Source organism: Nicotiana tomentosiformis, chromosome 2 (genome assembly GCF_000390325.3).
Source record: "Nicotiana tomentosiformis chromosome 2, ASM39032v3, whole genome shotgun sequence".
Lineage (NCBI taxonomy): Eukaryota > Viridiplantae > Streptophyta > Magnoliopsida > Solanales > Solanaceae > Nicotiana > Nicotiana tomentosiformis.
The window spans coordinates 13,119,213-13,191,301 of record NC_090813.1 but is presented as its reverse complement, the minus strand read 5'-3'; the positions used below and the strand labels follow the sequence as shown (position 1 = coordinate 13,191,301).

The following is a 72,089-nucleotide window of genomic DNA, read 5'->3' as shown; positions in this document are numbered from 1 at the left end:
CCAGTACTTCGGACGGCCACCTAGGCCTCTGCCACCTCAGTTACAGGGTTACGGGTATGACCGCTATACTCAGTCAGGACCAGGTGAGAGCTCACAGGCGTCGGGTTTGCAGCGACAACGAGGTTCTGCGCAGACATGGTCATTTCCTCCGCGGTGTGACATCTGTGGTAGAGGACACTTGGGTCAATGCCGAGCAGGTTCTGATGCTTGTTATACATGTGGGCGTCCGGGGCATATGATGCGAGATTGCCCAAATAGAGATTCTGGGGGAATGGCACAACCAGCGAGTTCAGCAACAGGATCGTCTATGTCCGTGCATCCTTCAAGGCGTGAGTCTCAGTCTTCGGCTGGTAGAGGTCGAGGCAGAGGTAGAGGTTCCAGTTCAAGTGGTAATCAGAACCGTATCTATGCTTTAGCGGGTCGACAGGACCAGGAGTCTTCACCAGACGTTGTGACAGGTATATTAACCATTTGCTCTCACGATGCTTATGCTTTGATAGACCCAGGATCTACTTTATCGTATATTACCCCATTTGTCGCGAGGAAGTTTGGTATAGTGCCTGAAATACTAAGTGATCTTTTTGCGGTATCTACACCGGTCGGAGAATCGATTATTGCTAGACGGGTTTACCGAGGTTGTACGGTGACAATTTGTAGTCGTCAGACCTCAGCTGACCTAGTTGAGCTAGAGATGATGGACTTTGATGCTATCATGGGCATGGACTGGTTGGCAGCTTGCTATGCCACAGTTGATTGCCGAGCAAAGGTAGCCAAATTTCATTTTCCGGGTGAGCCAGTCCTTGAATGGGTAGGTAATACACCAACACCCAGAGGTAGGTTTATTTCCTATCTGAAGGCGAGGAAAATGATCGCAAAAGGGTGCATTTATCATATTGTGTGAGTTAGAGATGCAGATGCTGAGATACCTACACTTCAGTCTATTCCCATAGTCAAAGAGTATGCAGATGTGTTTCCAGATGAGCTTCCAGGTATTCCTCCAGAGCGAGAGATTGATTTTAGCATCGATTTGCTTCCAGGAACTCAACCAATATCCGTCCCTCCGTATAGAATGGCACCTGCCGAATTGAAGGAGTTGAAGGAGCAGTTAAAAGATTTGCTGGAGAAAGGTTACATTAGGCCCAGTACCTCACCTTGGGGTGCACCGGTACTATTTGTGCGGAAGAAAGACGGCTCGCTGAGGATGTGTATCGATTATAGGCAGTTGAACAAGGTAACTATTAAGAATAAGTATCCACTTCCAAGGATCGATGACTTGTTTGATCAGTTGCAGGGAGCTAGATGCTTTTCCAAGATTGATTTGAGGTCGGGGTACCACCAGGTCAGAGTTCGGGAAAAAGATATTCCGAAGACAGCCTTCAGGACCCGATATGGCCACTTCGAGTTCCTTATCATGTCCTTCGGGTTGACTAATGCACCCGCTGTATTTATGGACTTGATGAATAGCCTATTCCGGCCATTTTTAGATCTGTTCGTGATAGTATTTATTGATGATATTCTGGTTTATTCCCGTTCAGAGGATGAGCATGCGGACCACCTGCGAGCGGTACTCCAAACCCTCCGTGATCGTAAGTTGTATGCTAAGTTTTCTAAATGTGAGTTCTGGTTGAAGTCTGTAGCATTCTTGGGGCATATTGTATCAGATGAAGGGATAAAGGTGGACACTCAGAAGATTGAGGCCGTGAAATCTTGGCCTAGACCTACCACTCCGACAGAGGTTCGTAGCTTTCTAGGCTTAGCAGGATACTATCGGAGGTTCGTAGAGGGTTTTTCTTCCCTTTCGGCACCATTGACGAAGTTGACACAGAAAGAAACTAAGTTTCAATGGACAGAGGCTTGTGAGCGGAGTTTCCAAGAGCTTAAGAACAAGTTGACCTCAGCTCCAGTTCTAACACTTCCAGAGGGTCTAGAGGGTTATGCCGTGTATTGTGATGCATCAGGTGTCGGGTTAGGATGTGTCCTGATGCAACATGGGAAGGTAATTGCATATGCTTCAAGGCAGTTGAGGAAGCACGAGAGGAATTATCCGACCCACGACCTCGAGTTAGCTGCGGTTGTCCATGCACTTAAGATATGGCGGCATTATTTATATGGTGTTCATGTTGATATATTTACTGATCATAAAAGCCTACAATATATTTTCAAGCAGAAAGAGTTGAATTTGCGACAGAGGCGATGGCTTGAGTTATTGAAAGATTACGATGTTAACATTCTCTACCATCCAGGGAAAGCTAATGTTGTAGCAGATGCCTTAAGTCGCCGATCTATGGGTAGCTTAGCACATGTAGAGCCCGAGAAAAGACAATTAGCTAGAGATATTCATCAATTGGCTTCGTTGGGGGTTCGGTTAGTAGATTCTGAGGATGGTGGAGTTGTAATCCAAAACACTGCAAAATCATCCCTCATAGCTGAAGTCAAGGAAAGGCAGTACGAGGACCCAGAGTTGGTCGAGTTGAGAGAGCGAGTTCCGCAGCAGAAGAAGCCATTGTTAGAGCTCAAGGGAGATGGGGTTCTCAGATACAAGGGTCGTTTGTGTGTTCCAGATGTAGCAGGGCTACGAGACAGGATTATGTCAGAGGCACATTATTCATGGTATTCCATCCACCCTGGATCGACGAAGATGTATCATGTCATTAAGGATATGTACTGGTGGAATGATATGAAGAAGAACATTGCTGAGTTTGTCGCCCAATGTACTAGTTGCCAGCAAGTGAAGGTAGAACACCAGAAGCCCGGAGGGCTAATGCAGACTATAGAGATCCCGACATGGAAATGGGAGGCGATAAACATGGACTTTATCATGGGTTTACCTCGTTCTAATCGTAAGTTCGATTCCATATGGGTGATAGTCGATAGGCTCACGAAATCAGCTCACTTCCTACCGGTCAGATCTACATATACAGCAGAAGATTATGCAAAGTTATATATTAAGGAGATAGTGCGGCTACACGGAGTACCAGTTTCTATTATATCTGACCGTGGGGCTCAGTTTACAGCACATTTTTGGAGGTCATTTCAGAGAGGTCTAGGGACTCAGGTGAATCTCAGCATAGCTTTTCATCCACAGACTGATGGACAAGCCGAGCGCACAATTCAGACGCTCGAGGATATGTTACGAGTATGTGTGTTGGATTTTAAAAGAAGTTGGGATGAACATCTACCTCTTATCGAGTTTGCATATAATAACAGTTACCACTCCAGTATCCAGATGGCTCCGTACGAGGCTTTGTATGGGCGTAAGTGCAGATCTCCTATAGGGTGGTTTGATGTTGGAGAATCTGGGTTACATGGGCCAGACCTGGTTCAGCAGGCCATAGAGAAAGTAAAGGTTATCCGGGAGCGACTGTTGACAGCTCAGAGTCGTCAGAAGTCATATTCTGACGTGCGGCGACGAGACTTAGAGTTCAGGATTAATGACTGGGTATTCTTAAAGGTATCACCTATGAAGGGCGTGATGAGGTTTGGCAAGAAAGGAAAGCTTAGCCCACGGTATATTGGGCCTTATAGGATCATTCGGAGAGTGGGCCAACTAGCTTATGAGTTAGAGTTGCCCTCAGAATTGGAGTCTGTCCATCCGGTTTTTCACGTATCTATGCTACGGAAGTGCATTGGCGATCCTACCCGAGTGGTGCCCACGGATGATGTACAGATTACAGAGGACTTGTCATATGAGGAAATTCCAGTTGCCATCCTAGACCGACAAATCCGCAATCTACGAAATAAGGAGGTAGCTTCCGTAAAGGTTTTATGGAAGAGCAAGAATGTAGAAGAGATGACGTGGGAATCGGAGGAAGAAATGAAGTCTAAATACCCCCACCTATTTCAAAATGAAGATATGGTTCGAGATGGGATGCTACAACATAGCTCTATGTAGGCTAGCAGGTCATCAGGTAAGCTTTTATTTTTCACTTTCAATATTTATGATTTACGGTCGGTGAGGCAAATTGCTGCTATTTATAAAGATTGGCCATGTGTGGCATGCATAGTATGTTTCTGGCTACGTGCAGGTTGGTTTTAACCTAGTGTACGAAGGATACTCTGGAAAAAGTTTCCAAAGTCTCCAAGAGTAAACATTCGAGGACGAATGTTCCCAAGGGGGTAGTGATGTTACACCCTATATTTTCGTATGTAAAAATGCGTCGTAAGCAAACTAATGTAGGACAAAAAAATGAGATAATATTTAAAAGTATATAAAGTAAGTTAATCATGTTACCTCTGAGGTTACAAATATTGAAGATCATGAACAACAAGTACAAAGAGGGTTGGACAGTTCAGAAGCTAAAGCAATTAAATAAAGCAATGTTTCATCGAAAGTCGACAAGTTGGGAATGTTATAACATGTACCTTTGGGGTGAGACTAGGGTGATTAACATGATAAAGAGATTATGTTATGATTTATATTAGTCGTATTACATCCGTGTGTTATGTTTTTAAGTCAAGCGAGTTGTGGAACAAAAGTCGATGAAAGTCATCACAAGTTACATTCATAAGTTTTACTGAAACTTTGGGTCAAATGTAACTGCAATTTTCTCCCAATATACTTAGAGTTATGGTGTGTTCCACCCATCAAATTAAAGATCTATGAGTCTATTTTCCAACGCATTAAACCATTTGTCAATACGACATCGGAGTAGAGAGATATGTGCATTTTTGCGATACTGCGCAAGCTGCTAGGTGACAAGTAGGTGTGTCACCTACTTGCTTAAATGAAAGCCCAAAAATGGGCCATTTTCGGGTCGTCCAAAGAGGCCTTTTAAGGGCCTATTTTCTTCATATATTAGACTTAAAATAGAGCATAATAACCAGACATAAGCTCTGCAAAGAATCCTCCCAAAATTTCCCACAAACCCTAATTGATTTTCTCTCCCTTTCAAGTTCCAATTGGAGGTAAAACTTAGAGTTTGAAGAACCAAGATAGGAGCTGAGTTATCCAACAAATAAGGTGAGTTTACTGCTCTCTTTCATCCATTTTTTCTTCTGTAAATTCATGGTAAGTCGTTCTATACTTGTAAGAACTCACGGGATGGTGATCGGAAGCCGTGAGTTCGAGTTATTCACTTGTAGCGGACTGTTTTGTGGACTGTTTTGTGTTGCTGTTGGGCTGCATGTTTTATTACTATTTTGTGGAGTTTTGGAGGAGGAAGGGGGTTTATAAACACCATATAAATGTAGGGTGGTTGGCTGGTCGTTCGTCATAACATTTTCGGGTCGTTTGACACTACTACGGTGGTCGTTTTGTGTACGAAGAGATTGGGGTGTGTTGGGCTGTTTTGTAGTATTTGATGGTGTATATAGGGCTGGAAAATGATGTATATATGTTGTTATTGTTCTGTCCTTGTATTGTTGGTGTTATCTTGAAGTTGGAGGAAGGGCATATTATAGGGGAGATGCTGCCCGTTTTAATACAAAATAGGTTTGTCGTTCGTTGTGCGATAGTTGTACCTTTCGTAACTTAACGATAGTATTATTATCATTCTTGTAGATTAAGGTGCGAAGAGGTGAGTTCAACTTGGTGATTGAAAAGATTGTGATAAGGTATGTTAAGGCTAAGCCTTCCTTCATTTTGGCATGATCTCGTAGCTACATGTGTTAGTAATGAGACAAAAAGAGAAGTTCATATTCATGAATTTATTCACACTATTCTAGTCTCATAAGTTACAATATTATTCCTTATCGAGACTCTATATTCAATTTTAGTATTGTCTTCTTTCAGTCAAGAGAGCAGCAAGCCTATATATACAGTATTACAGTATTTTCATTACCATCGAGCTATAATCGATGGGCAGGCCCCTATTGGGCAACCTCTGATCAGATGGAAAGTTATATACCGAGCCTACTGTGGCCGAGCGCCTATGAGCGAGCCCAGCATGGTCGAGATACATAGCCTAGTATGGCCGAGCGCCTATGAGCGAGCCTACTATGGCAGAGCAGTTATATATATACCGAGCCTTATAAGGCCGTACAATTATTTTACTTACTATATTGAAGGAGTTGAGTCAGTATCAGCAGGTAAGTATATCTCCAGATCATCTTTGACTCCCAGTTAATTTCAGTTATCATATTATCAGTTCAGTTTCAGATTTCAGTTATTTTATTGCCTTACATACTCGGTACATTATTTCGTACTGACGTCCCTTTTTGGGGGCGCTGCATTTCATGCGTGCAGGTTCAGACAGACAGACGGGTAGACCTCCTCAGTAGGTGTTTTCCGAGTTCCGCCTGATCGGTAAGCTCCACGTCTTTCGGAGTTGCCAGGACTAGAGTTTTGTGTACATCTTATGTATATCTGTATATATGTTATGGGTAGGTCGGGGCCCTGTTCCGATCACAGTACATCTATCAGTAGAGGCTTGTAGGCATATCCTGTTGGTTAGTGCAGTATGTTGGGTTTGTATAAATTGGTGGTTTGTCAGCTGTAGTAGCTATGACGGCCTTGTCGGCCTAGCTTTATATTGATATTTAGTTAGTGCTAGTTTCCATTCAGTTTTATATTTTGCTTCGCAAATTGTCTTGCAAGGTGGCCCCATGGCCAAAGTATGACATTATGTGTTCAGAGTCCCTTAGTCGCAATTTGGTACGCCAGGTTAGGTGAGGCACGGGGTGCTTGTCTCGCTCCTAGGTTCGGGGCGTGACAGTATGTTCAAATCGGGTTTTGGATAACCCGAGAGCGTTTTAGCGCTTAATAGTGAAAATCAACTTTTTGAAGGTTTAAAGTTCTTTAAATTTGGTTTGGAGTAGGTTTTTGAGTAATTCAAGTCCTTTCGAATTCCGAGTTTTGGAATAGTTCCGTATAGTGATTTAAGACTTGCACGTAAAATTTCATGTCATTCCGGGTAGTTTAAGTACGTTTCGGCGTATTGGAAGTAACTTTAAGAACTTGAAGTTCTTATATTTGATTCAATTTGGTTTGGGGTATGATTCTTAGATTTGATGTTGTTTTACACGTTCTGTAAGTTCGAGTGAGTCCGTTTTATGATTTCAAACCTGTTGGTATGTTCAGGCGGGGCTCTGGGGGGCCCGAGTGTTAACCGGACGAGGCTAGGACCAATTTTGGAAATCTGAGCCAAAGCTGAAGCTCCCAGCTACTGTCATAATTGCACCTGCGCTTGGCTAGCCGCAGGTGCCTAACAATTTGGAGGTAAGTTAATTCTACACACCTCGAGTTAAATACATAGATTATGGGTAGATTATAGCTAGTAAATATTAGAAATCAAAGGTTGGTTTAGATGAAAAACCTAGATTTTTATAAAAAATGAGATTTAACCATGAAAATGGTTATGAAATTGGGTAGAAATTATATATTTGATTTCTTGAGATTATGGGCAACGTTTTCATCCAAAACATTTCCAGAATCCGGGCACGTGGGCCCGAGGTGAATTTTAGGAATTTTACTGTTTTGGTTAGGGTAATTTATTTAATAGCCTAAATTTGAATTAGTGAACATGTATTAATTATTTTGTATAATATTTGGATAGCTTCGGATTTTTCGGCATCGAATTGAGAAATTTCACGCGACATGGTAATCGAAAAGTGGACTTTGCGACAAGGTAAGTATCTTGTCTAATCTTGTGAGGGGAAAATTATCTCATAGGTAATTAAAGTAATAATTGTTGTAAATTGTAAGGGCTACGTATGAACGAGGTGACGAAAGTCCGTGCGTAGCTACTATTAATGCTAAAGTCTGGATAGTTTAGGACTCAAAGCATGAATTACTTGTGCAAATTCTATTCTTTGTGTGTGTGTGTGTGTATATATATATATATATATATATATATATATATATATATATATATATATATATATACACACACACACACACACACACATTTATATATATACATTGTGAATTGTTAGAGAACAATATTAAAAGGCGAAAATCTCATATGCTTAATTTTATGTTTAAATTATTAATTGTTAAAAGAAATTGTTCATTCCTCCCGAATTTATCTTATTATAAATATACTCTCCTTCTGGAGGTACACAAGAAAATGTCCTCCATTCTTGTAGAGCGGGCCGAACGCCTCGGCAGGATAGATGCATCTATGGATCGTGCTGCACGTCCCTCGTCAGCGTACACGATACTCTGGAAGGGGCCGTACGACCTCGGTAGAAATCGTGTCAAATAATAATAATAATTACATGATACCTTGCTATTATTTTTGCAGCTTGTGGATTTATTTAATAGATTGGAAATTGTTACATTTGAAGGATTGTTTTATTATTTATGCTAATTGAATAAAATTTTGTTAACTCTTTGAATCATGCTGATTTAAATAATTCTATTTCATTCAATTTATTATTGTTGACTCTTACTGAGTGTCAAAGTTGACCATCTCATCTCTACCACTTCGAGATTAGGCTTGATACTTACTGGGTACACGTTGTTTACGTACTCATACTACACTTGCTGCACTTTTTGTGCAGGACATGAGGCAAGTACTAGTGGAGGACCTATCATCTTACACCCACGTTATCCAGAGGCGTACTGGTGAGCTGCCTTTCTGAGTCGTTCCGCAGCTACCAGTGTCTCTTGTATTTACATTTTGTCTATTTTATTTCAGACAGTATTTGGTGTTTGTATAATCTACTAAATGCTCATACACTTGTGACACCAGATCTTGACAGACACATTGGTAGAATTTGGAATTTCTATTATTTTCTTGGATTTAAGTTAAGCGGTATCTTTTCCAATTTCTTGAATATTGCTAGTTAAATAATAAAATTACTTAGAAAATTATTCTGAAAATAATTGATATATGTTTAATTTATTTGTTGGCTTGCCTAGCTGTAGTGTTGGGCTCCATCACGACCTATAGGTGAAATCGGGTAGTGACAACATGGTATCAGAGCATTAGGTTCACGTAGGTCTCACAAGTTATGAGCAAGCCTAATAGAGTCTTGCGCATCAGTACATAGACATCTGTACTTATCTTCGAGAGGCTATAGGGTGTTAGGAAACTACCTTTCTTCATATTCCATCATGCAATTAATGTAGTACTAAATGTCCTTCTCTTATTCTCTCACAGATGGTGAGAACGCGCTCTAATGAGGTTCTAGACCATTAAAGAGCTACTCCCCCAGTTGCTAAAGGCCGAGGCAGAGGCCGAGGGAGGGCTCCAGCCCGTGGTAGAGGGTGAGGACGTCCTGAGACTGTTCCAGTTATGCCTCCAGTGGGTCCAGCAAAGAACCCCATTGTTGAATAACAGGGTGAGGTGCCTGAGGCAGAGCCAGCACCAATGGATTTCACATCTGCACCGGGATTTCAGGATGTCATGGGTCGTATGCTGCGGTTCATGGACACTATAACTCTGGCCGGTTTATTTTTGGCAGACCCAGCCATATCTCAGGCGGGCAGAGGAGCACAGACCCCTACTGCACAGGCTCATGGATAGGCAGTTGCTGTATATCAGACCCAGGGTGCACTACCCGTGGGTGGAGCCCAGCCAATGGCAACAGCTACACCTGAGCCCAGGCCAGCTGCAGCCACTGATCCTCAGAAACTATTGGACAGATGGACTAGACTACATTCTCCTATCTTTGGGGGTGAGCGACATGAGGATCCCTAGGATTTCATTGATCGGTTCAAGGATTGACTGTACAACATGAGGATATTGGAGTCTCATGGGGTAGACTTTGCTACTTTTCAGCTAGAGGGCAGAGCCCGTAGATGGTGGCAGCCTTATATTCTTGGCAGTCCAGCAGATTCTCCTCCCATGACTTGGGACAGATTCACCCGTATTTTCCTGGACATGCATATTCCACCCTCTGAGAGGGAAGAGTTGAGGTTTTAGTTTGAGCAGCTCCAGCAGGGTCAGATATCAGTGACCGATTATGAGGTGAGGTCTTCTGTGTTATCTTGCCATGCACTTATGATACTCCCTACTGAGGCGGAGAGAGTGCGGAGGTTTGTTGCGGGTTTACATACTGGCATTCAGGTCACTATGGCTTGAAAGGTTGATATAGGTATTTCCTATGAGCTACTCGTGGAGATAGCCCGCAGGATTGAGGGTGTACGTCAGCGTAGCCGAGAACAGGTTATGAGAGATAAGCGGTTTAGGTATTCTGGAGAGTTCAGAGGTGCTTCGTCTGGGGGCAGAGGTCAGTTCGTTAGAGGGCAGTCCAGTAGACCCCCATATCCAGCACCACCGCCTCCTCGAGGTGCTCCAGTGCGACCCTATCTCAGTGCTATACCATAGAGTTCTTATCGCCCACCAGCTATTCAGGGTCCTCCCAGTGGGTATTTAGTTCCCCAAGGCCAGACTCTTAGTCAGCAGCCCATCACACCAAAGAGTTGTTATGAGTGCGGGGATCCCAGTCACATACGGAGATTCTGCCCAGGCTTCGGGGTAAACTATTGCAACAGGGTCAGCAGCCTATGATTACCGGACCAATTGCTCCACCAGTTGTCCGACCACCAAGAGGTGGAGGACAGGTGGGTAGGGGCCATCCTAGAGGTGGAGGTTAGCCAGGCGGAGGCCAGCTAGTTGGCGCTCCAGCTCGGTTCTATGCTTTTCCAGCCAGACCAGATGCAGAGGCCTCAGATGTCGTGATTACATATATTATTTTCGTTTGCGGCAAAGATGCCTCAGTATTATTTGTTCCAAGATCTACGTATTCATATATGTCATCTCTATTTGCTCCATTCCTGGGTATTTCTCGTGAGTCCTTGAGTACTCATGTTTATGTGTCCACTCCTGTGGGCGATTCTGTTATTGTGAACCGGATCTACCGGTCCTATAATATTACATTCTGCGGTTATAAAACTAGAGCAGATCTTCTACTGCTTGAGATGACCGACTTTGAAATTATTCTGGGTATGGACTGGTTATCTCCATATCATGCTATTCTAGATTGTCATGCCAAGACTGTTACCTTGGCTATTCCAACGTTGCCTAGGGTGGAGTAGAAGGGTTCGTCTGTTAGTTCATTTAATCGAGTTATTTCTTTTATGAAGGCTCAACACATGGTTGAGAAGGGTTGTTTAGCTTATCTAGCTTATGTTCGGGATACTACTGTAGAGACTCTGGTTATTGATTTAGTGCCTGTAGTTCGGGAGTTCTCCGATGTATTCCCTTCAGATCTTCCGGGTATGCCACCTGATCGTGATATTGATTTCTGTATTGACTTAGATCCAGATACCAAGCCTATATCTAATCCCACCGTATCGCATGGCTCCGAAAGAATTGAAAGAACAGCTTGAGGAGTTACTAGCCAAAGGGTTCGTCAGAACGAGGGTTCGTTAGACCGGGTGCACCGGTATTATTTGTGAAGAAGAAGGATGAAATAATGTGGATGTGTATTAATTATCGCCAATTGAACAAAGCCACTATTAAGAACAAGTACCTGTTACCATGTATTGATGATCTATTTGACCAGTTGCAGGGTGCTAGGGTGTTCTCTAAGATCGACTTGAGGTCGGGGTACCATCAGTTGAAGAGTCAGGATTCAGATGTTCCGAAGACTGCTTTTCGGACTAGATATGGTCATTATAGTTTCTGGTGATGTCCTTCAGTTTAACAAACACCCCGGCAATGTTTATGGATCTGATGAATAGGGTATTCAAGCCATATATTGATTCGTTTGTCACTGTCTTCATTGATGGCATTTTGATCTACTTGCACAGTAAGGAGGAGCATAAGCAGCATATGAGAGTAGTACTTCAGACATTGCGGGAACAAAAGCTATATGCTAAGTTCTCCAAATATGAGTTCTGGCTAGAGTCTGTAGTATTTTTGGGGCATATTGTATCGGGCGAGGGTATTAAGGTTGATCCCAAAAAGATTGAGGCAGTTCAGAAATGGCACCGTCCCACTTCGGCGACTGCGATCAGGAGTTTCCTAAGTTTAGCAGGTTATTAACGTCGGTTCGTGGAGGGCTTTTCATCTATTGCAGCACCTTTGACCAAATTAACCCCGAAGGGTGCTCCGTTCCGATGGTCCAATGATTGTGAAGTGAGCTTTCAGAAGCTCAAGACAACATTGACTACAACACTAGTGTTAGTGTTGCCTTCTGGTTCGGGAATGTATACGATGTATTGTGATGCTTCACGCGTTGGCTTGGGTTGTGTATTAATGTAGGAAGGGCGAGTTATTGCATATGTTTCACGTCAGCTAAAGCCCCACGAGAAAAATTATCTGGTGCATGATTTGGAGTTAGCTACGATTGTTCACGCTCTTAAGATTTGGAGGCATTATCTTTATGGGGTTTCTTGTGAAGTTTACACTGATCATCGCAGTTTGCAGCATTTGTTCAAGCAGAGGGACCTAAATTTGAGGCAGCGTAGATGGCTGGAGTTACCGAAAGATTATGATATTACTATCCTATATCATCCGGGCAAAGCAAATGTGGTTGTAGATGCCTTGAGTAGAGGGGGAGAGTATGGGTAGTTTGGCTTTCATTTCAGCAGAGGAGAGGCCATTAGCTTTGGATATTTAGTCTTTGGCCAACAGACATGTGCGGCTTGATATTTCAGAGCCCAGCCGAGTTCTTGTATGTGTTGTAGCTTAGTCTTCACTATTTGAACAGATCAAGGCTCGCCAGTATGATGATCCATACTTAATGTTTCTTCGAGAAACGGTACTACGGGGTGGTGCCAAGGAAGTTACTATTGGAGCGGATAGTGTTCTGCGACTCCAGGATCGTCTATGTGTTCTTAATATGGATGGACTGAGGAAAGAGATCCTAGAGAAGGCACACATTTCTCGGTATTCTATTCATCCAGGTGCTACAAAGATATATCGTGACCTGAGGCAGCATTATTGGTGGCGACGAATGAAAAAGGACATAGTTGAGTATGTAGCTAGGTATCTAAATTGCCAGCAAGTTAAATATGAGCACCAGAGGCCAGGTGGCCTACTTCAGCAAATGACTATACCAGAGTGGAAATGGGAACGCATCACTATGGACTTTGTAGTTGGGTTGTCGCGACCCTTGCGAAAGTTTGATGCAGTTTGGGTCATTGTCGACAGGCTGACCAAGTCGGCACACTTTATTCCTGTTGTGACTACGTATACTTCAGAGAGATTGGCCCAGATATATATTCAGGAGATAGTTCGGTTGCACGGTGTTCCAATTTCTATCATATCAGATAGAGGACCTCAGTTTACTTCACATTTCTAGAGAGCAGTACAGAGTGAATTGGGGACCCATGTAGAGCTCAACACAGCCTTTCATCCGCAGACCGACGGGCAGTCAGAGCGGACAATTCAGATTTTGGAGGATATGCTCAGGGCATGTCTGATTGACTTTGGAGGTTAGTGGGATCGTTTCTTGCCCTTGGCCGAGTTTGCTTATAATAACAGTTACCAATCAAACATCGAGATAGCTCCATTTGAGGCTTTATATGGTCAGCGATGTCGTTCGCCCATCGGGTAGTTTGAGCCCGGTGAGGCTAAGTTATATGGTACTGATTTGGTGAAGGATGCCTTGGAAAAGGTAAAGTTGATTCAGGAGCGACTTCATACAGCGCAGTCCAGACAGAAGAGTTACGCAGATCAGAAAGCGCGTGATTTATCCTTTATGATAGGTGAAAAAGTTCTCTTGAAGTTTTCGCCGATGAAGGGAATCATGAGATTCGGGAAGAAGGGCAAGTTGATCCCAAGGTTTATAGGCCCATTTGAGGTGTTGAGATGAGTTGGGGAGGTTGTTTATGAGCTTGCATTGCCTCCCAGTCTATCGAGAGTTCATCCGGTTTTCCATGTATCTATGCTCCGAAAGTATCATGCCAACCTATCACATGTGCTAGACTTCAGCACAGTTTAACTAGATAATAGTTTGCGCTATGAAGAAGAACCAGTTGCCATTGTTGATAAACAGGTTTGCCAGTTGAGTTTCAAGAGGATTTCTACAGTAAAGGTCCAGTGGAGGGGCCAACCAGTCGAGGAAGCGACTTGGGAGGCCGAGGAAAGCATGCAGAGCACATATCTACACTTATTCAGCACTTCAAGTATAATTCTAAACTCGTTCAAAGATGAATGTTTGTTTAAGAGGTGGAGAACGTAATGACCCAACCGGTTATTTTAACTTTTAGAACCCCATTCCCTAAAATAAAACTCCCCGTATGTGCTTTTAACGATTTATGACTTACAGGGATGGTTGGTTCGGGATTTGGAATTGTTTGGGTTGAAATCGGAACACTTGGTTCCTTAAGTTAGCCTTAAAAGGCCAAGTTTGACTTCAGCCAACATTTTGAGAAAATACCCCGGAATCGGGATTTGATGGTTCCAATAAGTTTGTATGATAATTTTGGACTTGGGCGTATATTCGAATCGGGTTTTGGATAACCCGGGAGCGTTTTGGCGCTTAATAGTGAAAATCAACTATTTGAAGGTTTAAAGTTCTTTAAATTTGGTTTGTAGTAGGTTTTTGAGTAACTGAAGTCCGTTTGGAATTCCGAGTTTGGGAATAGTTCCGTATAGTGATTTAAGACTTGCACGCAACATTTCGTATCATTCCGGGTAGTTTAAGTACGTTTCGGCGTATTGAAAGTAAATTGAAGAACTTGAAGTTCTTAAGTTTGATTCAATTTGGTTTGGGGTATGATTCTTAGTTTTGATGTTGTTTTACACGTTCTGTTAGTTCGAGCGAGTCCGTTTTATGATTTAAAACCTATTGGTATGTTCGGGCGGGGCTCCGGGGGCCTCGAGTGTTAACCGGACGAGGCTCAGACCAATTTTGGAAATTTGAGCCAAAGCTGAAGCTCCCAAATACTGTCATAATAGCACCTGCGCTTGGCTAGCCGCAGGTGCGACTCTCGCAGATGCGAGTTGTATGCGCAGAAGCGGAAAAGGGAAGGAGGCAATCGACCATAGATGCAGATGTCTTTGTGCACCTGCGAAAGCGCAGGTGCGAAGCATTTCGCGCAGATGCAAGAGGGGCCAGTAAATTGAAACTCTCACCTGCGAGGCTTTTCCACAGGTGTGAAAGCCACAAGTGCGGTACACTTTCCGCTGGTGCGAAAAACCTATTTGGGCAGAACCTTAAAACGGACGAAACTCAGACATTTTTGTTCGTTTTTCTTCCATGTTTGGGCGATTTCAGAGATTTTTGAGAGAATATTTCAACTAGCAATTTGGATGTAAGTTAGTTCTACACACCTTGAGTTAAATACATAGATTATGGGTAGATTATAACTAGTAAATCTTAGAAATCAAAGGTTTAGATGAAAAACCTAGATTTTTATAAAAAACAAGATTTAACACGAAAATGGTTATGGAATTGGATAGAAATTATATATTTGAGTTCTTAAGATTATGGGTAACGTTTTCATCCGAAATATTTCCAGAATCCGGGAACGTGGGCCCAGGGTGAATTTTAGGAATTTTACTATTTTGGTTAGGATAATTTATTTAATAGCCTAAATTCGAATTATTGAACATGTATTAATTATTTTGTATATTATTTGGATAGATTCGGATTTTTCGGCATCGAATTGAGAAATTTAACGCGACGTGATAATCGAAAAATGGACTTTGCGACAAGGTAAGTCTTTTGTCTAATCTTGTGAGGAAAAAATTACCCCATAGGTAATTAAAGTAATAATTGTTGCTAATTGTGAGGGCTATGTACGCACGAGGTGACGAGAGTTCGTGCGTAGCTACTATTAATGCTAAAGTCTGGGTAGTTTAGGACTCAAAGCAAGAATTACTTATGCAAATTATATTCTTTGTTTAATTAATATTATTATTATTATTATATATATATATATATATATATATATATATATATATATATATATATATATATATATATATATATATATATATATATATATGTGATATGGGAAGAGAAAAATATTAAAATATGAAAATCTCATATGATTAATTTTATGTTTAAATTATTAATTGTTAAAAGAAATTATTCATTCCTCCCAAATTTATCTTATTATAAATATACTCTTCTTCCGGAGGTACATAAGAAAATGTCCTCCTTTCTTGTGGAGCGGATTGAATGTCTCGGCATGATAGATGCATCTATGGATAGCGTCGCACGTCCCTCTGCAGTGTACACGACACTCTGGAATGGGTCGTACGACCTCGACTGAAATCGTGCCTAATAATAATAATAATTACACGATACGTTGCTATTTTTCTTGCATCTTGTGGATTTAATTAATAGATTGGAAATTGTTACATTTGAAGGATTTTTTATTATTTCTTATAATTGAATAAAATTTTGTTAACTCTGTGAATCATGCTGATTTAAATAATTCTATTTCATTCAATTTATTATTGTTGACCCTTAGTGAATATCAAAGTCGACCATCTCGTCTCTACCACTTTGAGATTAGGCTTGATACTTACTGGGTACACGTTTACGTACTCATTATACACTTGTTGCATTTATGTGCAGGACCTGAGGCAAGTACTAGTGGAGGACCTATCATCTTACACCCACGTTATCCAGAGGCGTAGTGGTGAGCTGTCTTTCTGAGTCGTACCGCAGCTACCAGTGTCTCTTCTTGTATTTATATTCTGTCTATTTTATTTCAGACAGTATTTGGAGTTTTGTATAATCTACTAGATACTCATACACTTGTGACACCAGATCTTGGCACACACATTGGTAGAATTTGGAATTTCTATTATTTTCTTGGATTTAAGTTAAGCGGTATCTTTTCTAATTTCTTGAATATTACTAGTAAAATTATAAAATTACTTAGAAAATTATTCTGAAAATAATTGATATATGTTTAATTTATTTGTTGGCTTGCCTAGCTGTAGTGTTGGGCTCAATCACGACCTATAGGTGAAATTGGGTCGTGACACGGGGTGTATTATAGCAATCAACACTCAAGTACCCACTCAATACCTCTCGGTAAGAGTAGTTTTACCCAATTTGGCTTTCTCAAATCCAAATGGGTATTGAACTAAACAGTTGACAAATGACTCAAGTCGGGTTTTACTATCTGTAGGTTCAACCCTCTAGTTGGGACTATCAATCTCTTAATTTCATCCCAAACTCTTGTTAGCCAAGTTTTCCTAGACTAAGTCTCTCTTTCTCAAGCGGAGACCAAGTCAAATAGGCTTGAACTAATGTTTGCAACCATTAATTCTATAATTATAGCAAGAACTAAGCTAAATAATACACACCCAACCATAAACAAGCCCTAAATCAAACACCCATTAGGTTCCCACACTAGGGTTGGGTCACAACCCTAACTAAAAAGTTAGCTACTCATAGTGGATATTGAAGAAAATAAAGAAGAAAAGATGATAAAACTCATATTGAATGATTAATAGATGAAAATCCAATATAAAATCAACAATATAAACTAAAGTGGCCTAAAGGAGTAAAGAAAAACGGCTACAAACTTCCTGGTATTCAAAACTTGACCTAATTTCGTCAAAAAAGACTATTTATACATAGCTGAAATTTTCAGACAAAATTGCCCTTTCGGAGGTTCTGCGGCCGCACAATTCTGTGTGCGGTCCGCACTTTATTGCACGTCTTGACAGGAGTGGTTTCTGCGGCCGCACAATTATGAACTACGGCCACATTTCTTGAGTTCCGCGGAACGCACAATTCTGGGTACGGCCGCACATTTGATTTTTGTGGCCGCACAATTATAGTGCGGTCTGCAGATCTTGATTATCTTGAATTCCCAACTCTCTGAACCTTGACTTCTATGTCCGCACAATTATTGTACGGTCCACACTTTGCATTGCGGCGCTGTCAAATTTTCTTCTTGTTCTACGGCGGCAGATAAAATTCTGCGGTCCGCACTTTAGCCTTTTTGCTTGATTTTTCCATATTCAAAATCACTCCTTCTTGAGTTGAATTTCATCACTTTGGCTCATTTTCCAATACTCCTGCAAGTAAGCATATTTCATTAGTTTTTCGCGAATACCTTTAAGCATTTTTGAACTAAAACGAAAGTCAAAATGCACAAACAAGTAGTCAAAATCCCCACTTATCAAGCTCTGATACCAACTTGTCACGGTCCCATTTTCCCCTCCGTAGGATGTCGTGATGGCACCTAATCTCTAAGACTAGGTAAGCCTAACAATTTACGGAATAACTGAATAATAAAACTGAAGCTTAAATCTAAACATATGATATAATTCAAACTACGATTCAAAATCAATACATCTCCCAAAACCCGGTAGAAATAAGTCACAAGCTTTTAAGAGAAATTATTAAGTGTTTCTATACATGAAAGTCTAAAGGAAAATAAGGAAAACAACATAGTAAGGATAGAGGGGGGCCCCGAGGTCTGCAAGCGCTGGCAAATATACCTTGAAGTCTCCACGAGCGGTCCAACTCACTAGTATTTGGGCTGGTGGGAAGAACCTGAATTTGCACAAAAAGATGTGTAGAGTATAGTATGAGTACGCCACAACGGTACCCAGTAAGTGTCAAGCCTAACCTCGGTAGAGTAGTGACGAGGTTAGGTCAGGGCCCTACTGGTTTAAAAGAAAAGTAAGGAAGAAGATATAATAATATTTTGAAATGGCTGAGAATTTAAACAATAAGAAGTTTCAGAAAATATCAGCACAATAAATAGAGCTACACAGCAGGGGCACTCCCGAGGTATCGCCTCGTAGTCCCAAATGTAATGATGCAGTACAGGGGGATCTCCCGAGGAACCGCCTCGTAGTCCCAAAGTAAATATGCAGTACAGGGGGATCTCCCGAGTAAATGCCTCATAGTCCCAAAGTAAATATGCAGTACAGGGGGATCTCCCGAGGAACCGCCTCGTAGTCCCAAATTAGATATGCATTACATGGGGATCTCCCGAGGAACCACCTTGTAGTCCCAAAGTAAATATGCAGCAGGTAATTGAAGGAAAATATAATTTTTCAGCAAGAATCCTATTGTAACGACCCAACCGGTCCTTTTGACTTTTAGAACCCCATTCCCCTAAATAAAACTCCCTAAATGTGCTTATAATAAATTATGACTTGCGGAGATGGTTGGTTCGGGATTTGGAAGTGTTTGGGTTAAAAGGCCAAGTTTGACTTCGGTCAACATTTTGAGAAAACGACCTCGGAATAGAATTCTAATGATTCCAACAGCTCTGTATGGTGATTTCGGACTTAGGAGCGTGTTCGGAATTTTATTTGGAAGTCCGTAGTTAAATTAAGCTTGAAATGGCTAAAATAGAAATTTAACTTTGGAAGTTTGACCGGGGAGTTGACTTTTTGATATCGGAGTCAGAATCTAGTTCTGAAAATTTTCATAGATCCGTTATGTCATTTATGACTTGTGTACAAAATTTGAGGTCAATCAGAGTTGATTTGATAGGTTTCGACGTCGAAGGTAGAAGTTAGAAATTCTAAGTTTCATTAAGCTTGAATTGGAGCATAATTCGAGGTTTTAGCATCGTTTTAGGTGATTTGAGGTTTCAAATAAGTTTGTATGATGTTTTAGGAGTTGTTGGTATATTTGGTTGAGGTCCCGAGGGCCTCAAGTGAGTTTCGGATGGTTAACGGATCAAAAGTTGGACTTAAAAAGCTCCTGCAATTTTTCCTTTTGCTGGATATTCTGGGCTGTGATCGAGCCCAAGATCGAGCCCAGATATCGATCCCAGGGTCGACGGCCTGAGTCGAAGCCAGGGACGAGGCTCAGTATCGAAGCCACGATCAATAGTCCAGCTCGAGGGCCATGATCGAAGGCAAGGTTCGAGGGCCAGGATCAAGACCCAAGATCGAGGGTCACGATAGAAGTCCCAGGCTCGATGCCATGATTGAGGCGATGACCGAGTCCCAAGCTCGAGGCCATGATCGAGGCCATAACCGAGTCCCAGGCTCGAGGGCCACGATCGAGGCCACGATCGAGGCCCAATTCCAAAGGCTGCCTGGACAGTTTATAAAAGAGGACATTCATCCCATTTGCCATTTTTGACGAACGTGAGCTTGAGCAGAGGTGACTTTTTGACAGATTTTCAAGGGAAAAACGTTAGGGTTAGTGATTCTAACTCCGATTTTGACTACATATACAAGTATATCATTGTTTTCACCATAAATTAGTGTTTTGAGATTTAAATTTGGAAAAGGTTTAGAAATCTCATAGAAACGAAGTTTTGAGATTTCAGTATCGATTCAGAGTCGGATTTGAGTGAAATTGATATGGTTGGACTCGTAATTGAACGAGTTATCGGATTTCATAACTTTTGCCCGATTCCGAGACGTGGGCCCCACTGACAAATTTTTAATTAATTTCGGGATTTTTATTAAAAATGTAGTATTTTCTTATAGAATTGATTCCTATAAATTTAGTGATTGTATCAAATTATGTTGGTTAGATTCGAGCCAACTGAAGTTGGATAATCGAGGAAAAGGCCTACTAATGGATTAAATTGGAGCAAGACGAGGTAAGTCTCTTGTCTAATCTTGTGAGGGGAAAATTACGTCATAGGTGATTAAATTAAATAATTATTTCTAATTGTGGGAGCTACGTACGCACGAGGTGACGAGAGTCCGTACGTAGCTACTATTAATGCTAAAGTCCGGGTAGTTTAGGACTCAAAAGCATGAATTACTTGTGTAAATAGTAGTCTTTACTTAATTAAATTATTTGATATATTTATATATATATGTTGTGAATTGTTAGATAAAAATATTAAAGGATGGAAATCTCATATGCTTGAATTTCTGTTTAAATTAATTAATTATTAAGAGAAATTGTTCTTCCTCCTGAATTTATCTTATAATAAATATACTCTCATTCTGGAGCTACATAAGAAAATGTCCTCCTTTCTTGTGGAGCGGGCCGAACGCCTCGGCAGGATACATGCATCTATGGACCATGCCGCACGTCCCTCGGCAGTGTACACAACACTCTGGATTGGGCCGACCGACCTCGACAGAAATTGTGCTTAATAATAATAATTACACGATACTTTGATAGTTTATTTCAGTTTGTGAAGCTAAATGAAATTTGGAAATTATTAAAATTTAAAGAATTTATTTATCTCTGTTTGTTAAGAAAATTATTGTTATTTCTGTAAATGAGGCTATTTGATAAATTGGAAATTTATCGGAATTGAAGGAATTTAATTATTTCTGCTAGTTAAAGAAACTCATTGTAAATTCTATAAATCATGTTGATCTAGATATGGCTATTTTTATTTCATTTATTATTATTGACTCTTAGGGAGTGTCAGAGTCGGCCATCTCGTCTCTACCTCTTAGAGATTAGGCTTGATACTTACTGGGTACACGTTGTTTTTCGTACTCATGCTGCACTTGCTGCATATTTTATTGTGCAGGTACATATATGTCTAGCGACCTTGTGGGCGCAGAGGTGTGGTTACAAATGTGGGGACTTAGGTGAGCTGCATTCTATATTACAATTCGCAGCCAAAAGAGTCTCCTTCAGAGATATTATATTTTCCTGTCTAATTTATATTCTAGACAGATGTTGTATTTTAAATTTTAATTCCCTAGTAAATGCTCATGCACTTGTGACACCGGATTTTGGGAATGGTTGTGAGTTGTTTAGAAATTTAGTTGCTAAGAATATTTATCATTTACTCTATGACTTTTATTTTTATTATTTCATTGAAGAAATTTTGATTTTAAATCCATTAAAATGGGTAATTAAGCTAAGTGTGTATTGTTGGCTTACCTGATAGCGGTGTCCGGTGCCATCACGACCTTTAATGGATTTTGGGTCGTGACACTTACAGTTAAAGATTTAATTCAACTCAAGGAAAGCAGATAGTTCAACTAAGCATGTTGCACAAATTGCAAGTAAGAGTTAAGGCACGTAGATATGCGATGGTAGGCTAAGCATGATCACTACATATGCTAAGGCAGCTCAGTTAATATATTTTAAAGGAAGAAAACTCAGTTAATGTATTTTAAAAGATGACAAATCAGCAAGAACCGAATTTTTCCATAATCATCCCGTGTACGCACTCGTCACCTTGCGTACATGACGCTCACATATCACAAATTGTTACAACAGAACCAAATCCTAAGGGGATTTCCCCCACACAAGGTTAGACAAGACACTTACCTCAAATGTCGCTCAATCAATGTAACGACCCGGCCGGTCATTTTGAGAGTAATAGCCCCGATCCCCTATTAACTGCTTTCCCCAAATATGTTTCTACTATTGTGACTTGCCGGGATGATTGGTTTTGAGTTTCGGAGTGTTTTGGGACACTTAATCCCCAAATGAGAGCTTAAGCCTTAGGATTTGGACCGTAGTCGGAACTGTGTGAAGACAGATCCAAAATGGAATTCCGTCAACTCCGTTGAGTGATTTTGGGGTTAGGAGCGCGTCCAGAATGTGTTTTGGGGGGCTATAGCAGATTTAGGCTTGAATTGGCGGAAGCTAGTTTTTCGGCGATTTCGGCCGATAGTGGAAATTTTGATTTCGAGCTCGGAATGGAATTTCGAATATGGATGTAGGTTTGTAATGTTGATTATGACTTGTGCGCAAAATTCGAGGTCAATCGGACGTGATTTGATAGGTTTCGACATCGGTTGTAGAATTTTGAAGTTTCAAGTTCTTTAAAATTGAATTGTAGGGTGATTCCTGATTTTTGCATTGTTTGATGGGATTTGAGAGCTCGACTAAGTTCGTAAGGTGTTTTAGGATTGGTTGGTATGTTTGGTTGAGGTCCCGGGGGCCTCGGGTGTGTTTTGGATGCTTAACAGGTGAAAACTTGGACTTAGAGGAATTTCTGAACTTTGCTGGTTCTGGTGTTTTTGCACCTTGTAAAAGAGACTGCAGGTGCGCGAGCCGCACATGCGGAGATGGAAGCGCAGTTGCGATAAATCGAGAGTTGGCCTGGGATCACAGGTGAGAGGAAGTTTCCGCATCTGCGATGCCCGCAAATGCGCAAGGATGCTCGCACATGCGCAAGATGCGCAGAAGCGGAAGGGACTCCGCAGGCGCGAGGGCGGAAATGCGGCCCTTTCGTCGCAGGTGCGAAGGCAGAGGGGGTAAGTGATTTGCATAGATGGGCACGTTTTTCCGCATAAGCGCACCCGCAGGTGCAAGCCCAGGTTCCGCAGGTGCGTAAATACCTGGGCAGTGATTAAAACCGAAGGGCTTCGCGATTTTTATCATTTTTGGCTTTGCAAACTCGGGTTGGGGCGCTTTTAAGAGCATTGTAGAGGAATTTCTTGAGGTAAGTTCCTTGTGCTTATTTTTGGTCAATAATCTTGCCTTGCCATGTATTTTCCCACCTAGTTAATGTGTATTTAAGGTGGAAATTTGAAGTTGGAGACTAGGGATTTGGGAGTTTGAATTGTGGATTGGAGGACCATTTGGTGTCGGATTTTAGTAAAATTGATATGGTTAGACTCGTGAGTGAATGAGCTTTCTAGTTTCATGAATTTTGTCGGGTTTCGAGATGCGGGCCCCGAGGGCCGGGTTTGAGCCAATTTCGGATTTTTGGCCTAAGTTTGTAGTTTTACTTGTGGGATTCATTCCATTAGCGCGTATTGATGGTATTGTAGTGCTTTGAATAGATTCGGGCCATTTGGAGTCGGATACTCATGGCAAGAACGTGATATCAAGTTGATTTGAGCGGATCGAGGTAAGTGGCTTGCCTAACCTTGTGTTGGGGACTTTCCCCTTAAGATATCTTGATATTATTTGGTGTGTGGGCGCCGTGTACGTGAGGTGACGAGTATGTACATGGGCTATTATTGAAAAAAATCATGTTTAACCTTTTAAAATCATAAATTGGTTCTCTTATTAATTGTACTAATATGTTTAATTGTGTAGTTTAGACTAGAAAAACATGCTTACGTGTTTTAACTGCCTAATTGACATTTTGTGCGTCATGTTTAGTTAAGTCCTTATTTTCCTTTTCTGTGTCCTGTATAAACTGTATAACTCGATGCCATACCTGCCATTTCATCTTGTATTGCATATTTAAATTGGGACTACAGACGTATTCTGGGAGATCCCCCTGTATTGCATATTTAAATTGGGACTACGGACGCATTCCGGGAGATCCCCCTGTACTGCATATTAACTTTGGGACTACGGACGTATTCCGGGAGATCCTCCTGTACTGCATATTTACTTTGGGACTACGGACGTATTCCGGGAGATCCCCCAGCACTGCATATTTACTTTGGGACTACGGACGTATTCCGGGAGATCCCCATGTACTGTATATTCATTTGAAACTACGGGACGGTATCCCGAGAGATTTTCCACTGTGTTTACCTTATTTTGAGCCGAGGGCTCCCTTTACTATTAAATTTTTGAGAATTTCTTTAACTGTGTTACCGTAAATTCTACTTATATCTTTTACTGTTTAATTTATTATATTTACTCTGGTAGGGCCTTGACCTGACCTCGTCACTACTCGACCAAGGTTAGGCTTGGCACTTACTGGGTACCATTGTGGTGTACTCATGCCCTTCCCTGCACATGTTTTTCGTGTGCAGATCCAGGTGCGAGCTATCAGCCTCGGGGTTAGCACGTGCTGCTAATTCTAGGAGACTTCAAGGTACCTCTGCTTGTGTCCGCAGATCTTCGGAGTCCCCTTCTACTCCCTCGTCTAGAGATTTTCCTTATTTTCTTCAGACTTTTGTATAGAGCTACATAGATTATAGCAGCTTGTGACTTAGTGATATTCCGGGTCTTGGGAAATTATTTTGTATATGCCGAGTGGTACTACTCTTGGCTATTTAAAATATACTGTTTATCTTAAAAAAACAAATGTTGTGTTTTCTTTATATTTTCTGCAAATGTTAGGCTTACCTAGTCGTAAAGACTAGGTGCCATCACGACACCTTAGAGAGGGTTTATTTGGGTCGTGACAAGTTGGTATCAGAGCACTAGGTTCGTAGGAGTCGCGAGTCACAAGTCGGTTTATTAGAGTCTCGCGGATCGGTGCGGAGACGTCCGTACTTATCTTCGGGAGGCTATGTAACTGTTAAGAACGATCATATTTCTTTGATTTCCTTGTCGTGCGAGTTATTGACACCAAAAATTCTAAGATTCTATTCTATTCTTTCTCACAGATGGTGAGGACCCGTAATGGGAGGACCGATGATCAGGCACCCGAGCCCCCTACCAGAGCCACCAGAGACCGGGGTCGGGGTAGAGGACGACCACGCGGTGTAGCCCGAGCACCTGCGAGAGCTGCGTTAGAGGAGCCCCCAACAGCTCTAGCTGGAGGGCCAGTGCCAGAGATCCCTATTGCTACTCCAGCCCTCAGGCTGCACTATTTTCGATAGCTCCCGCTACATCTCAGGTCGGGGGAGGGGCACAGACTCCCGCAGCCCGCACCCCTGAGCAGAGGGTCCAGGTTGATCAGGCCCCAGAGTATATTCCTATGCCCCAGTGGCTCCGGTTCAGCATGAGATCAGGGTAGCTGCTTCTGAGGCAGAGCAGCTCAGACTTGAGAGGTACAAGAAGTACCACCCACCTACTTTCAGCGGACTAGCTTCAGATGATGCTCTGGGTTTTCTTGAGGAGTGTCATCGTATTCTCCGCACTATGGGCATTGTGGAGACGAGTGGGGTTTCTTTCACCACTTTCCAGCTGAAGGAGCAGCATATCAGTGGTGGCGTGCCTATGAGCTGAGTAGCTCAAACAAGGCAGACTCACTCACTTAGACTCACCTTTCAGAGATGTTCTTACGTGAGTATGTTCCTCGGAGCCTCAGGGATGCTTGGCGCATAGAGTTCGAGCAGTTGCGTCAAGGTTCTATGACTGTGTCAGAGTATGCAGTCCGTTTCAGTGGGTTAGCTCGCCATGCACCGGCTCTGGTTGCTACAGTCAGAGAGAGGGTTCGTCGCTTCATTGAGGGACTCCACCCCAGTATTCGGACCAGTATGGCTAGGGAGTTGGAGATGGACATCACTTATCAGCAGGCAGTGAGCATTGCCAGGAGAGTGGAGGGCATGTTCGCCCGTGACCGAGAGGAGAGAGAGGACAAGAGGTCTCGAGAGACTGGTCATTATTCAGGAGCTCGTGCACCAGCAGCACGCTATGGTAGGGGTTTTGTGAGTCGCCCTATTCATTCAGCTCTTCCAGCAGCCAGCGGTGTCCCAGCTCCTCCTAGACCTCAGTTGCCCTATTATGCACCGCCAGTATCCAGTATGCCTCCTACTCGAGGTGCTATTACCGGCCAGTCCAGCAGGCCAGGTCCGAGTCAGTCTCAGCCGCCGCGTCCTCCGAGAGGTTGTTTTGAGTGTGGTGACACTCGTCACCTGGTTAGAGATTTCCCTAGAGCCAGGAGGGGTGCACCTCCGCAGACTTATCAGCCAGCTCAAAGTGGAGGTCGGGGAGGTCGAGGTCGCCCTAGAGGGGGAGGCCAGGCTAGGTACTATGCCCTTCTAGCCCGTTCAGAGGCTGTTGCTTCAGATTCAGTTATCACAGGTATCGTCCCCGTCTGTCATAAGGATGCATCAGTATTATTTGGCCCAAGCTCTACGTATTCATATGTGTTTTCTTATTTTGCTCTACATTTGGGGGTATCTCGGGATTCTTTGAGTTCCCCTGTTTATGTATCTACTCCTGTGGGAGATTCTCTCATTGTGGACCGCGTATATCGGTCGTGTTTGATTGCTCTTAATGGTTTTGAGACCAGAGTCGATTTGTTATTTCTCAGTATGGTAAATTTTGATGTTATCTTGGGCATGGACTGGTTGTCGCCCCATTATGCTATTCTTGATTTTCACGCTAAGACTGTGACACTGGCTATGCCAGGTTTGCCGGGATTGGAGTGGAGAGGTACCTTAGAGTATACTCCCCGTAGGGTCATTTCATTTCTTAAGGCTCAGCGAATGGTTGAGAAGGGGTGTGATGCGTATTTGGCCTATGTGAGAGATGTCAGTATTGATACCCCTACAGTTGAGTTAGTTCCAGTAGTGAGGGACTTCCCAGATGTGCTTCCAGCTGATCTTCCGTGCATGCCGCCTGACAGAAATATTGATTTTGGCAATGATTTGTTGCCGGGCACTCAGCCCATCTCTATTCCTCCATATCGTATGGCTCCTCCTAAATTAAAGGAGTTGAAGGAGCAGTTGCAGGAGTTGCTTGATAAGGGCTTCATCAGGCCTAGTGTATCACCTTGGGGTGCTCCGGTCTTATTTGTGAAGAAGAAGGATGGTTCTATGCGTATGTGTATTGATTATCGGCAGTTGAACAAGGTTACAGTGAAGAACAAGTATATTTTGCCTCGCATTGATGACTTATTTGATCAGTTACAGGGTGCTAGGGTGTTTTCCAAGATTGACTTGCGTTCTGGCTATCATCAGTTGAAGATTCGGGAGCCGGATATCCTGAAGACTGCTTTCAGGACAAGATATGGTCACTATGAGTTTCTTGTCATGTCATTTGGGCTGACCAATGCCCCAACAGCCTTTATCCATTTGATGCACAGTGTATTCCGGCCTTATCTTGATCCCTTCGTCATTGTGTTTATTGATGACATCCTGGTATATTCCCGGTCTCGGGAAGATCATGAGCAGCACCTGAGGATCATGCTTCAGACTTTGAGGGAGATGAGGTTGTATGCAAAATTTTTTAAGTGTGAATTCTTGCTTGATTCAGTGGCATTCCTGGGCCACATAGTGTCTTGTGATGGGATCAAGGTAGATCAGAAGAAAGTGGAGGCAGTGCAGAGTTGGCCTAGACCGTCATCAGCTACGGAGATCCGCAGTTTTCTTGGTTTGGCGGGGTATTACCATCGCTTTGTGGAGGAATTTTCATATATTGTAACACCTATGACCAGGCTGACCTAGAAGGGTGCTCCGTTCAGGTGGACTGAGGAGTGTGAGCAGAGCTTTCAGAAGCTCAAGACAGCTTTGACTGAAGCCCCAGTATTAGTATTGCCTATAGGTTCAGGGTCATACACTGTCTATTGTGATGCCTCGATGATTGGCCTTGGAGCGGTATTGATGCAGGATGGTAGGGTGATTGCCTACGCGTCTAGACATTTGAAGGTTCATGAGAAGAATTATCCAGTTCATGATCTCGAATTAGCAGCTATTGTTCACGCCCTGAAGATCTGGCGTCATTATTTGAACGGTGTTCCCTGTGAGATTTACACTGATCACCGGAGTTTGCAGTACTTGTCCAGGAAGAAGGACCATAATTTGCGTCGGCGGAGGTGGTTGGAGCTACTTAAAGACTATGACATCACTATATTATACCACCCGGCGAAGGCCAATGTAGTGGCCGACACCCTGAGTCACCGGGCAGAGAGTTTAGGGAGTTTGGCATATCTTTCGGTAGCTGAGAGGCCCTTAGCCTTGGATGTTCAGGCCTTAGCCAACCAGTTCGTGAGATTGGATATTTCAGAGCCTAGCCAGGTATTAGCTTGTGTGGTTGCTCGGTCTTCTCTTTATGACCGTATCAGGGAGCGCCAGTATGATGATCCTCATCTTCTAGTTCTTCAGGACAAGGTTTAGCGAGGTGATGCCAGAGATGTGACTATTGGTGATGACGGTGTGATGAGGATGCAGGGCCGGATCTGGGTGCTCAATGTAGATGGGCTTCAGGAGTTGATTCTCGAGGAGGCCCACAGCTCGCGGTACTCCATTCATCCCGGTACCACGAAAATGTACCAGGATTTAAGACAGCACTACTGGTGGAGAAGGATGAAGAAGGATATAGTTGGGTTTGTGGCCAAGTGTCTCAACTGTCAGCAAGTCAAATATGAGCACCAGAGGCCGGGTGGATTACTTAAGAGGTTAGAGATCCCAGAGTGGAAGTGGGAGCGGATCACCATGGACTTTGTAGTTGGACTTCCACGGACTTTGAGAAGGTTCGATGCTATTTGGGTGATTGTGGATCGGCTGACCAAGTCAGCTCATTTTATTCCAGTGTTGACCACTTATTCTTCTGAGAGGTTGGCTGAGATTTATATCAGAGAGATTGTCCGCCTTCATGGTATTCCAGTATCCATCATTTCAGACAGAGGTACATAGTTCACATCACGGTTTTGGAGGGCCGTACAGTAGGCTTTGGGTACTAGGGTGGAGTTGAGCACAGCCTTTCACCCTCAGACGGACGGGTAGTCCGAGCGCACAATTCAGATTCTTGAGGATATGCTCCGTGCCTGTGTGATGGAGTTTGGAGGGTCATGGGACCGATAATTGCCACTTGCAGAGTTCGCTTACAACAACAGTTACCAGTCCAACATTCAGATGGCACCGTAAGAGGCTTTGTATGGTAGACGGTGCCGGTCCCCAGTGGGATGGTTTGAGCCGGGCGAGGCCCGATTATTGGGTACAGATTTGGTCCAGGATGCCCGAGATAAGGTGAAGGCGATTCAGGAGAGACTTCACACAACCCAGTCTATGCAGAAGAGTTATGCAGACCGTAAGGTTCATGATTTGGCGTTTATGGTTGGTGAGCGGGTCTTGCTTCGGGTATCACCTATGAAGGGTGTCATGAGGTTCGAGAAGAAGGGCAAGCTGAGCCCGAGGTTCATTGGTCCTTTTGAGATATTGCGGCGAGTTGGGGAGGTTGCTTATGAGCTTGCCTTGCCTCCCAGCCTAGCACGAGTTCACCCGGTATTCCACGTGTCTATGCTCCGGAAGTATCACGTGGACAAAGATCCAATTGGACAAAGATCTATCTTATGTTGAGGAGCCAGTAGCCATTTTGGACAGGCAGGTCAAAAAGCTTAGGTCAAAGAATATTGCTTCAGTAAAGGTCTAGTAGAGGGGTCAGCCGGTCGAGGAGGAGACTTGGGAGACCGAGAAGGATATGCGCAGCCAGTACCCTCATCTTTTCACTGTTTCAGGTATGTCTTTATACTCGTTCGAGGACGAACGATTGTTTTAAGAGGGGGAGGATGTAATGACCCGGCTGGTCGTTTTGAGAAAAATAGCCCCGATCCCCTATTAACTGCTTTCCCCAAATGTTTTTCTGCTATTGTGACTTGCCAGGATGATTGGTTTTGAGTTTCGGAGTGTTTTGGGACACTTAGTCCCCAAATGAGAGCTTAAGCCTTAGGATTTGGAGTGTAGTCGGAACTGTGTGAAGACGGATCCAGAATGGAATTCCGTCAACTCCGTTGAGTGATTTTGGGGTTAGGAGCGCGTCCAGAATGTGTTTTGGGGGTCTGTAGCAGATTTAGGCATGAATTGGCGGAAGCTAGTTTTTCGGCGATTTTGGCCGATAGTGGAAATTTTAATTTCGATCTTGGAATGGAATTCCAAATATGGATATAGGTTCGTAATGTTGATTATGACTTGTGCGCAAAATTTGAGGTCAATCGGATGTGATTTGATAGGTTTCGACATCGGTTGTAGAATTTTGAAGTTTCAAGTTCTTTAAAATTGAATTGTAGGGTGATTCGTGATTTTTGCGTTGTTTGATGGGATTTGAGAGATCGACTAAGTTCGTAAAGTGTTTTAGGATTGGTTGGTATGTTTAGTTGAGGTCCCGGCGGCCTCGGGTGTGTTTCGGATGCTTAACGGGTGAAAACTTGGACTTAGAGGAATTTCTGAACTTTGCTGGTTCTGGTGTTTTCGCACCTGCGTAAAAGAGACCGCAGGTGCACGAGCCGCACATGCGGAGATGGAAGCGCAGATGCGATAAATCGAAAGTTGGCCTGGGATCGCAGGTGCGAGAAAGTTTCTGCATCTGCGATGCCCGCAAATGCGCAAGGATGCTCGCACATGCGCAGAAGCGGAAGGGAATCCGCAGGCGCGAGGGCGCAGATGCGGCCCTTTCGTCGCAGGTGCGAAGGCAGAGGGGGTAAGTGAATTGCGCAGATGCGCACGTTTTTCCGCATAAGCACACCCCGCAGGTGCGAGCCCAGGTTCCGCAGGTGCGGAAATACCTGGGCAGTGATTAAAACCGAAGGGCTTCGCGATTTTTATCATTTTTGGCTTTGCAAACTCGGGTTGGGGCAATTTTTGAGAGCATTTTCGAGGCATTTCTTGAAGTAAGTTCCTTGTGCTTATTTTTTATCAATAATCTTGCCTTGCCATATATTTTCCCACCTAGTTAATGTGTATTTAAGGTGAAAATTTGAAGTTGGAGACTAGGGATTTGGGAGTTTGAATTGAGGATTGGAGGACCATTTGGTGTCGAATTTTAGTAAAATTGATATGGTTAGACTCGTGAGTGAATGAGCTTTCTAGTTTCGTAAATTATGTCGGGTTTTGAGATGCGGGCCCCGGGGGCCGCGTTTGAGCCAATTTTGGATTTTTAGCCTAATTTTGTAGTTTTACTTGTGGGATTTATTCCATTAGCGCGTATTGATGGTATTGTACTGTTTTGAATATATTTGGGCCATGTGGAGTCGGATACTCGTGGAAAGAACGTGATATCAAGTTGATTTGAGCGGTTCGAGGTAAGTGGCTTGCCTAACCTTGTGTTGGGGACTTTCCCCTTAAGATATCTTGATATTATTTGGTGTGTGGGCGCCGTGTACGTGAGGTGACGAGTACGTACACAGGCTATTATTGCAAACATCATGTTTAACCTTTTTAAATCATAAATTGCTTCTCTTATTAATTGTACTAATATGTTTAATTGTGTAGTTTATACTAGAAAAGCATGCTTACGTGTTTTAACTGCCTAATTGACATTCTGTGCGTCATGTTTAGTTAAGTCCTTATTTGCCTTATCTATGTCCAGTATATACTGTATAACTCGATGCCATACCTGCCATTTCATCTTGCATTGCATATTTAAATTGGGACTACGGACGTATTTCGGGAGATCCCCCTGTATTGCATATTTAAATTGGGACTACGGACGCATTCCGGGAGATCTCCCTGTACTGCATATTTACTTTGAAACTACGGACGTATTACGGGAGATACCCCTGTACTGCATATTTACTTTGGGACTACAGACGTATTCCGGGAGACCCCCCAGTACTGTATATTTACTTTGGGACTACGGACATATTCCGAGAGATCCTCCTGTACTGCATATTCATTTGAAACTACGGAACGGTATCCCGAGAGATTTCCCACTGTGTTTACCATGTTTTGAGCCGAGGGCTACCTTAACTGTTAAAGTTTTGAGAATTTCTTTAACTATGTTACCGTAAATTCTACTTATATCTTTTACTGTTTAATTTATTATATTTACTCTGGTAGGGCCTTGACCTGACCTCATCACTACTCGATCGAGGTTAGGCTTGGCACTTACTGGGTACCATTGTGGTATACTCATGCCCTTCCCTGCACATATTTTTCGTGTGTAGATCCAGGTGCGAGCTATCAGTCTCGGGGTTAGTACGTGCTGCTTATTCTAGGAGACTTCAAGGTACCTCTGCTTGCGTCCGCAGATCTTCGGAGTCCCCTTCTACTCCCTCGTCTAGAGATTTTCCTTATTGTCTTTAGACTTTTGTATAGAGCTACATAGATTATAGCAGCTTGTGACTTAGTGATATTCCGGGTCTTGAAAAATTATTTTGTGTATGCCGAGTGGTACTACTCTTGGCTATTTAAAATATATTATTTATCTTTAAAAAAAATGTTGCGATTTCTTTATATTTTCCGCAAATGTTAGGCTTACCTAGTCGTAAAGATTAGGTGCCATCACGACACCTTACGAAGGGTTAATTTGGGTCGTGACAATCAATCAGTAAGAATGTCTTTCCCTAGACTTTCCGACTCTGAATTGCACAAATCTAGCCAAAAGCAATTACATAACATGAATACAACTACAAGAAACTAATTTAAATAATGAAACTACGACTTTAGCAAAGAATCGAAAATTTGGCCCAAAATGTCAACCCGAGTCCACGTCTCGGAATCGGGTAAAAGTCATAAAATACGAACACCCATTCAACCATGAGTTCACCCATACCAAAATTATGAAAATCCGACACCAAGTCGACACTCAAATCCCCAAATTTCAATCTCCAAATCCCTAGACTTAAACTCCCACATTCCAACTTAAACACACATAATCTAGGTGGGAAAAATAACAGGGAAACAAGATTATTGACCAAAATAAGCGCAAGAGACTTACCTCAAGAAACCCCTAGAAAATGCTCTCAAACATCGCCCTAAACCGAGTTTGCAAAGTCCAAAATGACAAAAATCACGAAGCCCTTAGATTTTAAAGACTGTCCAGGCTTTTCGCATCTGCGGCCAATTATACACGCCTGTAAAACCACTTATGTGGTCCGTGATCCACTTCTCCGGAATCAGCTCTTGGCACCCATTCCGCTTCTGCGGGTGCGCACTTGCGCAAACACGTCCGATTCTGCGGACATGCCTTCCCACACTCGTCCGCTTTTGCGACCAATCTTCCTCAGAAGCGACTCCGCTCCTGAGGTCTTCACGTCGCATCTGTAACCATTGGCCAAGCCCCCAGCCCCGCATCTGCGACCAATTACTCGCTTTGTACCTGTGGTCAATCTTGCGCAGGTGCGATTACACCAGAACCAACCCAGCACGAGAAAAATCTTCTAAGTCCCAAAAATGATCCGTTAACCATCCGAAACTCACCCGAGGCCCCCAGGACCTCAACCAAATATACCAACCAGTCCTAAAACATCACACGAACTTAGTCGAGCCTTCAAATCACATCAAACAATGCTAAAAATATGAATTACACATCGATTCAAGCCTAATGAACTTTAAAGTTTCAAACTTCTACATCCGACGCCGAAACATACCAAATCAAGTCCGATTGACCTCAAATTTTGCACACAAGTCATAATTAACATTACGGACATATTTTAACTTTCGGAATCGGAATCCGAACCCGATATTAAAAAATTAACTCCCGGTCAAACTTTTCAAAAATTATCTTTTTTTCCAACTTTCGCCAGTTAGCGCTAAAATGACCTACAGACCTCCAATTCAATATCCGAATACACTCCTAAGACCAAAATCACCTTACGGAGCTATAGGAACCGTCAAAACTCCATAACGGAGTCATCTTCATACAGTTCAAACTACGGTCAATTCCTATGACTTAAACCTCTATTTTAGGGACTATATGTCCCATTTCATTTCGAAACCAAAAACAAATCTTCCCGGCAAGTTGCATAACCACTAATTGAAGTAGGGGGAGCAATAAATAGGGGTTCGGGGGTAATTCTCTTAAAACGACCGGTCGGGTCGTTACATATATACACTATTTTCCTACAAATAAGACAGAAAATACACGTCTTCTTTTATTTACGTCCACATAAAAAATCTAATGAAATTTCTTGATGTATTTTCCTCTTTTATTTATGTTCGGGAATTCAAAAATAACTTTTATCTTTTTTAGTTACATTCGAAACTTTAAGGAATATTTTTTCTTTTTCTGAAAATTTTTCATGGCACTTAAAGTCGAAAATAATTATGTAACTAGGAAAAAGGGATATAAATGCTCATAGATGGCAGTCGAGCGAGGCAGGAAAAAAAATAAAGCATGAAAAGGCAAGACAAATAAGAAGTTGAATTAGGATGTTAGAAAGGAGGTCAGCCAAGATCGTTGTATCCTAACAATGAAAGAATTATGATGAAAATAAATATTGAAAGGAACATTTCTTGTGTAAATTTGGCACTAAATCTGAATTTAATATTACCTAAAGTTTATCTATTGGCTTTTGAAAATTTTCTTTCTTTGGTTTGGAGTGCAAATTTTAGTTTTTCGTATCTCTATTGAATAACTATTTACCATTTTGTGTAATTTATTTCAGAGGCGGATCTAAGATTTGAAGGTTTCGGGTGCCATATTATTTTATACATAAATGTACTATTATTTATACTGTCCAAATGGGATAAATATTTAGTCGGTTTGATCAAATTTGTGCTTCGGTTCGAGCTATTCATCTTTTCCATTTATATAGATAAATATATCGAACGAAAAAAAATAATGACAACTTAACGCACATCATAAAATTTTCAGCAGTAATACCAATATCATAAAAAATTTTCTACATGAAAAGTACAAAAAGACAACCACTTCTTTCATTTTCTGATAATTGAAAATATCTTCCAATTAACAAAATACTACCATAATAAGTTGGTCACTACAACTAATAAGTAAGACATACATAATTCTTTCATCCTTGAGTAAACAAAAACATACATGAAGATCATTCATTTACAACTGTCCTCGACGAGTTTTCATATTTTAAAAACGGCCAATGATAGCATCATTACTTACCTTTTCAAATGCTTCACGTTCTATGTAACAAACTAAACAATCATTTAAATATTGATCACTAATGCTATTTCACACTTCATTTTTTATCCGCTTCATGGATGAAAGTACTCTCTCCACATTTGCAGTAGCAACAGGTAAAATCAAAGTCAACTTCATGAGTAAATAAATAAGTGCATAAGTCTCCACAAGATTTGCTTCAACCAATGCTTTTGCTAAATCTCTAATTCCTTGCAAGTTGGAGAACTTGGGATCATCTCCTCGCATATGAATTATGAAGGTATCGAGTTGATAACTCAAATCCCGAAGCTGGAATTTATCAAATTCATTTGGATAACATTTTGCCAGTGTCATTATTCTATCCTTATCAAAATTAGTAAAGGAATTAACTGGACTCAAGCTAGCCATCCCAAGAAGCAAATCACTACTTACTACATCAAAACGTTCATTAAGCTCTTGAAGTTGTACATCAATCACAGCACAAAAGATTTCAACACGCAAGTGATGTGAGTAACAAACATTAGACTTACGCTTAGACTTTTTAGGAAAGTAAGACTCATCCATCTTCGGAATCAAAATATCATGCCTATCACAAAATGAGGAAACATCATCTAATAGAGACTTCTATCTAGTTTCCCTCATATCTTGCAACCTTTTCTTTGTAATGTCAAGAAACACCACGACATTAACAATATCTTGATCCTTTTTTTGTAAGATCTTGCTCAATTCATTTGATATGGCCAACACTTTCACCATCAAATGAAGCACGAAAATAAATTTGAATGTTCTAATCTTACCCAAAAGATACTCTGCTTGATTTCTTTCATGTGAGGTAGAACCTTCATACTCAATCAATTTAAGCACACGAACAATAGAAGAGAAAATAGCAATAAAGTTATCCAATGTTTTAAAATAGGATCCCCAACGAGTATCACCTAGTCTTTGAAATTCACATTCTTGATTTAATCCTTGTCCGGTAATAATTTCACCGGACTCGAGTAATTTCTCCAACTCTTCAGCTTGATGATGACGAAGCAAGTCTCTGCGCTTGAAAGATCCTCCAATAACATTCAACATATTAGTAACATGATCAAAAAAGTCATCAACATCCAAATGCTTTTTAGCAATAGCTACAAGTGTTAATTGCAATTTATGAGCGAAGCAATGAATGTAATATGCCGATAAGCTATCTTTCATAATTAAAAGTCTTGAGACCATTTATCTCTCCCTTCATATTACTAGCTCCATCATAACCTTGTCCACGTATTTTGGATGTACTTAGTGAGTGATCCGAAAGCAAAGAATATATTTCTTCCTTTAATGAGCATGCTGATATATCACTAACATGGACAAGGCAAACAAATCGTTCTACTACTTCACCATTCTTATTAACATACCGCAAAATAAGAGCCATTTGTTCTTTGTGTGAGATATCTTTGGATTCATCGGCTAATATACCAAAGTAATCTCTATTCAAGTCTTCAATTATAGATTTCAATGTTTCTTTTGCACAAGCATTGACAATATCCTTTTGAATCATAGGACAAGTTAAAGTATCATTTTGTGGAGCATTTTCTATTATTACTTTTCCCACATCCGGATGCTTGTCCCCATGCCACCGCAAAAAGCTTAGAAATAAGATTTGATTTGTTGAATATTCACTTTCGTCATGATCTCGAAAAGGTAATCCATGATGCGAGAGACGTCTTGCAACATCAAACGAGGCTTCCAAGCGCATTCGGTACTCACTTTTCACCTTCTCTGAATGCTTGTCTAAAACAACTTGAATTGATTGATGATGATTTGACAAATCTAGCATCTTGTTGAAACATTTATTATGGACACTACTAATCTCACCGACATGCAAACGGAACCTTTCAAAAGCCTTATTCCATGTCCTAAAATTACTTTTTGTAAAACATTCACCCGCACTTCCATGAACGAATTCATTTTTGAACAAATAACAACATAGACAATATGCGACATCTTTTTTCACACTATACTCCAACCATCTTGAAAATGAACGTTTGAACCAACTTGGTTTAAATTGGTGCATTCTTCCTCCTATTGTAGTTTTAGGAAATTGATGATTGGTAGGTTGACAAGGCCCATTTTGAATGTAATATCTCCTCACCGCATCTCGTAATCGAAGGTTATAATTAGCAATGGGTATTCTTTCTCCTGGATCGGTGCTAAATGATTCTGAGTCAAGCTCGTCGATAAGAAGAGAAAGATTGACATTCGCACGGTTTTCTGGAGGTATTGCCTGACTCAATAATTGCACACTAGAACTAGAACTTGGTTGAGAATAATTCATCTTTACGACAAATTTATCCATCTCAATCTTTCCTACAAAACAAATGTTCAATCTAACTCATAATTAATTTAAGGATGTCATATACATTTTTGGTATAAATTATAATTAAAACTGAAAAAATCTAAACAACAAAATGCTTTAAAAACTTATCTGATCATGAAACACATCATCTTAGCATATATTTACACAAAAATCATACAAAAGCTAAATAGCTAATACAATCAGAGATTCAAGGGAACAATATACACAATAACATAATAAACTATAAATTAAAGATTGGAACAGAGAAAAAAAATCAAATCTGAATTGAATAAAAGGAAAACAAGGGAGAGAATGAAAGGGTCAAAGGGGTTTAGTAACTTATAAGTCTATACTATAATACTATTAAATATTAACTATACCACCAAAAAATTTATTTTCAGAGAAACCCAACATAAAAAAAATTAAAAAAAAGAGAGAATAAGAAAGATTTACAGTCAAATTACAAAGGAGTGGTGCAGCAACAAGGTGAGGTGCAATGGAAAAGTGGACACCAAACGGTGGTGGCCAACCGCCAGTGAGTGACAGACTGAAAAACTGAAAACCCAAGAGTCCCCAAGCTTGGGGCAGCAGCACCATAGAAGAGAAGGGTTTTGGGTGGGAAGAGGCTTTGGGGGAAATAAAGGAGCTTTTGTATTTTAATGGTAAAGAAAGCAATAGAAAAATCAAAAAGTATATAATAAAGTAAAACAAAGAATAAATAAGAAAGGAAACAAGTGAAGTGTCGTACACCTCACATTAATTGTCCAATAGTACACTAATAAAAGTTCCAAAACTTTTATGTGTTGCACAGGTTTCGAACTTCCGCTACTAGGGAGATATTTTCGGGTCTTTACCATTAGCACCCAGTGGCTATTTTGTTCATTAGAGTGTCATTTTATTATATGTACAATATTTCTTCTATAAATATAGATATATACACAGAGTTCCGACCGAGGTCTGCTGGTGCCGGCGCACCCCCTCGGCTCTATGTAGATCCGCCCCTTATTTAGTTATAAGTAGAGATAGAGAAAGCATACAATTCGAATGTGTATTTTCAAACAAAGCAATAAGACGAAGGAGCTATCAAGCATTTTGACAATTATTTCACAAGAGGTAGTTGAATTACTTATGGTTATGTTATTTGCAGGAGCGACAAAACTAACACAAACTCATTTGACCCGCCCAAATAATAATGAGTTTGGGCTAGAACTATTTTGAAGATGGGTTGTTTGGGGCTGGCCAAAGTTAACCCATTACAAATCATCGACGCAAATGGATCCATGATGATGCCCAACCTTGACCCATGGAAATGCATAATCTTAAAGTTCTACCTTGTCCCATGTAATAGCTTCAGGGTATATTTGGTATGAAGAAAAATATTTCTTGAAAAATATTTTTAATTTTTCCATGTTTGGTTGATTTAAATGTTTGGAAAATATTTTTCTTATGAACGTGTTTTTCTCCAATTGAAGAAAACTATTTTCCCTATTTAGAGAAGGAAAAATATTTTTCAAAACTCTTTTTCAACCATCCCCATCCCCACCAACTCTCACCACCCCACCCCACTCCTTCCCCACTTACCCACCTCCCCAATCCCCTACCCCTACCCCCCAACTGGACTGGGACGGAGCAGTACCGGTACGGACCGGACCGGTTCCAGGTAATCCCCTCCCCTTAAACAGCCCTACTTGGATGCCCACCCTCACCCACGCACCCCCATCCCCCACCCTTAATATATGAAAATATTATTTAGAGTACTTTTTTTCATGATGTAGAAAAGTATTTTATTTCATTTCAACAAAATAGTACTTTCTTTTCATGATATAGAAAAAGTATTTTTTTTAATTTCAACAAAATGAGTATTGAAGTAAAAAAAAATATTTCTTTCATTTCAACAAAATGAGTACTTTCTTTTCAGAATGTAGAAAAAAATATTTTCTATCATTTCAACAAAATGAGTATTTTTTTTCATGACGTAGAAAATATATTTTCTTTCATTTCAACAAAATGGATCATTTCGTTTCATGATGTGAATGATTTATTTAACTAGCTGTTGTTGACAAAATAATCATCAAACATGAAAAAAATGAAAATAAAGAAGAAATTATACACAATATCACAATAAAGACAACAACAAATAAAATTTATATTAATAAATAAAGAACGTTTACTGAGCTATTTTTTAGGTATCACAATATAATTCACAACATATCATGATTTGAGTTAGAGGAGATTATTTGTGAATATTTTTTTTTTTTTTTTAAAATATTGGGTTTTGATTTGTTTAAAAGTTGAGAATATTGTATAGATTTGGGTCAAGTTGGGTGGGTTGGGTTACGACCCATTATTTAACCCATCTAAACTCAGTCCATCTTGACCCAAATAAACTTGGAATTTTTACACAAATAGCCTGTCAGATTCACTGTTTACTTTTTCTAGCCGGTATATATAGATTATATATTGATTATACATATTATACATATATTATACATGAATTATATATATATTATATATCCATCGGCTATTTTTAGTTTAAGAGATTAGGTGGGCGGCTATTTGGGTTAATTCTTCAATGAAATTTGGGCAAGGTTGGGCATTAGCCAATTTATTTACTCAGCCCATCTTGACACGCCCAACTTCAGCCCAAACACCCCGTTTGTCACCCCTAGTTATTTGTATTGTTGTTTGCGTGCTTAAGTGCCATAGTTATTTATTACAATCAAGAACTCTTTTATTTTTTATTTTCTTCATTAATATAATCGTCTTTTATCATAACGATACAAGTAGCATTATAAAACTTATTCATGCTGTCACGACCCAGAAATCCATTTAAGGCCGTGATGGCGCCGGACACCGCTGTCAGGCAAGCCAACACTATATAGTTAATAAAATCCTCTTTTAGTATTTTGAAATCAAAAATTTCTTCAATGAAATAATGAAGACATAACTCATAGAGTAAATGATAAATATTTTTAGCAACTACTTTTCTAAATAATTCATAACCATTCCCAAAACCCGGTGTCACAAGTGCATGAGTATTACTAGGGAATTAAAAATAAAATACAGCATCTGTCCAGAATACAAATTAGACAGAAAAATATAATAACTCTGAAGGAGACTCTGTTGGCTGCATATCGTAATATAGAATGCAACTCACCTATGTACCCACAATTATTAACCAACATGTACGCCCACAAGGCCGCTAGACATATATGTACCTCCATACTAAAATGTGCAGCAAGTGCAGCATGAGTACGAAAATAATGTGTACCCAGTAAGTATCAAACCTAATCTCGAAGAGGTAGAGACGAGATGGCCGGCTTTGACACTCACTAAGGGTCAATAATAATAAATGAAATAAAGATAGCAATGTCTAGATCAACATGATTTATAAAATTTACAATGATTTTCTTTAACTAACAGAAATAATTAAATTCCTTCAATTCCAATAAATTTCTAATTTATCAATTAGCCTCATTTACAGGAATAACCATAATTGCCTTAACAAGTGGGAATAATAATTCTTTCAATTTTCAATAATTTCCAATTTATAAATCAAATTCATTCAAATGCAACAATTCTCAATCTATTAATTAAATTCACAAGCTGCAATAAACTATCAAAGTATCGTGTAATTATTATTATTAAGCACGATTTCTGCCGAGGTCGTTCGGTCCGATCCAGAGTGTCCTGTCCACTGCCGAGGGACGTGCGGCACGATCCATAGATGCATCTATCTTGCCGAGGCGTTCGGCCTGCTCCACAAGAAAGGAGGACATTTTTCTTATATACCTCCGGAAAGAGAGTATATTTATTAAAAGATATATTCAGGAGGAAGAACAGTTTCTCTTAACAATTAATTAATTTAAACAGAAAATCAAGCATATGAGATTTTCATCCTTTAATATTTTTATCTAACAGTTCATAATATATAATTATGTATGTGTGTGTGTGTGTGTGTGTGTGTGTGTGTGTGTGTATATATATATATATATATATATATATATCAAATAATATTAGTTAAACAAAAAATACAATTTACGCAAGTAATTCATGCTTTGAGTCCTAAACTACCCGGACTTTAGCATTAATAGTAGCTACGCATGGACTCTCGTCACCTTGTGCGTACGTAGCCCCCACAATTAGTAACAATTATTACTTTAATTACCTATGGGTAATTTCTCCCTCACAAGATTAGACAAGAGACTTACCTCGTCTTGCTCAAATTTAATCCACTAGTAGGCCTTTTCCTCGATTATCCAACTTTGATTAGCTCGAATCTAACCAAAAATAATTCGATACAATCACTAAAATTTATAGGAATCACTACTATAAGAAATTACTACATTTTCAAAAAAATCCCGAAAATTAATTAAAATTTCGTCAATCGGGTCTACGTCTCGGAATCCGGAGAAAGTTATGAAATTCGATAATTCATTCAATTACGAGTCCAACCATACCAGGTTCACTCAAATACGACTCCGAATCGATACTGAAATCTCAAAAATTCAATTCTATGAGATTTCTAAAATTTTCCAAATTTCAATAATCTGCCAAGGCAGCCTTCGCAACTGGGCCTCGATCGTGGCCCTTGAGCCTGGGCCTCGGTCATGGCATCGAGCCTCGATATTGTGACCCTCAATCTTAGGTCTCGATAATAGCCCTCGAGACTGGCCTCGATCATGACCCTCGAGACTAGCCTCGATCGTGGCCTCGATCATGACCCTCGAGACTGGCCTCGATCGTGGCCTCGATCATGACCCTCGAGCCTGGCCTCGATCGTGGTCCTCGAGACTGGACTTGATCATGACCCTCGAGCCTGGGCCTAGTCCCTGGCTTCGACCATGGCCGTCGACCCTGGGCTCGATCTTGGGCTCGATCACAACCCAGAATATCCAGCAGAAGAGAAACAAAATTGCAGCAGCTTTTTAAGTCCAACTTTTGATCCGTTAACCATTCGAAACTCACTTGAGGCCCTCGGGACCTCAACCAAATATACCAACAAGTCCTAAAACATCATACGAACTTATTTGAAACCTCAAATCACATAAAATGATGCTAAAACCATGAATTATGCTCCAATTCAAGCTTAATGAAACTTAAAGTTTCCAACTTCTACATTCAATGTCGAAACCTATCAAATCAAGTCCGATTGACCTCAAATTTTGCACACAATCCATAAATGACATAGCGGAGCTATGAAAAGTTTCGAAACTGGATTCCGACTCCAATATCAAAAAGTCAACTCCCCGGCCAAACTTCCAAACTTAAATTCTTGTTTTAGCCATTTCAAGCTTATTTTAACTACGGACTTCTAAATAAAATTCCGAACACGCTCCTAAGTCCAAAATCACCATACGGAGCTATTGGAACCGTCAAATCCCTATTCTGGGGTCGTTTTCTCAAAATGTTGACCGAAGACAAACTTAGCATTCTAAGGCCAACTTAAGGAACCAAGTGTTCCTATTTCAACCCGAACGCTCCCAAATCCCGAACCAACCATCCTCTCAAGTCATAATTTATTATAAGCACATATAGGGAGTTGTATTTAGGGGAACGGGGTTCTAAAAGTTAAAACAACCGGCTGGGTTGTTACATTCTCTCCCACTTAAATATACGTTCGTCCTCGAACGTGCTAAGGAGTGTTCCAGAGTTATCCGAAATCACTGTTTAACACCCCGTGCTCCCACCCGTGCTACCATACCCAGTTGAGCACATTAACTCGAGCCAATCTGAAGATTCTCCCCTTTATTTAGGCAAATTAAGCCTTAGAGCCCAATTCTAACATCCAGAATTCTCTACCATGCATGTTTCCAACCTATGAACACCGTATCAATCACTACACGATGCACCAATACAGGATTGCATACCTTTGTTGAATTTAGACCATGCATCGCATCATTCATATGACCATAATAACATCCTCCGATAACAATAGCCAAAATTCCACGAATCTGATGTTCATAACATACCTCATGATACATATAAGTCTTGTTCCAACTCTTGAAATGTTTACATGATGGAAGAAATGTGTAGAAATTCATAACCAACTGCCGAGTCAACAAATTATTGAGTTTCTCCTGCTGACAAGAACCATTGCCTTATTATAACCAAATAATGGTATTTGCTCTTTATTATACTTCATATAACCCGATCTCACTAATCCCGGATCCAATAATTTTGTCTCCCCCAGCATGAGTTACTCAGACAATAAGCCACCTCAGACACAACAAAAAGCCTCATATGACGCCACAATGAGCTAATAAGCTACAGACTCGATTGCGATACATAAGGAAAATGAACTCTGGAAAGGATTTATCAACCCACGTGACTAATTAGACAATCGAAAAGGTGTCATGAACCTTCCTCAAGAAAATGGGACAAAAATACACAAAACAGAATATATGGGACTGTACTCAACATCACACTGTTGCGGCGTGCAACCCGATCCAAAAAACATACCCGTGGCGGCGTGCCACCCGATCCGCACAAAAAGAATCTGTAAGGAAATACTTACCGAGCTAGAATGCTCATTACTACAAAAATATTCGAATATCGGACACAAGCACGCTAAGTGCATAATACCATCCCTGGAAGGACCGGCAGCGCCATACACTACAAAAATCAAGCACAACTAAGGTGCAATATATGATCTGAATTTCGAGAGCCATCATGCTCACATAACATCATCGCTACGCGGAACCTCAACACATAAGAAATTTATCAAGCTGTTTCACAACTCACGCGACACAATATAGTATTACATGAAATAACCGACGACGAAACAACATCCAACGTCCGAATACTCCTCCATAAGGAGCTTTTATGCTGAAATGAACACATTCGGCCTGATATAGAGCCCGTATTCATATTTAAATCCATCCACATACCTCAAGCCGATTATGTTCGCACCGTACTAGGCTAATAACCTTTCAAGGATCCATAATAACCCTTTTTCTCATAACACACAAGAACAACCATCATAACCGGAAAAAATTTCCACATTCCACAACCAAATAAACCGAGCGCCCTCCAGGCAAAAATTCTCGAATTAGCGATATCGTCATAATCTTCATACTTGGTTGTTAAATATTTAATCAATCAGGTGACTACTTGTCATGCTCATAAACGTCTCCCATGGAATACGCCCCTATGACTTTCCGCAACGGATAACAAATCTGCACATCCATACAACCGGCCATACTAATACTGTAAGGAGAATCAAGGATCCGCAATTCAATACACAAAGCCTCTTACACATAACGTCGATCTCAAGTGACATTGAAGACAATACCAGCTTGCTTTAAAGCTCTAACTCCTTTTCTTCTCGTCCGAGCTTGTGACATCCTTGTCAACACCAAACCAAAATCTTAAATCCTTAACTTTCGAATCTCATGCTACTTAATGCACTTAATCACGTAGGAGTACAAGAATTCCATCATAACTCCCGAGCCACTAATAGGGTAAACATTTCATCATATAGAAACTTTCTACTTAACTCATTTCAAGAGAACCATTACAACACATGACTAAATTCCTATATCCGCAAAAAATACCGGCCTCAAGTAGTGGTCTATGCCACCATAACTCTTCCGGGATCCCTCTATACATAACATGCTATAATACTTGAATTCCTCCAAATAAAATCAATTACGGCGGCCGCCAAGCCTCGCACGTACCGCCACAAATTACATGCATAACTCTATGTGCGGAAGGAACTGATCATTGCCACCATCATGCCGATTCAACCATTGTTAGCCAACCCGTTTTCACAATTTATTCTCAACTTGCCTTAGAAATAATAATAGCTCCATTCATTACATCACGAACTCAAATCCGCACTCATCCCGAGTGACCTTATTTCACGAGACCACGCTGTTTCAAAACTCACGAATCATCTCATACTTCTCCTTGTGCGCACTTTTACATATTTAACTGGTATACCCATTCTGATACTTCTTTTATGAATCCGAAGTTATTTTCTTCCGTTTCTCTAATGCTACACCACAACCTGAAGATAACGCAGAGTACTCCAAGCCCCATTTCATAATCTGCTACAAAAGCTCGATACTCGACCATACTACGGACTCGAGATCCTTAGGCACCGCACTTTAAATTTTTGAACCCTCTAAGACCGTTATCGAGAGTCACTTGCTCTGACTTGTTCCCAAACATGATCAACTCCAAGGCCCTTCTAGCACATGGACACTTTATCAAGGAAACACTCGACTGTCTCACTTTCCCTGTGCATTACATCTACACAAAGTATAAACTCTATGTCTTCCAAAAACCTGAATATGAATCGATAAGGCCAAATATGGCACACATTTCCCAAATCCTTTGCTCAAATTACTACTAATATTTTCTTCCCTTAGTTGCAATGACCCACCAATACACCGATAACAAGGAACCTCACAAATAGACAACCATGCAATCCAATTGTAGATGGTGGGGCTCTCTCACTTAGCTTGAAGATACAATTACATAACTCTGGAATCCACCTAGATTTTTTCTTCATCATTGACATGATCCTGCACACGCAACTTGCCAAATTTCTCGAATCCTTCTATTAACCTTTAATAAACACTCGGAACCACTAGCCACATTTACATATTAAATCTCTTACCGGGTAGCCAGTAGAATTCTTCGCAGAAGCTTCATCAACACCACGCGACCGCTAACCTGCTCATAGGAGATAACCCATCTGTGGAGATTACATGCCAATGTCGCTGCACTGGGTGCAATTACTACAAAATCAGTAGATCATCATGAGTCTGAGCTCATTCACCAGCTGCACTAGTCCGTTCACTCCTCATGGACTTCAACTAAAGGTGCGACAATACGTTCTAATCCAAGGTCATGTCGTATCCTTCTTCATATCAAGCAACTCCCTCCCGTTGTATCCACTCTTCCTCAATATAGCAGCTAATATTATAACTTAAGTCCGTAGACCTAGTCACTGTCCATCTTAAATCCCAAATCACTTCAAACTTTCCTCAAGCCTTGTAGTTATCCTACCACGTAACTCATATGCTACCTTTCCACTCTCCTTTAAGAAACTACTCGACTTCTGTTTCTCACACTTGGCCTCCTAGGAACTTAACCACCGCAAGACACCTTCCACATGTTCTTCCTTATCCTTCGCTTTCCAGTTGTTGCCTTGACTAAACATCCGTCTCTATAGTACTTGAACCAATAGGTCTTTACCAGCTTTAAACCTTTCTGAGGATCATCCTTCTCGAGCCATCAATACTAGGAACAGTGCTTCGACCCTAAACCATTGCACACCACGTTCTCTAACAACTGCTTCCCCTATACCAATTCTTAACACCCCGTCGTGAAGGCGAGTTGAAGAAAACTATAACACCGGCCAACCTTAACGCACTTAACAAGGCGATAACACCACATCAAAATTGAGAACTCTACCATGCTCAAAGATGTCAGGCTTCATTACTCCATCAACCCCAAACCTGAACATTCATAGTCCGATTGCCTTTTTTCCGCTGGAAATAAACACATGGAACTTCTGAATCATGTACTGAGAAAAACGTTCTTTCAAGTCATTTACTGCCATGACACATAGACATGCATTTTACCATTTCATAAACACTATGCGATAACAACGCACGAATCGTCATAACAATCAATGCCAAATCTCAAAACCTTAGGTAATACTGATACTTAATCTAAAATGATAGAGCGACCTTCCGCAAGGCGACGACAATAGCCCAATTAATTACACAGGGAGAAGCATCCTGCACTACATCTGTAGTACCATTAAAATTCCCTCGATCCCCAATTTATAACAAGCGCTTCACGTCGCATAAGATTGAATAGGAAGAAAATGTAGGCATAAGCCTCAAAGGAATCGAATCGCACGATGAGGAATTAAAAAAAGAAGTATTCTTAATAGCCCTGTAGCCTCTCGAAGATAAGCACAGACGTCTCCGTACCGATCCGCAAGACTCTACTAGACTTGCTCATGACTCGTGACACCTACGTGAACCTAGCGCTCTGATACCATGTTGTCACGACCCAGAAATCCATTTAAGGTCGTGATGGCGCCGGACACGACTGTCAGGCAAGCCAACACTATATAGTTAATAAAATCCTCTTTTAGTATTTTGAAATCAAAAATTTCTTCAATGAAATAATGAAGATAGAACTCATAGAGTAAATGATAAATATTTTTAACAACTAAATTTCTAAACAATTCACAACCATTCCCAAAACCCGGTGTCACAAGTGCATGAGCATTACTAGGGAATTAAAAATAAAATACAGCATCTGTCCAGAATACAAATTAGACAGGAAAATATAATAACTCTAAAAGAGACTTTGTTGGCTACAGATCGTAATATAGAATGCAACTCACCTATGTCCCCACAATTATTAACCAACCTCTACGCACACAAGGCCGCTAGACATATATGTACCTGCACAATAAAATGTGCAGCAAGTGCAGCATGAGTACGAAAACAACGTGTACCCAGTAAGTATCAAGCCTAATCTCGAAGAGGTAGAGATGAGATAGTCGGCTTTGACACTCACTAAGGGTCAATAATAATAAATGAAATAAAGATAGCAATGTCTAGATCAACATGATTTATAAAATTTAAAATGATTTTCTTTAACCAACAGAAATAATTAAATTCCTTCAATTCCAATAAATTTCTAATTTATCAATTAGCCTCATTTACAGGAATAACCATAATTTCCTTAACAAGCGGGAATAATAATTCTTTCAATTTCCAATAATTTCCAATTTATAAATCAAATTCATTCAAATGCAATAATTCTCAATCTATTAATTAAATTCACAAGCTACAATAAACTATCAAAGTATCGTGTAATTATTATTATTAAGCACAATTTCTGCCGAGGTCGTTCGGCCCGATCCAGAGTGTCATGTACACTGCCGAGGGACGTGCGGCACGATCCATAGATGCATCTATCTTGCCGAGGCGTTCGGCCCGCTCCACAAGAAAGGAGGATATTTTTCATATGTACCTCCGAAAAGAGAGTATATTTATTATAAGATAAATTCAGGAGGAAGAACAGTTTCTCTTAACAATTAATTAATTTAAACAGAAAATCAAGCATATGAGATTTTCATCCTTTATTATTTTTATCTAACAGTTCATAATATATAATTATGTATGTATATATATATATCAAATAATATTAGTTAAACAAAGAATACAATTTACACAAGTAATTCATGCTTTGAGTCCTAAACTACCCGGACTTTAGCATTAGTAGTAGCTATGCACGGACTCTCGTCACCTCGTGCGTACGTGTCAGACCCGAAATTTCCCATTGATGGGACCGTGATGGTGCCTAACATTTCACTTGCTAGGCAAGCCAATGTTAGAGAATCATTAAACCAATTCCTTATTTCTATTCAATAATTAACAATAATTAACTAAGATGAAATATAATAAGTGCGGAATATCATAAAACTGTATTAATTACTACCACCCGGATCTGGAGTCACAATTCACGAGCATTTTAGAATTTACTACAAGTAATATTCTGAAAGAAATACAATTGTCTAAATGAAAGAAACAGTAGAACAGAAAAGATAGACAGGGACTTCAAGGTCTGTGAATGCCGAGAGATCTACCTTAAGTCTCCGGACAGTGGACCAATAGCAAAATTCGATCAACTCGAGCCGGTATCAAAATCTGCACAGAAAGTGCAGAGTTCAGTATCAGTACAACCGACCCCATGTACTGGTAAGGGTCGAGCCTAACCTCGACGAAGTAGTGACGAGGCTAAGGCAAGGCACCTACAAATCAACCTGTACAATTTAACAGTGTATATACACATCACAGAAATGAAGAACTAAACAGGAAATATCGATAGGGGAACATACTAAGGGGAATGGAAGATAAAGAACTACAATAGAATGATCTCCGGAATAGTCAATATACCAGGAATCAACAGGAATAGTGAATACAGTAAGGAAAAATGCACGGCATCACCCTCCGTGCTTTTACTCTCAATCTCACCATAAAATTAATAAAAACAGCACGGCATCACCCTTCGTGTATTAACTCTCATATCATGGCACGACATCACCCTTCGTGCATTAACACTCACAATATGGCACGGCATTACCCTTCGTGCATTAACACTCACAATATGGCACGGCATTACCCTTCATGCATTAACACTCTCCCTTACTATAATGCAATGCATAAATAATAATAGGGAGATAGAATAACAAATACAAACCTTACTTCAACATTTGGTTCCATAATATCAATCTCAACTTTGAAATAAAAATCAATTATCACCAGAAAATCCGTAAACATGATAAGAACGATAAATTGAACAACACGAGTATAACACGTAGCAATTAGACATAGGAATGAGACAATATAAGAAAAACAGAGAAACATGGAAAATAGGTAAATTGGCGGTGCATAAATATTTGCCACCTCACATATACACCGCTCACATAAATTTCACTTAGCAAGTAATCTAAGGTTCCTAATTCCCTCAAGTCAGGGTTAGACACAATACTTACCTCGCTCCGAAGGCCACTTAATTCTCAATCACAGCTTTTCCTTTGGAATTTACCTCCAAACCACTCGTATCTATTCAAAAATGACTCAATAATATCAAATATTGCTAAAGGAATCAATTATATTGCATAAATTAAACTACCCAAATTTTCCTCCAAAAAATCGAAAAATCGACCCCGGGCCCGCTTGGTCAAAACCCGAGGTTCGGACAAAAATTCATTTACCCATTCATCCCCGAGCCCGAATATATAATTGATTTTAGAATCTGACCTCAATTTGAGGTCTAAATCCCCAAATTTCCGAAATTCCTAGTTTCTACCCAAAACCCCTAATTCAACCATGAAAACCTTAGATTTTAGTTTGAAATCTTGTAAAATGTAGTGAAGATTGAAAGAAACTAGTTTAGAATCACTTACCTATGATTTGGGGAAGAAATGGTCTTTGGAAAATCGCCTCTTGTGTTTTAGGTATTGAAAATTTGGGAAATGAATGAAAATTCCCGTCCAAAAGTCATTTTGATTAGCTGCAGATGGCGCATTTACGACATGAACTACGCAAATGCGAAACTCGCAAATGCGAAGGAGTCATCACAAATGCGAAACCCTTCACACTTCTGTTGCCTTTGCAAATGCGAAGATAAGTTCGCAAATGCGACCTTGAATCTTCGCAAATGCGACTCAATGATCGCATTTGCGATTACTGCCCTTCCCCCGACTCCCTTCGCAAATGCGAAAGAAAACTCGCAAATGCGAAAATTGTTCGCCCAACTTCTCTTCACATTTGCGATGAGAAGCTCGCAAATGCGAACCTCTCAGAGGTCGCAATTGCGATGCCTGATCTCGCAAATGCGAGATCAAAGGCCTGTAATAATATTAAATGCACCAGCAATGTTTTCCAAGCCAAATCTCACTCCGTAGCCTATCCGAAACTCACCCGAGCCCTCGGGGCTCTAAACTAAAGGTGCACACAAGTCTAAAAATATCATACGAACTTGCTCGCGTGATCAAATCGCCAAAATAATACCTAGAACTACGTATTTAGCAACAAATCAAATGAAATTCTCAAGAACACTTTAAAATTCATATCTTCTCAACTGGACGTCCGAATTACGTCAAATCAATTCCGTTTCTCACCAAATTTCATAGACAAGTCTTAAATATCATAATGAACCTGTACCGGGCTTCGGAACCAAAATATGGACCCGATACTAACAATGCCAAATATCAATCAATTCTTAAAAACAAATAATTTCCAAACTTTCAATTTTTATCAAAAATTCATAACTCAAGCTAGGGACCTCCGAATTCAATTCCGGGCATACGTCCAGGTCCCATAATTCGATACAGACCTACCGAGACCGTCAAAGCACAGATCTGGGCCAGTTTACCAAAAATGTTGACTGAAGTCAACAAAAATTAACTTTTAAGGCAAAAATTCTTATTTTCATTGATTTTCAACATAAAAGCTTTCCGGAAATCTGCCCAGACTGCGCACGCAAATCGAGAAGGGTAAAAAATTTAGATTTGTAAGGCTTAAGACCTCAGGTTCGAGTTCTAAAACATAAGATGACCTTTTGGGTCATCACATTCTTCATCTCTAAAACAACTGTTCGTCCTCGAACAGACATAGAAAAGTACCTGGGCTGGTGAAAAGGTAGGGATATCTACTCTGCATATAGGACTCGGACTCCCAAGTAGCTGCCTCAATAGGCTGACCTCTCCACTGCACTCGAACTGAAGGGTAACTCTTTGATCTCAATTGGCAAACTTGCCGGGCTAGAATTGCCACCGGCTCCTCCTCGTAAGTCAAATCCTTGTCCAACTAGACATAGCTGAAATCGAACACATGGGATGGATCACCATGATACTTTCGAAGAATGGACACATGGAATACCGGATGAACAGCTGCTAAACTAGGTGACAACGCAAGCCTGTAACTACCTCCCCCACTCTCTCGAGGATCTCAAATGGCCCGATAAACCTAGGGCTCAACTTGCCCTTCTTCCCAAATCTCATAACACCCTTCATGGGCGATACCTGAAGTAATACCCTCTCTCCGACCATGAATGCCACATCACAAACTCTACGGTCGGCATAACTCTTTTTCCTGGACTGAGCTGTACGAAGTCGATCCTGTATAATCTTGACCTTGTCCAAGGCCTCCTGAACTAAATCTGTACTCAATAACCAAGCCTCCCCCGGCACAAACCACCCAACTGGCGACCTACACCGTCTACCATATAATGCCTCATAGGGAGCCATCTGAATGCTCGATTGGTAGCTGTTATTGTAGGCAAACTCTGCTAACGGCAAGAACTGATCCCAAGAACCTCCAAAGTCAATAACACAGGCGCAGAGCATATCCTCCAAGATCTGAATAGTACGCTTGGACTGTCCGTCTGTCTGAGGATGGTATGTTGTGCTCAACTCAACCTGCGTACCTAACTCACGTTGTACTGCCCTCCAAAAGTGCAAGGTAAACTACGTACCTCCATCATAAATGATAGACACGGGCACACCGTGAAGACGGACGATCTCACGAATGTAAATCTCGGCCAACCGCTCCGAGGAATAGGTAACTGCCACAGGAATGAAAAGCGCTGACTTAGTCAGCCTGTCCATAATAACCCAAACTGCATCGAACTTCCTCTGAGTCCATGGGAGTCTAACAACAAAATCCATAGTGATACGCTCCCACTTCCACTCAGGAATATCTAACCTCTGAAGTAAACCACCAGGTCTCTGATGCTTACACTTTACCTGCTGGCAATTTAGGCACCGAGCTACATACACAACTATATCCTTTTTCATTCTCCTCCACCAATAATGTTGCCGCAAATCTTGATACATTTTGGCGGTACCTGGATGAATAGAATATCTGGAATTGTGTGCTTCTTCAAGAATTAATTCACGAAGTCCATCCACATTAGGCACACAAATACGACCCTGCATCCTCAAAACTCTGTCATCTCCAATAGTAACTTGCTTGGCACCATCGTGCTGCACTATGTCTCTAAGGACAAGTAAATGAGGATCGTCATCATGCTGATCTCTGATGCGCTCAAACAAAGAAGAACGAGCAACAATACAAGCTAGAACACGGCTGGGCTCAGAAACATCCAACCTCACGAACTGGTTGGCTAAGGCCTGAACATCCAATGCAAGCGATCTCTCACCAACTGGAATATTTGCAAGGCTACCCATATTGACTGAATTTCTACTCAAAGCATCGGCCACCACATTGGCCTTCCCGGGATGATACAATATGGTGATATCATAGTCTTTCAATAGCTCCAGCCACCTCCTCTGCCTCAAATTGAGTTCCTTCTGCTTGAACAAATACTACAAGCTCCGATGATCAGTGAATACCTCACATGGCACGCCGTAAAGATAGTGCCTCCAAATCTTCAGCGCGTGAACAATGGCTGCCAGTTCTAGATCAAGAACAAGGCAATTCTTCTCGTAAACCTTCAGCTGCCGCGAAGCATATGAATAACATTGCCACCCTGCATCAACACCGCATCTAGACCAATACGAGATGCGTCACAATATACTATATAAGATCCTGAACCTGTGGGTAACACCAATACCGGTGCCGTAGTCAAACTATCTTGAGCTTCTGAAAGCTCACTTCACACTCGTCTGACCACCTGAACGGGGCACCCTTCTGGGTCAATCTGGTCAAAGGGGTTGCTATGGATGAAAATCCCTCCACAAATCGATGGGAATAGCACGCCAAACCCAGGAAACTACGAATCTCTGTAGCTGATGTGGGTCCAGGCCAGTTCTGAACTGCCTCAATCTTCTTAGGATCCACCTGAATACCCTCTGCTGATACAGCGTGACCCAAGAAAGCAACTGAATTCAACCAAAACTCGCATTTTGAGAACTTAGCATATAACTGGCTGTCTTTCAGAGTCTGAAGAACGATCCGAAGGTGCTGCTCATGCTCCTCTCGACTGTGGGAGTAGATCAAGATATCATCAATAAACACAACTACAAAGGAATCTAAGTAGGGTTTGAACACTTGGTTCATCAAATCCATGCATGTTGCTGGGGCATTTGTCAGCCCAAATGACATCACTAGAAACTCATAATGCCCATACCGAGTCCGAAAAGTTGTCTTAGGAACATCGGATGCCCTAATCCTCAACTGATGGTAGCCAAATCTCAAATCAATCTTTGAAAACACCTTGGCACCCTGAAGCTGATCAAATAAATCATCAATCCTCGGCAATGGATATATGTTCTTGATGGTGTCTTTGTTCAACTGTCGATAATCAATACACATCCTCATCAATCCATCTTTCTTCTTCACAAACAACACGAGTGCACCCCAGGGCGAGACACTAGGTCTAATGAAGCCCTTATCAAGCAAATCTTGCAACTGCTCCTTCAATTCTTTCAACTCTGGCGGGGCCATGCAATATGGCGGAATAGAAATAGACTGAGTGCCCGAAGCCAAATCAATATCCCTGTTGGGTGGCATCCCCGGCAGGTCTGCAGGAAACACCTCTGGAAACTCACGAACAACCGGCACCGAATCTATGGAAGGAACCTCCGCACTAGAATCGCGGACATAAGCCAAATAAGCTAGACACCCTTTCTCGACCATATGCCGAGCCTTCACATAAGAGATAACCATGCTGGCAGAATGGCCAAGATTCCCTCTCCACTCTAATCGAGGCAACCCCTGCAAGGCTAAGGTCACCGTCTTGGCGTGACAATCTAATATAACATGATAAGGTGATAGCCAATCCATACCCAGTATGACATCAAAATCAACCATGTCAAGAAGTAGAAGATGTACACGAGTCTCAAGACTCCCAAGGTTGACCACACAAGAACGATAAACACGATCTACAACAATAGCATCTCCCACTGGTGTGGACACATACACAGGAGCACTCACAGAATCACAGGGCACAACCAAATATGAAGCAAAATAGGATGACACATAAGAGTAAGTAGATCTCAGATCAAATAGATCTTAAGCATCTCTACTTCAAACTGAAACAGTACATGTGATAACAGCGTCAGATAACTCAGCCTCAGGCCTGGCTGGGAAAGCATAACACCGGAGCTGGGCCCCGCCACCCTAAACTACATCCCTGGGACGGCCTCTAATTGGCTGGTCTCCACCTCTAACGGCCTGACCTCCACCTCTAATAGTTTGGCCTCTACCTCTGGCTGTCTGACCCCTGCCTCTAGCTGGCTGAGCAGGCGGTGCAGCAACTGGTGCCGGAACCATGGCACGAGAACTCTAATGCTGTGAGCTGCCCGTTGCTCGAGGGCAAAATCTAGCAATGTGTCTCGGATCACCATAAGTATAACATAACCTTGGTTGCAGTGACTGCTGACCCTGAAACTGACCCTGTCATCACTAATAACCACCCTGATAACTCTGGAGTGGAGGTGCACTAATAGGAGCTGTTGGTGCACCGTAGGCTAGCTGGTCGGAATAATGCATCTGAGGGCCACGACCACCTGAGGCACCGTGGGATACCTGGAGCGCTAAATGAAACGGCATGGGAGGATGGCCTCTACCAAAGTACTCCTTCCTCTAGATGAGGCACCGCTGAACTCACCAGAATGATGAGGTCTCCTGTCAGACCCCTGACCTCCTTGAGTGAGAACCATTTCGACCCGTCTGGCGACATTAGCAGCCGCCTGAAAAGAAATCTCACTCCCAGTCTCCTTAGCCATCTGCAATCTGATAGGCTGAGCAAGTCCATCAATAAAACTTCTCACTCTCTCTCTCTCTCTCTCTCTCTCTCTCTCTCTCTCTCTCTCTCTCTCTCTCTCTCTCTCTCTCTCTCTCTCTCTCTCTCTCTCTCTCGGTGGGAAGTAGAAGAATGGCATGACGAGCCAAATCCACAAAACGGGTCTCATATTGAGTAACAGTCATACTACCCTGCTGGAGATGCTCAAACTGACGGTGACGCTCCTCTCTCAATGATAGGTAGAAACTTCTCTATGAAGAGTTGAGAGAACTGGTCCCAAGTAAGAGCAGGCGACCCAGCTGGTCTGGTCAACAAGTAATCTCTCCACCATTTCTTGGCAGAACCAGTCATCTGAAATGCAGCAAAATCGACCCCATTGGTCTCCACTATACCCATGTTTCGTAGAACCTCGTGACAGCTATCAAGATACTCCTGGGGATCCTCTAAAGGAGCACCACTGAAGTGAATAGGAAAGAGCTTGGTAAACTTTTCCAATCTCCAAAAAGCCTTAGAAGACATAGCTGGCCCATCTCCGACTTGTGCCGCAATAACCGGCTGAACTAATCTGACTAGCTGAGTTGCTGGAGCCTAGTACTGGGGAGCTATCTGCTCCAGACCGGGAGTAGTGGGAGTCTGGGCTCCTCCTCCAGCCTGAGAGACTGTTGGTGCCATGGGAAATGCGCCAATCTGGGCCACACTCTCAATAAGGCCCACCAAACGGACCAAAGCATCTTGAAGTACTGGGGTGGCAATGAACCCCTCCGGAACCTGAGCTGGTCCGGTAGGAACAGTCTGGACTGGGACCTCCTCATCAAACTCTTTCAGAGGCTCCACTGCCGGGGTTGTTGCTCGGGCTCTAGGCTGAACCCTGCCCTTGCCCCTGCCTCGGCCTCTGGCACGGCCTCGACCTCGACCTCTGCCCCGCGTAGGAGCTGCCATTGGAGGCTCTGGCTGCTGCTCAGCTGAGGAAGCGGTACGTGTTCTCGCCATCTGTAAGAGAATAAGAGTTCAATAAGTATTGAGAAAGTAAAATCGCACGACAGAGAAGAATAGAAGTGAAACTTGTTCCTAAACTTCATAGCCTCTGAAAGATAAGCACAGACGTCTCCGTACCGATCCTCCAGACTCTACTAATCTTGCTCGTGAATCGTGAGACCTAGACAACCTCGTGCTCTCATACCAACTTGTCACGATCCAAAATTTCCCACCGACGGGACCGTGATGGCGCATAATATTTCACTTGCTAGGTAAGCCAACATTAGAGAATCATTAAACCAATTCCTTATTTCTATTCAGTAATTAACAATAATTAACTAAGATGAAATATAATAAGTGCGGAATATCATAAAACTGTATTAATTACTACTACCCGGATCTGGAGTCACAATTCACGAGCATTATAGAATTTACTACAAGTAATAGTCTGAAAGAAATACAACTGTCTAAATGAAAGAAACAGTAGAACAGAAAAGATAGACGGGGAATTCAAGGTCTGTGTACGCCGATAGATCTACCTTAAGTGTCCGAACAATGGACCAATAGCAAAATCTCGATCAACCCAAGCCGGTATCAAAATCTGCACAGAAAGTGTAGAGTGTAGTATCAGTACAACCGACCCTATGTACTGGTACGTGTCGAGCCTAACCTGGACGAAGTAGTGACGAGGCTAAGGCAAGTCACCTACAAATCAACCTATACAATTTAACAGTGTATATACAAATCACAGAAATGAAGAACTAAATAGGAAATGTCGGGAGGGGAACATACTGAGGGGAAAGCAAGATAAAGAACTACAACAGAATGATCACCGGAGCAGTCAATATACCAGGAATCAACAGGAATAGTGAATACAGTAAGGAAAAATGCACGGCATCACCCTTCGTGCTTTTACTCTCAATCTTACCATAAAATTAATAGAAACGGCACGACATCACCATTCGTGCATTAACTCTCATATCATGGCACAGCATCACCCTTCAGGCATTAACACTCACAATATGGCACGGCATCACCCTTCGTGCATTAACACTCACAATATGGCACGGCATCACCCTTCGTGCATTAACACTCTCCCTTACCATAATGCAATGCATAAATAACAACATGGAGATAGAATAACAAGTACAAACCTTACTTCAACATTTGGTTCCATAATATCAATCTCAACTTTGAAATAAAAACTCAATTATCACCAGAAAATCCGTAAACATAATAAGAACGATAAATTGAACAACACTAGTATAACACGTAGCAATTAGACATAGGAATGAGACAATATAAGAAAAACAGAGAAACATGGAAAATAGGTAAATTGGCGGCGCATAAGTACTCGTCACCTCACATATACGCCGCTCACATGAATTTCACTTAGCAAGTAATCTAAGGTTCTTAATTCCCTCAAGTCAGGGTTAGACACAACACTTACCTCGCTCCGAAGGCCATTTAATTCTCCATCACAGCTTTTTCTTTGGAACTCACCTCCAAACCACTCGTATCTATTCAAAAATAACTCAATAATATCAAATATTGCTAAAGGAATTAATTATATTGCATGAATTAAATTTCCCAAATTTTCCTCCAAAAAGTCGAAAAATCGACCCCGAACCCGCTTGGTCAAAACCCGAGGTTCGGACCAAAATCCATTTACCCATTCATCCCCGAGCCCGAATACATAATTGGTTTTTGAATCCGACCTCAATTTGAGGACCAAATCCCCAAATTTCCGAAATCCCTAGTTTCTACCCAAAACCCCTAATTCTACCATGAAAACCTTAGATTTTAGGTTGAAATCTTGTAAAATGCAGTGAAAGATTGAAAGAAACCACTTTAGAATCACTTACCTATGATTTGGGGAAGAAATGGTCTTCGGAAAATCGCCTATTATGTTTTAGGTCTTGAAAATTTGGGAAATGAATGAAAATTCCCGTCCAAAAGTCATTTTGATCAACTGCAGATGTCGCATTTGCTACCTGAGCTTCGCAAATGCTAAACCCTACACACTTTTGCTGCCTTCGCAGATGCGAAGATAAGTTCGTAAATGCGACCTTGAATCTTCGCAAATGCGACTCAATGATCGCATTTGCGATCACTTCCCTTCCCCCGACTCCCTTCGCAAATGCGAAAGAAAACTCGCAAATGCGAAAACTGTTGGCCCAGCTTTTCTTCGCATTTGTGATGAGAAGATCGCAAATGCGAACCTCTTAGAGGTCACAATTGCTATGCCTGATCTCGCAAATGCGAACCTCTTAGAGGTCGCAATTGCGATGCCTGATCTCGCAAATGCGAGATCAGAGGCCTGCAATAATATCAGATGCACCAGCAGTGTTTTCCAAGCCAAATCTCACTCCTTAGCCTATCCGAAACTCACCCGAGCCCTCGGGGCTCTAAACCAAAGGTGCACACAAGTCTAAAAATATTATACGAACTTGCTCGCGCGATAAAATCCCCAAAATAACACCTAGAACTACGTATTTAGCACCAAATCAAATGAAATTCTCAAGAACACTTTAAAATTCATATATTCTCAACTGGACGTCCGAATCACGTCAAATCAACTCCATTTCTCTCCAAATTTGACAGACAAGTCTTAAATATCATAATGAACCTATACCGGGCTCCGAAACCAAAATACGGACCCGATACTAATAATGCCAAATATCAATAAATTCTTAAAAACAAATAATTTGCAAACTTTTAATTTTCATCAAAAATTCATAACTCAAGCTAGGAACCTCCGAATTCATTTCCGGCCATACGCCCAGGTCCCATAATTCGATACAGACCTACCGGGATGGTCAAACCACAGATACGGGCCCGTTTACCAAAACTATTGACCGAAGTCAACAAAAATTAAGTTTTAAGGCAAAAATTCTTATTTTTATTAGTTTTCAACATAAAAGCTTTCCGGAAACCTACCCGGACTATGCACGCAAATCGAGGAGGGTAAAAATGAGATTTGTAAGGCTTAAGAGCTCAGATTCGAGTTCTAAAACATAATATGACCTTTTGGGTCATCACAGTACGTAGCCCCCACAATTAGCAACAATTATTACTTTAATTACCTATGGGTAATTTCTCTCTCACAAGATTAGACAAGAGACTTACCTCGTCTTGCTCTAATTTAATTTACTAGTAGGCCTTTTCCTCGATTATCCAACTTTGATTAGCTCGAATCTAACCAAAAATAATTCGATACAATTACTAAAATTTATAGGAATCACTACTATAAGAAATTACAACATTTTCAATAAGAATCCCGAAATTAATTAAAAATTCGTCACTGGGCTCACGTCTTGGAATCCGGCGAAAGTTACGAAATCCGACAACTCATTCAATTACGAGTCCAACCATACTAGTTTCACTCAAATTCGACTCCGAATCGATACCGAAATCTCAAAAATTCAATTCTATGAGATTTCTAAAATTTTCCAAATTTCAATCTCAAAACACTAATTAAATGGTGAAAACAATGATATATTTGTGTATATAGACCAAATCCGAGTTAGAATCACTTACCCAAATATTTTTCCTTGAAAATCTGCCAAATATTGCATCTACTCAAGCTCAAGTTTGTCAAAAATGGCAAATGGGACGAAGTTCCCTCCTTTATAATCTGCCCAGGTAGCCTTCGGAACTGGGCCTCGATCGTGGCCCTCGAGCCTTGTCCTTGGTCATGGCATCGAGCCTCGATATTGTGACCCTCAACCTTGGGTCTCGATCCTGGCCCTCGAGACTGGCCTTGAACGTGGCCTCGATCATGACCCTCGAGACTGGCCTCGATCGTGGCCTCAATCATGACCCTCGAGACTGGCCTCGATCGTGGCCTCGATAATGACCCTCGAGCCTGGCCTCGATCGTGACCCTCGAGACTGGCCTCGATCGTGGCCCTCGAGAATGGCCTCTATCATGGCCTCGATCTTGACCCTCGAGCCTGGTCCTCGTCCCTGGCTTCGACCCTAGCCGTCGACCCTGGGCTCGATCTTGGGCTCGAACTTGGGCTCGATCACAGCCCAGAATATCCAGTAGAAGAGAAAACAAATTGCAACAGCTTTTTAAGTCCAACATTTGATCCGTTAACCATTCGAAACTCACCCGAGTCCCTCGGGACCTCAACCAAATATACCAACAAGTCCTAAAACATCATACGAACTTATTTGAAACCTCAAATCACATAAAACGACACTAAAACCATGAATTATACTCCAATTCAAGCTTAATGAAACTTAAAGTTTTCAACTTCTACATTCAATGTCGAAACCTATCAAATCAAGTCCGATTGATCTCAAGTTTTGCACACAAGTCATAAACGACATAACAGAGCTATAAAAAATTTTGGAACTAGATTCCGTCCCCGATGTCAAAAAGTCAACTCCCCGGTTAAACTTCAAAACTTAAATTCTTGTTTTAGCTATTTCAAGTCTATTTTAACTACAGACTTCCAAATAAAATTCTGAACACGCTCCTAAGTCCAAAATCACCGTACGGAGCTATTGGAACCGTCAAATCTCGATTCCGGAGTCATTTTCTCAAAATGTTAACCGAAGTCAAACTTAGCATTCTAAGGCCAACTTATGGAACCAAGTGTTCCTATTTCAACCCGAACGCTCCCAAATCCCGAACCAACCATCCTCGCAAGTCATAATTTATTATAAGCACATACAGGGAGTTTTATTTAGAAGAACGGGGTTCTAAAAGTCAAAACGACTGGTTGGGTCGTTACACATGCTACCAGTGTTTTCATAATTTAATAAATGCAATACTTATGGATGAAGAGAAATTGTAGACTTAGCAAATTGATTATGCCATTTCCTACTACTCCAATAAAATAAGTTGTTTACAAATAGTACACGTTAAATACTGTTATAAATAAAATTGTATTTAAGGTGAATGTCTATATTTTAGAGAGATTTTAGGGTTTGTTACTTGGTGGTTAAGTCATTTCTTTCCTATAAATAGAGGGGTTCTATTCCATTGTAAATCATCCCAAATCAATAAAAATTCTCTCTCTCTACTTTTCTCTGCAACACTCTTCTTCTTCTTTTATTGTTTTATAACACATTATCGGCACGAGACTCCAACCAATTGAGTATAGGCTTTGGGATACGTGCATGGTGCTCAACTTAAACATAATGATTGTCAATTGTTCCATGAACTTCCCTCAGGAATAAATTCTGGAATTAAGGTAAGTATTTAAGCTTATTTTTCTCTTTTAAATTCTGGACATTCTATAATTTAATTTTAAATACAAGCAAAGACAATAAATTTTGACTATAACTCTAATAGAGTTTGTAAGAAATTATAACCACCCGAAGTGGTAAAATTTATATGTTTTGCCATGATCAAAGTCATGTATGATCGTGAGCACAAGAAGTGGAAACCCGTCCCATTGAATTTGCTTCATCCTCATTCCCTTAAGAGAATGTGGTAGCAAAATGTATGTGATGACCCAAAAGGTCATATTTAAATTTAATAATTAATTCTGTGTTCTAAAATCTTGAAAAGTACTATTTATCATTTCTCGACTCGCGTGCGCAGTCCGTATAATTTTCCAGAAAGTGTTTGTATGAAACATTGATTAAAATGTGAAATAGGGCTTTAAAACTCAACTGAATTGACTTTGGTCAATATTTTAAGCAAACGAACCTGGATCAGTATTTTGACAGTTCCAGTAGGTCTGTATCATGATTTGGGACTTGGACATATGTCTGGAATTTAATTTGGAGGTTCCTAGCTCAAGTTATGGCCATTTAGCGGAAACTAGAAATTTAAAGGTTAAAGATTTCCAAAGTTGGCCATGGATTGGACTTTTTGATATCGGGGTCGGAATCCGATTCCAAAAATTGGAATAGCTCTGTTATGTCATTTATGACTTGTGTGCCAAATTTGAAATCATTCCGGATTCATTTACCATGTTTCGGCACAAGTTTTGTATATGGAAAAGTTTGAAACTCTTAAGTCCGAATCAAGGTGTGAATTGTAATTTCGATATTATTTGATGTGATTTGAGACCCCGATTAAGTCTGTATTATGTTACGGGACTAGTTGGTATAATTGAACGGGATCTCGAGTGGCTCGATGACTGTCGGGGTGCGTTTTGAGCGAGTACAGGCATTTCGGCACTCTAATATTTTTCTGGAACTTTAGGAAGTGCGGGGGCACATTTTTGAGTACTATGGCAAGGGAAAAAGTGCAAACCGCATAGCAAAAGTGCGGACCGCACAATTTTGCTCGCGGCCGCACTTTAGGGGGGTTCTGCAGGTTAGATGTTCTGATTTCGGAAGCTTATATCTTTTAATCTATAAGAAATTTGGAGATAATTCAAAAACGAAAGTTGTAGACCTTTGAATCTAGTTTTCATAAAGGTATAGAACTAATAATTTGGACATTTGTAGAGAAAGGTATGGTAAAATTACTAAAGCCTAGTAGTGCAGTCACCATAGAAGTGCGACCTCACAATTTCAACTGTGGTCGCAGAACCTGGGATGTGCGGCCGTACAAAAATATGTGTGATCAGCACAATGAAGGGTCAGAATTGTGTACTATTTAACTGAGGGTTTGGGTATTATTTCACATTTTGGACTTTGGGAGCTCGGTTTGTGACGATATTTTGTGGGTGTTTCAAGCAATTCATTGAGGTAAGTGTTCCATATCCTATATTGATTATATTCTATGATTCCATACTCATTTGCATCACAAATCCGTGAATTTATGAAAAAAAATCAGATTTTTATAAAATCTTCCAAAAATGTAAAATTCAAATTTGAAGGTCAATTTGATGTTGGAATTCGATAATTTTTGTATGGTTGAACTCGTATCGGAACGAGTGTTCGAATTTCGTGAGTTTTTCGGGATTCGAGACGTGGGTCCTACTGTTAATTTTTGAGATGAATTTTGGATTTTAATCCTAAAAATTTGTAATTTAAAACGAAATTAATTCCTACAATTTGTATTTAGTATATTGAATTTTTTATGACTAGATTTGAGGATTTTGGATACGAATTCGCGAGGAAAAGGTTTATTTGTGTGATGACCCAAAAGGTCATCTTATGTTTTAGAACTCGAATATGCGCTCTTAAGCCTTAAAATCTCCTTTTTACCTTTCTCGATTTGCGTGCGCAGTCCGGGCAGGTTTTCGGAAAACTTTTATGTTAAAAATTGATGAAAATAAGAATTTATGCCTTAAAAGTTAATTTTAGTTGACTTCGGTCAACATTTTTGGTAAACGGGCCTGAATCCATATTTTGATGGTCCCGGTGGGTCTGTATCGAATTATGGGACCTGGGCGTATGCCCGGAATCGAATTCAGAGGTCCCTAGCTCAAGTTATGAATTTTTGATAAAAATTAAAAGTCTGAAAATTAATTATTTTCAAGAATTGATTGATGTTTGACATTATTAGTGTAGGGTCCGTATTCTGATTCTGGAGCCCGGTACAGGTTCATTATGATATTTAAGACTTGTCTGTGAAATTTGGTGAGAAACGGAGTTGATTTGACATGATTCGGACGTCCAGTTGAGAAGATATGAATTTTAAAGTGTTCTTGAGAATTTCATTTGATTTGGTGCTAAATTCGTAGTTCTGGGTGTTATTTTGGCAATTTGATCACACGAGCAAGTCCGTATGATATTTTTAGACTTGTGGGCATGTTCTGATTGGAGCCCCGAGGGCTCGGGTGAGTTTCGGATAGGCCACGGGATGTTTTGAACTTAGAAAGTTTTGCTGGTATAACTGAACCTGTTGCAGGCCCCTGATCTCGCAATTGCGAGATCAGGCATCGCAAATGCGAACATAACAGGGTCCGCAATTGCGAGGCTTTCATCGCAACTGCGATCAGAAGCCTAGGCCAGCAGTTCTCGCATTTCCGAGGTTACCTTCGCAATTGCTAAGGGAGTCTGGGAAGGGAAGGTTCGCAAATGCGAACATCTACTCGCATTTGCGAGGTTCAGTGGTCACAAATGCGACACTTTACTCGTATTTGCGAAGGTAGCAGGATTGTAAAGGGCATCGCAATTGCGATTGTTCATTCGCATTTGCGAGCTTCGCATTTGTGAAGCTCAGGTCGCAATTGCGACACCTGCAGCTGAGTAAAAGGGACTTAGACGGGATTTTTCATTCATTCTTCAAATTTTCAAAACCTAAACCTCAAGGGGTGATTTTCCAAAGACCAATTCTTCCCCAAATCATAGGTAAGTGATTTTAAACTATTTTCTTTTAATTACCATTACATTTTATGAATTATCAACCTAAAATCTAGAGTTTATACGATATAATTAGGGGTTAGGGTAGAAACTAGGGATTTCGGGAATTTGAGGATCTAGACCTCAATTTGAGCTCGGATTCCAAAACTAATTACATATTCGGGCTCGTGGGTGAATGGGTAAAAGGATTTTGGTCCGAACCTCGCGTTTTGACCAAGCAGGCCCGGGGTCAATTTTTCAACTTTTTGGAGGAAAATTTGGGGGATTTAATTTACGCAATATAATTGATTTCTTAAGCAATATTTGATATTATTGAGTTATTTTTGAATAGATAAGAGTGGTTTGGAGGTGAATTCCAAAGGAAAAGTTGTGATTGAGAATTAAGTGGCCTTTGAAGGGAGGTAAGTGTTGTGTCTAACCCTCACTTGAGGGAATTAGGAACCTTAGATTACACTCTAAGTGAAATTCATTTGAGCGGCGTATATGTGAGGTGACGAGTACTTATGCGCCGCCAATTTACCTATTTTCCATGTTTCTCAGTTTTTCTTATATTGTCTCATTCCTATGCCTAATTGCTATGTGTTATACTAGTGTTGTTCAATTTATCGTTGTTATCATGTTTACGGATTTTCTAGTGATAATTGAGTTTTTATTTCAAAGTTGAGATTGATGTTATGGAACCAAATGTTGAAGTAAGGTTTGTACTTGTTATTTTATCTCCATGTTGTTATTTGTGCATTGCATTATGGTAATGGAGAGTGTTAATGCACGAAGGGTGATGTCGCGCCATATTGTGAGTGTTAATGCACGAAGGGCGATGCCGTGCCATATTGTGAGTGTTAATGCACGGAGGGTGATGTCGTGCCATATTGTGAGTGTTAATGCACGAAGGGTGATGTCGTTCCATGATATGAGAGTTAATGCACGAAGGGTGATGTCGTGCCATTTCTCCTTTACTGTTTTCACTATTCCTGTGTATTCATGGTATATTGACTGCTCCGGTTATCATTCTATTGTAGTTCTTTATCTCGTATTCCCCTCATTATGTTCCCCTCCCAACATTTCCTGTCTAGTTCTTCATTTCTGTTATTTGTATATACACTGTTAAATTGTACTGGTTGATTCGTAGGTGCCTTGCCTTAGCTTCATCACTACTTCATCGAGGTTAGGCTTGACACTTACCAGTACATGGGGTCGGTTGTACTAATACTGCACTCTGTACTTTTTGTGCAGATTTTGATATCGGCTCGGGTTGATCGAGATTTTTGCTATTGGTCCGCTGTCCGGAGACTCAAGGTAGATCTGTCGGCTAACACAGACCTTGAAATCCCCGTCTATCTTTTCTGATCTATTGTTTCTTTCAGTCAGACAGTTGTATTTCTTCAAACTATTACTTGTAGTGAATTCTACAATGTTCGTGAATTGTGACTCCAGATCCGGATAGTAGTAATGAATACAGTTTTATGATATTCCTCACTTATTATATTTTATCTTAGTTAATTATTGTTAATTACTGAATGGAAATAATGAATTGGTTTAATGATTCTCTAACGTTGGCTTGCCTAGCAAGTAAAATGTTAGGCGCCATCACGGTCCCGTCGGTGGGAAATTTCGGGTCGTGACAGTTGGTATCAGAGAACTAGGTTACATAGGTCTCACGAGTCATGATCAAGCTTAGTAGAGTCTGAAGGATCGGTACGGAGACGTCTGTACTTATCTTTCAGAGGCTATGGAGTTTAGGAACAATTTCACTTCTATTCAACTATGTCGTGCGATTTCATTCTATCATTGATGATTGAACTTTTCTATTCTTGTCCTCTTACAAATAGCGAGAACATGCACTGTGTCTACAACCGGACATGAGCTAGAGCCCCCACTAACAGCTATGACTAGGGGCAAAGGCTGAGGTCAAAGTCACGCTAGAGGCCGAGGTATAAGCAGAGGTAGAGCTCAGTCCAGAGCTCGAGAAGCCGCACCTGTTGTAGAACCTTAGGTGGATCTTCAGGAGGAGGTTATAGTTCAGAATGTACCAATTTGACCAGTTCAGGTCCCGGAAGGTTCATAGCCACTCCAGTGCTTCAGGATGCTCTAGACTGCTTGGTGAGTCTTATGGAGGGCGTGGCCCATAATGGTACATTTCCAGTGGTGCCAGCCGTCTCACAGGCTGGGGGAGGAGCACAAACTCCCACTACTCCCGCTGTGGAGCAGATAGCTCCCCAGAATCAGGCTCCAGTAGCCCTGCCAGTTGGTGTAGTGTAGCCGGTTGTTGCGGCACAGACCAGTGATAGGTCCACCATGTCTTTTGAAGCCTTATTGAGATTGGATAAGTTTACCAAGCTCTTTCCAGTCCACTTCAGTGGTACACCTTCTAAGGACCCACAGGATTATCTTGAACGCTACCATGATGTGCTGTGGAACATGGGCATAGTTGAGACCAATGGGGTTGATTTTGCTGTATTTCAGATGACGGGTTCTGCTAGGAGGTGGTGGAGGGATTATACATTGACTAGACCAGTTGGATCGCCTGCACTTATCTGGGAGCAGTTCTCTCAACTATTTCTAGAGAAGTTCCTTTCTGTCACACCTAGAGAGGACTTCCACAAGCAATTTGAGCGTCTACAGAAGGGCAGTATGACTATTACTCCGTCCGAGTCCCGTTTTGTGGATTTGGCTCGTCATGATCTCCTTTTACTACCTACTGAGGGAGAGAGACTGAGTAGGTTTATTGAGGGACTCACTCTCCCTATCAGGCTTCAGATGGGCAAGGAGACCGAAAGTGAGATTTCTTTTCAGATGGCTACTAATGTCGTGAGGAGGATCGAGATGGTTCTTTCACAGGAGAGAGGGCAGAGGTCTGATATGAGGCCTCATCAGTTTGGTGGTTTCAGTGGTGCCTCGTCTGGAGGCAGGGGTACATATGGAAGGGGTCAGGTACCTAGAGGTGGAGGTCAGACCGTTAGAGGTGGAGGTCAGACCGTTAGAGGTTGAGGTCAGGCCGTTAGAGCTGGAGGACAAGCGGGTAGAAGGCGTCCTAGAGGTGGAGACCCATCTGTTGTTATATTTGTTTTATGGTATGGCGGAGGTCGTTATATCAGATGGTTCCGTTATGGTTATGACTTCGATTTAAAATAAAGGAATAATTTCCTTAACTTGATTTGGTTCTGAGTATCAAGATGAGTCCTCCTATTGTGCTCCACTTATGAGTGAGCTTCGTAATTCTATAATTTACTTTTGTGTTTACTCCTATTGGGAGATTCTATGAAGATAACTACACCTATCATTCCATGTTGGCCACTAATAAGAGCTGTGAGACCAAATGTGGCTTTCTGTTACTCATTTCGGTAAGTTTTTATATAATTTACAGATAATTAATTACACATTATGAATTATGTGCCATACCGGTGTGGGGTTCATTACGTGTTGTGATATTGTATAACCGAAATTATGTAAAAGGAGAAAATGGAAATTTTCTATTAGCACGATATGCATATTACTTGTGATCTAGAACTGAGGACGAGATCCTCGCATTTTTAATATAAATCGATATGTTTAAACCGGGCTACGAGCATCGGTGAAAGTTATATAAGGATGAGATCCTTATAAGGAAAAAATCTTGTGTTTAAGTTCTCCCTTGTGAAATTAAATTTGTACTATAGTACTTATAGGGAGTCATGCCTATTAGGCTTATTTGAGAATTCTTGTATGAAATTCTCTGTGCATATTTGCCAAAATATTGAATTTTGTAATTATTGAGTTTTAACCTACGAGGTAGGTGCTCGCCTAGGTGACGTTAAATGTTACTCGTTAATTCGGGTAAACAATTATGAGGTCTTCATTCCTCGCATCTCATTATCAGTATTGTGAAGGTTTGCAACGAGAGTTTTTATTAACATGAGGTTAATTGGCAATTCGATAATTGATCATGAACAAGTATTAAGAACAAATATCTGCTGCCAAGAATTCATGACTTATTTGATCAGCTTCAGGATGCCAAGGTATTTTCGAAGATCGATTTGAGGTTTGGTTAACGTCAGTTGACGATTAGGGCATCTGATGTCCCTAAGACAACTTTTCATACTTGGTATGGGCATTATAAGTTTCTAGTGATGTCATTTGGGCTGACAAATGCCCCAGCAGCATTCATGGATTTGATGAACCGGGTGTTCAAACCCTACTTGGATTCCTTTGTGGTTGTGTTTATTGATGATATCTTGATCTACTCCCACAGCCGAGAGGAGCATGAGCAGCAACTTCGGATCGTTCTTCAGACTCTGAAAGACATCCAGTTATATGCTAAGTTCTCAAAATGCGAGTTTGGGTTGAGTTCAGTTGCTTTCTTGGGTCACGTTGTATCAGCAGAGGGTATTCAGGTGGATCCTAAGAAGATTGAGGCAGTCCAGAACTAGCCTAGACCCACATCAGCTATAGAGATCCGTAGTTTCCTGTGTTTGGCGGGCTATTACCGTCGATTTGTGGAGGGATTTTCATCCATAGCAGCCCCGTTGACCAGATTGACCCAGAAGGGTGCCCCGTTCAGGTGGTCAGACGAGTGTAAAGCAAGCTTTAAAAAGCTTAAGACTGCTTTGACTACGGCACCAGTATTGGTGTTACCCACAGGTTCAGGATCTTATACAGTATATTGTGACGCATCTCGTATTGGACTGGGTGCGGTATTGATGCAGGGTAGGATATGCTTCGTGGCAGTTGAAGGTTCACGAGAAAAATTACCATGTTCATGATCTAGAGCTGGCAGCCATTGTTCACGCGCTGAAGATTTGGAGGCACTATCTTTACGGCGTGCCATGTGAGGTATTCACTAATCATCGGAGCTTGCAGTATTTGTTCAAGCAAAAGGAACTCAATTTGAGGCAGCGGAGGTGGCTGGAGCTATTGAAAGACTATGCTATCACCATATTGTATCATCCCGGGAAGGCCAATATGGTGGCCGATGCTTTGAGTAGAAAGTCAGTCAGTATGGGTAGCCTTGCATATATTCCAGTTGGTGAGAGACCGCTTGCATTGGATGTTCAAGCCTTGGCCAACCAGTTTGTGAGGTTAGATGTTTCCGAGCCTAGCCGTGTTCTAGCTTGTACAGTTGCTCGGTCATCTTTGTTTGAGCGCATCAGAGATCGGCAGGATGACGATCCTCATTTTCTTGTCCTTAGAGACACAGTGTGGCACTGTGGTGCCAAGCAGGTTACTGTTGGAAATGACAGAGTTTTAAGGATGCAGGGTCGTATTTGTGTGCCTAATGTGGATGGACTTCATGAGTTGATCCTTGAGGAGTCCTACAGTTCCCGGTATTCTATTCATCCGGGCGCCGCTAAGATGTATCGGGACTTGAGGCAGCATTATTCGTGGAGGCGAATGAAGAAGGACATAGTTGCTTATGTAGCTCGGTGCCTAAATTGCCAGCAGGTAAAGTGTGAGCATCAGATACCTGGTGGTTTACTTCAGCGATTAGATATTCCTGAGTGGAAATGGGAGTGTATCACTATGGATTTTGTTGTTGGACTCCCACGGACTCAGAGGAAGTTCGATGCAATTTGGGTTATTGTGGACGGGATGACTAAGTCAGCGCATTTTATTCCTGTGGCAGTTACCTATTCCTCGGAGCGGTTGGCAGAGATTTCCATTCGTGAGATCGTCCATCTTCACGGTGTGCCCGTGTCTATCATTTCTGATCGAGGTACGCAGTTTACCTCGCACTTTTTGAGGGCAGTACAGCGTGAGTTAGGTACGTGGGTTGAGTTGAGCACAGCATTCCATCCTCAGATGGATGGACAGTCCGAGCGTACTATTCAGATCTTTGAGGATATGCTCCGCGCTGTGTTATTGACTTTGGAGGTTCTTGGTATCAGTTCTTGCCGTTAGCGAAGTTTGCCTACAATACCAGCTACCAGTCGAGTATTCAGATGGCTCCCTATGAGGCATTATATGGTAGACGGTGTAGGTCACTAATTGGGTGGTTTGAGCCGGGGGAGGCTCGGTTATTGGGTACAGATTTAGTTCATGAGGCCTTGGACACAGTTAAGATTATACAAGATCGACTTCGTACAGCTCAGTCCAGGAAAAAGAGTTATGCCGACCGTAGAGTTCGTGATGTGGCATTCATGGTCGGAGAGAGGGTATTACTTCGGGTATCGCCCATGAAGGGTGTTATGAGATTTGGGAAGAAGGGCAAGTTGAGCCCTAGGTATATCGGGCCATTTGAGATCCTCGAGAGAATGGGGGAGGTAGCTTACAGGCTTGCGTTGCCACCTAGTTTAGCAGCTATTCATCCGGTATTCCATGTGTCCATGCTTCGAAAGTATCACGGTGATCCATCCCATGTGTTAGATTTCAGCTCTGTCCAGTTGGACAAGGATTTGACTTACGAGGAGGAGCAGGTGTCAATTCTAGCCCAGCAAGTTCGCCAGTTGAGATCAAAGAGTTACCCTTCAGTTCGAGTGCAGTGGAGAGGTCAGCCTATTGAGGCAGCTACTTGGGAGTCCGAGTCCGATATGCGGAGTAGATACCCCCACCTTTTCACCAGCCCAGGTATTTTTCTATGTCTATTCTAGGACGAACGATTGTATTAGAGGTGGAGAATGTGATGACCCAAAAGGTCATCTTATATTTTAGAACTCGAATCTGCGCTCTTAAGCCTTAAAAATCTCATTTTTACCCTCCTCAATTTGTGTGCGCAGTTCGGGCAGGTCTCTGAAAAGCTTTTATGTTGAACATTGATGAAAAAAAGAATTTATGCCTTAAAAGTTACTTTTAGTTGACTTCGGTCAAAATTGTTTATTAACAGTCCCGTATCTATATTTTGACGGTCCTGGTGGGTCTGTATCGAATTATGGGACCTGGGCGTATGCCCGGAATTGAATTCAGAGGTCCCTAGCTCAAGTTATGAATTTGTGATGAAATTTAAAAGTCTGAAAATTAATTATTTTCAAGAATTGATTGATGTTTGACATTGTTAGTGTCGGGTCCGTATTCTAGTTTCGGATCCCGGTACAGGTTCATTATGATATTTAAGACTTGTCTGTGAAATTTGGTGAAAAACGGAGTTGATCTGACGTGGATTCGGACGTCCAGTTGAGAAGATATGAATTTTAAAGTGTTCTTGAGAATTTCATTTGATTTGGTGCTAAATTCATAGTTCTAGGTGTTATTTTGGAAATTTGATCGCGCGAGCAAGTCCGTATGATAGTTTTAGACTTGTGGGCATGTTTGGTTTGGAGCCCCGAGGGCTCGGGTGAGTTTCGGATAGGCCACGGGAT

General features: G+C 41.2%; 3 protein-coding genes across 3 annotated transcripts; all 3 read right to left on the bottom strand.

The window, feature by feature from the left end:
- Window positions 1–35,103: 35,103 nt before the first annotated feature.
- LOC104106977 (uncharacterized) lies at window positions 35,104–35,595 on the bottom strand. The gene has a single exon (XM_009615650.2). The coding sequence runs from the start codon at window positions 35,593–35,595 to the stop codon at window positions 35,104–35,106; it is 492 nt and encodes a 163-aa protein (XP_009613945.2).
- Window positions 35,460–38,021, bottom strand: LOC104106976 (uncharacterized). Its single transcript, XM_009615648.4, has 2 exons — window positions 37,823–38,021; window positions 35,460–37,380 (listed from the first exon to the last, which is right to left on the bottom strand). Exon 2 carries the CDS (start codon window positions 37,367–37,369, stop codon window positions 36,218–36,220), a length of 1,152 nt encoding a protein of 383 aa, XP_009613943.2. The 5' UTR covers window positions 37,370–37,380; window positions 37,823–38,021; the 3' UTR covers window positions 35,460–36,217.
- LOC138904350 (uncharacterized) lies at window positions 35,656–36,108 on the bottom strand. Its single transcript, XM_070192851.1, has one exon. The coding sequence runs from the start codon at window positions 36,106–36,108 to the stop codon at window positions 35,656–35,658; it is 453 nt and encodes a 150-aa protein (XP_070048952.1).
- Window positions 38,022–72,089: the final 34,068 nt, after the last annotated feature.

What these genes read in the sequence shown, in the direction of transcription:
- LOC138904350 (XM_070192851.1), bottom strand. Translation starts at nt 36,108, where the DNA reads ATGTTGAATGTTATTGGAGGATCTTTCAAGCGCAGAGACTTGCTTCGT.
- LOC104106977 (XM_009615650.2), bottom strand. Translation starts at nt 35,595, where the DNA reads ATGGATGAGTCTTACTTTCCTAAAAAGTCTAAGCGTAAGTCTAATGTT.
- LOC104106976 (XM_009615648.4), bottom strand. Translation starts at nt 37,369, where the DNA reads ATGGATAAATTTGTCGTAAAGATGAATTATTCTCAACCAAGTTCTAGT.